This window comes from Vulpes vulpes, chromosome 13, assembly GCF_048418805.1.
Source record: "Vulpes vulpes isolate BD-2025 chromosome 13, VulVul3, whole genome shotgun sequence".
Taxonomy (NCBI): domain Eukaryota; kingdom Metazoa; phylum Chordata; class Mammalia; order Carnivora; family Canidae; genus Vulpes; species Vulpes vulpes.
Genome location: NC_132792.1, coordinates 229,719 through 297,428, shown reverse-complemented (window position 1 = coordinate 297,428; position 67,710 = coordinate 229,719). Strand labels below are relative to the sequence as shown.

Sequence of the window (67,710 nt, the reverse complement as noted above, 5' to 3'; positions counted from 1 at the left end):
GGCCACGGAACACACCCTCCGTCCTGGGAGCGAGGCCTGGGCAAGACGCGAGCCGAAACCGGACGCACAAACCAGCTCGCTCGGGGATGGGACACCTAAGGGCACTAGAGCTACAGCTGACATCCCCCAGAGTCCTGGTCCCAGGGCCCGGCACGCGAAGCCTCACGCTCAGGGCCCGTCTCCCCCACGGCCTATTAACGCCCACCGCGGGCCGCCGTCAGCCGGAAGACCAGGCGAGCCCAGAGCCCAGGAAACAGCTTCCAGAGGCCAAGGCAGCGGGAGGACAAGACCTCTGCAACAGAGACGTCCCCGTCACGGGCCCAGGGACGGGAAGGGACCAGGATCGGGACCCGCAGGGCGCCACAGAGAAGAAAGCAGACGACGCGGGAGAACCCGTGTACCGGGGTGTGCAGACGGGGGTCTGCGAGTCACAGCGAGGTCTGGAGCTCACGACCACCGAGGCGGACACGGGCAGCGCTGCCGACGGCGCCTCAGTGGACTCACAGCCCCGGGGACCCGGGGAGCCCGGAGCCCCCGCACGAGCCATCTCCCCAGAGCGACGCCAAGACGAGGTGAGAACACAGACCGCCCCTCGCGTGCGGGCCTGCTCCTGAGCAACACGCGGCGTTGCAAGGCCCGGGAGGAGCGGAGAAGGGCCCAGGGCCCCTGGAGCCGAGCGGCACGTTAACCGCCAAGGGCTTTCCCGCGCTCCTGAGCGGCTCGACCGCGACGACGGCGAAGCGCAGCCAAGGCGCCGGGTGCCCCGGCCAGGCCGAGAGGCCCGCACACGCGCCAATCACCCCCGGCACGTGCGGGCAGGAGTCGCGGTGCAAGCTCGAGGGGACGCGGCGCACGGAGCCAGGCAGAGGCCGGGCGGGCCGGGCAGGGGAGCCGCACCCGCAGGAGCCGCACCCGCAGCACCTGGCCCTCCCCGCGCGGCCCACGGGGTCTTGTCCGCCGCGGCCTCCGCGCTCCGTGCGCGGCGCGTCCCCGGGAACCTGCCCCCGCGCACCCGCGCGCGACCCCACGGAGCTCGGCGCCAGCGAGGGCGGGAGATGCGCGGTCAGAAGCAGCGCAGGGGCTGCCTCGAGGCCCCGCCCTGCCTCCCGCTCCCCCCGGCCTCGGGGACCGGACCCCGCCCGCGCCAGAACCTTCTGGAAGCCCTGGCCGCGCCCGCACGCCCCGCACCTGCTGGAGGGACGACGCGCTGCCGGGGGCGGGGGCTCAGCCAGCACCTCCGGGAACCTCCGGGAACCTCCGGGAACCTCCGGGAACGGCCGGACCCAGGGCCGCGGGGGCGGGGCGTCCTGCCCGCAGAACCTTCTAGAAGGCCGCGGTCCAGGGCGCGTGCGCAGCGGCGCAGGGCCTGGCGGGACTCGTGCGGGCCGGAGACCCCGGGGACGCGCACGCGGCGGGGGAGCGCGAGTGTGGCCGAGCCTCGGAAGGTTCTGGAAGGTCGCCTCGGGGCCGCCGTGCGGGGAGGGGCAGGGGCTGGGGCGGCGGGGCGGGCCCGAGAGCCCACGGAGGGCGCAACCTGCCGGGCGCCCTCCCCGACGGCCCCATCCCCGTCCCCTCCCCCACGGGCCCACCCCCGTCCCCTCCCCCGACGGCCCCATCCCCCGGGCCCCCTCCCCCGATGGGCCCCACCTCCGTCCCCTCCCCCAACGGGCCCCACGCCCCAGGCGCCCTCCCCCGACGGGCCAAACCTCCTGGGTCCCCTCCCCGACGGGCCCCACCCCCAGGCGCCCTCCCCAACGGCCCCATCCCGGTCCCCTCCCCCGACGGGCCCCATCCCCGTCCCCTCCCCCGACAGGCCCCACCCCCGGGCGCCCTCCCCCACGGCCTCATCGCCCAGGGTCCACTCTCCCGATGGGCTCCACCCCCCGTCCCCTACCCCGACGGCCCCATCCCCGTCCCCTCCCCCACGGGCCCACCCCCGTCCCCTCCCCTGACAGGCCCCACCCCCGGGCGCCCTCCCCCACGGCCTCATCCCCCAGGGTCCAGTCTCCCGACGGGCTCCACCCCCCTGTCCCCTCCCCCGACGGGCCACATCCCCCGGGCGCCCTCCCAGATGGGCCCCACCTCCGTCCCCTCCCCCGATGGTCCCACCCCCGTCCCCTCCCCCGACGGGCCCACCCCCGTCCCCTCCCCCGACAGGCCCCACCTCCGTCCCCTCCCCCGACGGGCCCACCCCCGTCCCCTCCCCCGACGGGCCCCACCCCCGTCCCCTCCCCCGACGGGCCCCACCCCCAGGCGCCCTCCCCGACGGCCCCATCCCGGTCCCCTCCCCCGATGGGCCCCACCCCCGTCCCCTCCCCCGACGGGCCCCACCCCCGGGCGCCCTCCCCCACGGCCTCATCCCCCAGGGTCCACTCTCCCGACGGGCTCCACCCCCCCGTCCCCTCCCCCGACGAGCCCCATCCCCCGGGCGCCCTCCCCGATGGGCTACACCCCCGTCCCCTCCCCCAACGGGCCCTATCCCAGTCCCCTTCCCCAACGGGCCCTATCCCAGTCCCCTCCCCCGACGGGCCCCACCCCCGGGCGCCCTCCCCCACGGCCTCATCCCCCAGGGTCCACTCTCCCGACGGGCTCCACCCCCCCGTCCCCTCCCCCGACGAGCCCCATCCCCCGGGCGCCCTCCCCGATGGGCTACACCCCCGTCCCCTCCCCCGACAGGCCCCACCCCCGGGCGCCCTCCCCCACGGCCTCATCCCCCAGGGTCCACTCTCCCGACGGGCTCCACCCCCCTGTCCCCTCCCCCGACGAGCCGCATCCCCCGGGCGCCCTCCCCGATGGGCTACACCCCCGTCCCCTCCCCCAAGGGGCCCTATCCCAGTCCCCTTCCCCAACGGGCCCCACCCCCTGGAGCCCTCCCCCGGAGGAAGGTCTGCAGGGAGGCAGGTACAGGTGGGAGGCGGCGGAGAGCTGCGGCAGGTGGCTGGTGCTGCTGCCGGCTGCTGACCCTCCCGGGAGCCCTGCACCCTGCACACATGCACCCCGGGAGGTGCTCTCCGCCCCCGCGGAGCTGCCCACACGCGCACTGTCTTCTCGCCGTAGGTTCCAGTCTCTGCAGGAAACATGCTGCTCGGGGCCTTGCTCCTCGGCCTCACGTTGCCCGTGGTCAGCGATCAAAACGTGTCCGTGTCCAGTTGTGAGTACCAGAGCCACTGCTGGTGTTGGAGTCGACAAGAATTTACTGTCCTCCAGAGTCAGGGAAAGGGTTCCAGAGGACCTTGTCACCTTAGCCAGCAGGGAGGTCCTTCGTCATGCCCTTGGTGGCAGGGGGTGGACTGAGTGCCCCTGAGCTCCAGAGGGTCAGGGGGGCGATTCTAGCCAGAGCGGGCTGAGGTGGCTCAGTCCAGGCACATGGGGGGCTGGGGGCACACGGCCTCTTGTGACTGTCAGGCCTTCTGGGACAGACGAGGCCTGTGTGCAGAGCACAGGGTTCTGTGTCCCAGCCTCTGGGGACAGGAACACCGCCTGGTCCCTGCTGGAAGCTAATCCCTGCCAGAGCAGACGTCCTCTCAGGCAGGGGGTAGGGGTCCGGGGTCCGGGGCCCGGGGTTGGGGTCGGGGAAGTTGCACGTGGAGCCTGAGCCTGATGCTGCTGAGTGTCTTCCAGGGACCTATAGTTTGAAATGCCACGATTGCTGGGATATCAACAATTTCAACTGTCCTCAGATTAGGACGTGTCCCTATCACATCCGGCGCTGTTTGATCATCTCTGTCCGTAAGTCTTGCTTTCTCACGTCTTCTGGTTTTGTCAGTTTGAGCCCCAGGACCCAATCGGTTCTGTCTCTACACCGGGCCTAGAGGCCTAGTCTGTGGCCCTGCTCAGGGCGTGTCCCCAGGCCCTGTGCCCCCCAGCGTCCCTCCACATCATCCCCTGCCCTTCTGTGTCCAGAGTCTCCTGCAGAACAGTCCTCTCGCTGCTCCCTCAGGGTTGTGCCAACTGCCGTACCTCGCGGGCATCTGCCCACTGGGGACTCAGGGAGGACCTCCAATCCGGCCTCTGTCCCTGCACCGGGCACCTGTCCTGTGCGGGTCTCGGCCTGTGAGTGGGTGGTGACGTGGCCGGAACGGCCCCGTGGTTCTTAACGGGATTGCAGGGCGCCCTCAGCGGGGGCCACCGGGAAACCTCAGAACACTAGGGCCCGGCGCTTACAAGTCCTGGAGCTGGCAGGGCGGCCTGGAGGCGCACGTCCAAGTCCTGGGGAGCAGAGGGACCGCACGGGCTTGGGGTTCTGCTTTTCTTGGGGTCGAGGCGGGGGACCTAGGGATTCTCGGGCACATCATTCACCGGCGCAGCTAAACCAGAAGGAGAGGAGTTGAGAGCACGGGACAGGAAAACCAGGAGACCCGAGTGGTCACCTCCGGAAAGCAACCAAGATCTCGAAAGCAGAGGCGCCTCGGGTGGCGTGGGTGTGTGGGTGCTGGCTCTTCACCTGCTCAGCTCCGGGGGGTTGGTTCACTCCGGGCAGCTGGCTTTGCAGCAGGGGGCTTGGCACCCCCGGCTTGTCAGGCCCTTGCATCACCGAAGGAGAAGGACCACCGCCAGGGCCGCGCTACGGGGCCCGTCCGGGAGACCCGGTGAGTCGTGCGTGGCCGAGGTGGGATGACTGCTCCCGGGGGCTGGGGACTCTCTTTCCCCGCACCTCACCCTCCATGGCTCTGGGGTATGCTTGGCCCAGAGAGAGCTCGCCCGAGGCCGGCAGGGCTCAGGGAAGAGAGGCCGATGCTCTGGAAGCTCGTTGTGGTCTCACGCGGTGGTGGACGCCAGGGGACTCCAGCCTTCCTCGCGTCGTGCTGCTCCGTATCCAGCCCCCGTCCCCGTTGCTGGGCCTCTGGACCGGGAGCGGTTCCTAAGAGCGCGGTAGGCGCTCGGCCGCTGGCCTGCACAGGCGACAGGTGTGTGGACGAGCACCTCAGAGAGCCTCCAGAGAGTTCCTCCGGGTGGGCCGGAACGGGAGGGCAGAGAAGCGTGGCGTCCCTATTTTCCTGCCTCGTGGGCTCTTTCCCTCGCCCCCCAGCCTGAGCTTCGGGTAGACCTGGCTCCGGACTGGCCCTCTGATCACCAGCCTGCCGCTGAGACTCGTCCGTCTCTCAGCTCCTCCCGCCCTCATGGAGCTAAAACACCTGCGTTTAATAGCTGATCCCCGGAGGGCTTCGGGGTTCCTCGTCCTTCGTGACCCTGGTGGACGCCAACGCAGAGAATTTTCGAGAGCCTTCAGAGGGCGGCAACGCTCGGATATCTTCTCCTTCATGTGACTTTCTGACTTCGGGGTTGTGCAAGTAAACCGAAGACCTCTACAGACCACTTCCGAACCTCAGACACCGAGCTTAGCCCCACACTCAGGCTCATCGGTGTATCCGTGGCCGGGCTGACCAGTCTACAGAACCCAACCGAGAGACCCCAGAACGAGTTCCGCACAGATTTACCCCCGTGATATCGCGCAACGACGCAGACGCGGATGCTGGGGAAATAGAGCCTTTCAGCTCGATCTGGCAAACGTGAACCTTGCCCTAAAACTCAAATCATATCAACAAATACCTCAAAGGGCTGCATGAGCTAAATGTAAAATGCAAAAATCTAAAACCACAAGAAAAAGAGAGCGCACAGGAGAGAATCTTTGGCCTTCTGGCTACTAAAAGTGTGTGTAGCCTTGATGCAAAGGATGACCTACAAACAGGGACGTGGGCACGTGCGATGTCACCAACTGTCGATACTTCTGTGTGGAAGGAGGTCCTGTTCAGAGGAGGGAAAGGGAAAGCTACGGACCGGGAGGGAAAGTATGCAGACCGCGCACCTGACGAAACACAGGTCTTGGGTGTATACAGAAGTCTCACAACTCAACAGCAGAAATGCGGACAGCCTCCCGAGAGCAAGGGCAAGGGGATGAAGAGACGTTTCACTGACGTGGGTTTGCGCGTAGCGGATGAACCCACGAGCAGGATTTCAACATCTTCGGCCAGTAGGGAAACGACCATTGAAAACCACAATTCGAGGTTGGGCATCAGAGTGGCCAACGTGAAAAATAGTGACCACAGCAAATGCTGGCCAGGGTGGTAAAGAAACGAGGTTTTCATACATTGCCAGGGGCAGTGAAACATGGGGCAGCCAAGGTGGGGAGCGCAGTCTGGTTGCTTAAAATCTAAATCTGCAGCTCCCATACATTCTCCCAGGTTGCACTTCTGAGTATTTTCCCCGGAGTAATTAAATAAAACAGCACATGGTCTTTCGCAACTGCTTTATCGGTAACATGTCACCCCTGGAAACATCCTGGCCGCTCTTCAGTGCCTGAAGGGTAAAGAAACCATGGTACATCCACCCCGAGGGTGGTCCTCGGCAGTAAAAAGCGGGTATCGATCCATCAACCTGAATGCACGTCTGGAGGATGACACTGAAGGAGAAGCAGCCACCTACAGAGGTGACAATCCATGTTCCCCGTTAGAGACCATTCTAGATATGACCAACCGAGACAAGCTTCTCGTGCACGTGGGTAGGGGAGTCCGTGGCGGGGCATCTTCCTGGGAAAGACGTCAGTGCGTTCGTATGAGGGACGAGCGTGGTGATAAAACTGTCTTTTTTCTTTACTATTTTGGAAGCCAGTGTCCTGGCTGGGATACTGCACTATGGTCCTGTAAGATGTTACCATGGAGGTGACTGAGTAAAGCTACACGGGATCTTTAGGGATTTCCTGCAAGTGCCAGGAATCTACGTTATCAAAAGTAAAATGTTGAATGGAAAAGCAATATAGAACCTAACCTATTATTATTTATGTTAATTTTAAAATAGATATAATTAAAAACCCAAGAGTTTCAGAATTAGCAAAATATATTCTGCTTCGTACAGATGTGCTTTTTTAAAAATATTTTATTTGTTTATTCATGACAGAGAGAGAGAGGAGGAGACACAGGCAGAGGGAGAAGCAGGCTCCATGCAGGGAGCCCCACGTGGGACTCGATCCCGGGTCCCCAGGATCACGCCCTGGGCTGAAGGCGGCGCCAAACCGCTGAGCCACCCGGGCTGCCCCTAGAGATTTGCTTTGAAATGAGAATGTAAAAAAAGTTTGCAAAACATATATAAACACAGGGTACAGCTTAAATATTGTCAGGGGAAAGCTCTTAAGCACACACAGAAGCGAGGCGAACGTTAATGCGGCAGCGTTACTGGTGTGATGGGCAACACTGTACAGAGAGGAAGGGGTAAGAACACCTGGATGAAACCTCTGTGTAGATGCACGCGTGCCCCGTAACAGGATGAAGTAACAGAAAATCCCCCATAGGATTTGGGAACTGTAAGTAGATCCACAGTCACAGTGCGATTGTCCTTACACATCTCTCGCCATGGAGTCTAGGTGCTGCAGCAAAGTGACAAAGCTTGCTACAGCTCTGCACCCGAGCTGGACGAAGTCTCTGGAAAGGATCAGAGAGCAAACGTGTCAGCTTGGAAAGCCACCTGGTCCTCGTGGCAAGTACCCAGCACTGCCTCTGAGGCGATGGAAGCAGCCAGAGAGGACGAGTAAACATACCCATGGCTCCTATGTTCCAACAAATCTTTACTGGTAGATACAGCTGGTGGACTGGGTTGTCCTGCGGGCTCTTGTTCGTGAACTCTGCTACAGGAGGTGTGCATAAAGCCGTTGACAGACGAGGAATGGGGGGCCCCGGGGTGGCTCAGCAGTTGGCGTGTGCCAGGATCGAGTCCCACGTCAGGCACCCTGCATGGAGCCTCCTTCTCCCTCTGCCTGTGTCTGTCTGTCTGTCTGTCTCTGTCTCTCTGTGCCTCTCATGAATAACTAAATAAAATCTTTAAAAAAAAGATTTCCACATCGAAAGAGCAAAAACAGGATTGAAAAGGAAGACTTAAAGGGATGCACCAAGCTTACAGAGTGTGAGACCCAGTAGGGGTAAGATGGCTCTTGTCCCCAAATTAACCTACAAATTCCATTAAATTCCAGTCAGAGTCCAGCAGGTCGTGTGAGTGTGTGCGTGGGCAAGAGCGTGCGTGTGCAAGCTGATTCCAAATATTCAAACGTTTATGCAAAATTGAAGAGACAGGAGTGTCCAAGGCAATCGTGTGGAAGAAGGGAGAAGGTGGGGGACTTGCACGCTCAACTCTCAAGGTTACTTCCATCATTTTGTCAATTCAGACAGTCTGATGTTGGTGTCAAGATCGAAAAAACAGACGCATATAAAGGAGAAAAGAGATCTCACATGCATCTATTTACGGGCTTTCTGACAACGTTGGCCCTGCAGGTATCGGGGAAGGACGCTGGTCTGCACTCACCAGGGGTGGGGAGATGAGATCCTATTCCCTAGGCGGGCTTTGCACAACGGAAGCAGCCTCAGGCGCTTTGTAGGTCTCCACGTAAAACTCAAGAGAACAAGGGGCTACTAGGTACCTACTTGTGCAGAGAATACGAACAGTGATTTGAAGGGGCACGTGCACCCCAGTGTTTAGAGCAGCAGCGTCCACAAGACCCGAACTATGGAAGAGCCCAGATGGATGAAGACGATGTGGTCGCTCTACAGAGTGGACTGTTACTCAGCCATCAGAAGGAAAGAACTCTTGCCATCGGCCAGGGCGCGATGCCACCAGAGGGTATCATGCTGAGCGAAATACGTCGCAGAAAGACAAATGCCATAGGATCTCCTTCATTTGAGGAATTTAAGAAACAAAACACATGAGCATAGGGAAAGGGAAGGAAGAACACAATAAGATGAAAACAAAACCATAAGGGGCTTTTAATGAAGGAAACAACCGAGGGTTCTTGCAGGGGAGGAGGGTGGAGACGTGCGCTTCCTGGGTCCCGGGCGTTGAGGAGCAGGCTGGCTGCAGTGAGCACCGCGGCCACGTGCATCCGACGAACCATCGCATTCTGTCTCTGAAACCAAGCACACGGTATATGTTGCCTAAACTGAATTTAAACACCTTTTAAAGACGATGGTTGAGGACACTTTCCAAGGGATCCCTGGGTGGCTCAACGGTTTCACGCCTGCCATCGACCAGGGCAAGATCCTGGAGACGCGGGATCGAGTCCCAGGTCGGGCTCCCGGCATGGAGCCTGCTTCTCCCTCTGCCAGGGTCTCTGCCTCTCTCTCTCTGTGTGTCTCTCATGAATAAATAAAATCTTTAAAAGATAATAATAAAATAAATATGTAAAAAACAGAAGAGACGGGGTTTTTAAAATTCTTTACAAAGGGAAGTGTAGAATATCTTTGTATCCGTGGGTAATGACAAACTTAAGAAAATTGACCAGTTCAGTGGTCGTCACACGTGGGAAGACTTGTCAATGGGATTCCTTAGAAATTCACAGCCTCTGCCCCTGAGTCGCTACCGATACGGCTGTGAGACTGCAAAGGGCAGACGAAGGCCAACCACTCCCCACACTGTGCGCCCAGGGCCTTGTGTTCACTTTATAGAGTGAACTTCGTCCGACAAATCAGTAACTGAACTAGCAGATCATTGGGTGGAAATTGAGCAAAACACCTGAAGGCTGTTGACCAGAAAACGATATCCCAGTGGCTGATAAATATGTGGAAAGATGCCCAACGTCGTATCGGTGGAAATGCAACATGAAACCGCGATGCAGTGACCCCAGAGGCACCACTGAACGTCCGCAGGTGAGCACTCATGTGCCGGCAAAGGGTTTGAAGTGCAAGCACTCCCTTGGGGGATAAACAGGTACTAGAGGCCTGGAGAAGTCTTCAACATCTGTGAAAGCCAAACATCTGCATCGTAGGACTCCGCGTTACCACCTCGGAGAACTGACGCGCTCTCACCTCAAGGGGACAGACTCTTCCCCGCAGTGCTCTCCGGGGGTAGACAACCGCCAGAAAGAGCCCTGATGTCCATCGAGCGTCAAGCGCGGACTGTTCCTCAGTAGACACGGATACGACCATGAGAGCGAAGCACGCACGACCGTGGGCCACAGCAGGGGGATCTCCCGAGCACAGAGTAGAGACAAGCAGCCAGACGCCGCAGCAGACATGCAGGATTTCATATTCACAAAGTTCCAGAGCAGGTAACACTAACACGGACGCTTACAAACCCGGACACCACTTCTCTTTGGCCTTGGCTCCTGATGGTGCCTGATGGAGGGACAGAGGCAGGAAACGAGGGTTTTCATCCAGTTCTGTTTCTGGAACTCGATGCTGGTTATACGGTCACGGGCACTGCACGAAAATGCATCCAGCGGTCGCCCTGTGATCCTGCGCTCTTCTGCAGAGCGTTGGCCTCTCTGAAGCCTTTGCGTGGCACATAAAGCAAAGCAAGTGCCTGGAGCCACATGTTGGTTCCTCCTCTTTAACCCCAGAGCCGTGAACGGATACGTCAACTGTGGCAAGTTCCAGGGAGAAAGAATCGAGTCAACACTGGGGTCACCGGGGGAGCAGGACCCGTGAATGAGGGCGGAGGAATTTCAACTCCAGGCCTCTCAAAGAGGCCTCACGGGGATGCTCACTCAGGTGGCCTTGGTTGGCCGGGGCTGTTGGGTGTGCCCACCCGGGAAGGCGGTCACAGTGGCTGTGCGATCCTGCTTGCGACAGGGCGTCCCACCTGCGCTGGGGAGCAGGGTGGCATTAGGGGTGCATCCACACGTACATTGTGCCAGGAGCCGGGAACAGCTGGCTGAGGGGCCCAGGCAGGAGCTCGTCCTAGAGGGGCCGCTGCACATGCAGAAAATCAGGTGAGGGCCACACTTACGGGGCCACTGCACTTCAGGGACTGCGTGATCCTGTGGGTCATAAGCAATTCTATTCTTGCGCCCTGGAATTCTTAGGCCAGATAACGAGTGGGGAGTTCCTGTGTACAGCATGCGCCAAGGTGCCGTCACACTCCGTAGGCAGCGCCGGGGGCAGCGATGAGGTGGCCGTGTAGACAGAAAAACACCTCCAGGAGGTGGTGTTCACGGAGTGACCCTGGAGTGGACGTACTCGGGTGTTTGCAGCGAGGAGTCCTAGGCAACGTAGAAGCGTTTGCAGACGTAGACGGTGGGCAGGGAGCTGGTACTGGGTGGAGGGTGCTCGAATGTTTGCAAGCAGAAAGCCTGAAATCAGTGGTTTTCATCTCTACTTTTGTAGGTTTGAATGTTCGGGAGCTCCTCGTTTACAAGAACTGTACATACAACTGCACGTTCCTATACCGATCTCAAGAACCTCCTGAAGCCATTAGAATGATGAAAACTAATAGTTTCTACTTTGTTCGTTGTTGTAATTCTATGACTTGCAATGAGGGGGGACCTACCAATTTGGAGAGGGACATCATCCCGGACTACCCAATTGAGGAAGAGTTAGAAGGAGCCGTGCGCCTGGGGGAGTCCACATTTCTCCTGAGCGTTGCTTCCATCCTAGTCAGCAACACACTGACCTGAGAGGCCCTCGTGGGGGGGGGGGGGGGGTCTGGTCTCTCCCCCATTCCTCAGAGAAGTTCACTCCTCTTCCTCCCTGTGAGCCAGGGACACTGACCCCCTGGGCTCCCCGTTGGTGGCTTACCCCTTTCCAGCTGATTTCAAGAAAGGAATAAAGAACATTATTGTTGGGTGTGGGGTGCCGCTCACTGGGAGATTGGGAGATTTCTCGGCGGTTTTGGTATTTGAACGGTTCCTCTGTAGACATCGTCTCAGCAGTAGATGCAGTCTCCTCATGAACAGCGCGAGACTGACGGGACAGTGTGCGTGTCAGCTGACAGCGCAGTCCCGCTGCGCTCAGGCCCGGCACCTGGGCCACCCGGACTCCACACTTCCCGGCTCAGGTCGCATGCCGTGTGCCCCTTGCTCCCCCAGGGCACCAGGACGGCGTGTGACACGGATCCTCCACCCCCCAGCCCTGCCTCCAGCCCGGGTATTCAGGTTCTGGCCACGTCATGAGGCCGATGAGTCTGTTTCAGTCCTTCCCCTCCTAGAAACTATAAATCCGCACACACACGTAGAAAAGAATTGCCCGGCGTGGCTGGCACAAAGGGCAGGACATCATCAACCTGGAAAACGGGTAGAATGACGGGCAAGGGCGCAGCGGGCACAGCAGCCCCCGGGGGTGGGAGGGTGGGTCCCGATATCTGGGGGAGAGGACGCGAGATGTAGGACCCGACGGGGCGAGAGGTTGCGTTGGGACCCCACGGATCGGGGACTTTGGAAGGCCATGGCCGAGGTGAAGGTGGAGCCACGGGTCCTGTGCAGCAGGAGCAGGAGAAGCCGAGGAAACCGAGCCCTGCGAGGCTGGGGATTCCCGTCCCGGGCGTCTTCGGGGGACCCCCAGGCCGGGCAGTGAACACCGCACACGGCCCTGGGCGTGCAGGGGGGCCGTGCGCGGGTAAGCGGAAGAAGCCACAGCAGGGCAGGACCCTCGGAGGACGGTCCTACTTGGCGTCCGTCCCCGGATCGGCAGGAACGCTGGAACCAGGTGCGGCTCGGGGCCAAGACCCCCTTTAATGGCAGGGCGATTCCCCGCCGAGCAGCTCCCCCACCCCAAGGTCCTTCGGTGGGGGTGGGTGGGGTGGGGGAGGGCACAGGAGGCGGGGCGGGCCCACCTGATCGGGCGGCGCCTCTGCCCTGGACGGGCCGCGAGGCCGGGCCGAGCTCAGCGCTCCCTGCCAGGGCCGCTGGAAGAGGGGCAGAGCCGTGCGCCCCGCTGCACAGAGCGACACACGCACACTCCCCGCGGGGAGCGGCCATCCCAGGCCTGCCGGCCACCGCGCGCCACCACGGAGCAGGGCCTCCGATAAAGCAGCGACTGTCGGGCGGCGGGAGAAGCCACCCCGTCCAGCCAGTGCCCGCGCAGCCCGTGCCACCTTGCCGGGTCCTCCCCGGGGCCCGTGAGCTGGGCGTCCTCGCGCGGTGAGGGCAATGAAGGGCCGGGCGCCCGTGGGGTCGGGGAGCCCCACTCTTCTCCGTGGCTCCCCGTCCCCCTCGCCCGGGCCTGCCCGGGGCCGGGGGAAGACCACGCCGCGGGCAGCAGCCCTCCTCCAGGGCGACGGCGTGCCGAGGGCGCCAGGTCTCTTCCTCCTCCAGGACCTCCGCGTGGGGACAGATGCCGCCGAGGGGCCCCTGGGCGCGGGCAGGGCTGGCGCAGCCTGGGGGCGCCCCTCCTCCCGCTGCCCGGCTGGGCGCCCAGTGCCGGCTCTCCTGGGGCCCGGGGACGCCGAGCGGAGCGGCCCCCACCCCGGCCTTGCATCAGCCCCTTCCAGTCGGGGGTGTCCCCTGCGCCGGGCCACCTGGGACAGGCTGCTCGCTGCTGCCAGCTAGGAGCCCCCAGCCGGCTCTCCGCCGTTCAAAGCCCCTTCCTGCCACGGGGTCAGGCCCGAGGGGCCGCTCTGACAGGGCGGGCGGCCACCGCACGCAGAGGCCCTCTCTCAAGGGAGCGTGTGGCTGTGCCTGGCTGAGGGCGCCCCAAGCCTGCTTCTAGAGGTTTCTCCGAGGTCACCCCGAGGCCAGCCAGACACTTCACCGTCCTACCTGCTTGGTGAGTCGTCTCCACGGCCCGTCGGCCCCGTGAGCTCCTGGGTGGCTGTTGTTCTAGTCAACTCGACCCTGACCCGCTCGTGCAGGCCCTCGGCGGGGGCTTCTGCCATAAGCCCAGAGCCCCGCGGGGCCAGGAGGACCCCAAGTGAACTGAGCACAACAAGTGGGGGTGGGGGTGGGAGTTGGGGTGGGGCTGGGGTGGGGTGGCTACCGGCCCCGCTTGCAGCTCTAGGCTGGGCGAGAGCACTGCGGGCACAGGGTATGGCCCTTGAAATGGCACCGAGCAGGACGGGGACCCGAGGTTGGCAGTTCCTCAGGGCAGGGGACACAGGGGCTAAGAGATTGGACAGCGAGGCGAGGCGGGGAGTGGGGTGTGGGCATCCGAAGCCCCAGGGGCTAGTGTCAGGGCGACAGGGCCTCAAAGGCCCCCGCAGGGTGCTCGCTGCCCGGGAGAAGAGGAGGAGGAGGAGGAGGTAAGAGGAAGCAAAGGAGGAGGAGGAGGAGGAGCAGGAGGAGGAGGAGGAGGAGCAGGAGGAGGAGGAGGAGCAGGAGGAGGAGATGTGGAGGAGGAGAAGAGGAAGAGAGGAAGGAGGACATGGAGGAGGAAGGGGAGGAGGAAGGGGAGGAGGAGGGGAGGAGGAAGGGGAGGAGGGGGAGGAGGAAGGGGAGGAGGGGGAGGAGGAAGGGGAGGAGGGAGAGCAGGAAGGGGAGGAGGAGGAGGAGGAAGAGGAGAAGGAGGAGGAAGGAGGAGACGGAAAAGTAGGTGCAGGGGCATGCGGAGGAGCAGGAGTTGGGGCAGGAGGAGGAGAGGCAGAGGGGGCAGAGGAGGAGGTAGGATGAAGCAAAGGAGGAGGAGGAGGAGGAGGAGGAGAGCGCCTGGCCAAGCGGGTGCTGAGCAGTCATTAGAGCAGACGGTCTCCGGGGAAACCAGAGCCCCAGCCCGTCAGCACGTCCGGCTCCAGGGCGCTGTCCGTCAGTCCGTCCGTCCGTCCGGCGGATGGCGGAGGGAGCTGCCCTCCCAGGCACACGCGAGCACAAGCAGCGTTTCCACGGCTGGCTGCCTGCACATGGGGACAAGGATCGCGCGCTCACGGGCGCCCAGAGAGATGCACACGCCACACGGGCCCCGGCAGACTCGCACGCTGACACAGACGACGTGCGTGAGCACACCCACAGTGCCCACCTGCACAGGCACACGACACACCTGGATGCCCCAAACTGGGCACACATGTGCAGACGACACGCTCTTAGGCATGCAGGCGGGTACCGAAGCGCACACACGCGTGCGCACACACAAAGAGCAGAAGCGCGCACACGTGCCAACACGTGGGGACACCGCTCAAGCACGCACACCGCGGCATGAGCACGAGCCAAAGGCCGCCATCGTGGGCACACACACGCATTCACACGCCTACAACAGCACCGACCAGTGAGCATACTTGTGGGCCCACTCACACGCCCGGGCAGACACCCACCACACACACACGCACCCAAGGGTGCACACGCGGGCTCATAGCCTCCCAGGCCTCCCACCTAGGGTTTAGCTTCTGAACAAAGGCGCCTCCCTCTGCCGCCCGCCCTCCTCCCACCCCGGCCTCGCCCTCCTGAGCTCCCTGTGCTCAACCCCAAGGCCCACGGGGCAGGGGCCGAGGGCTGCCGACCCAGGAGGCCCCAAGGCCCCAGCACACACTCCCAGGGGCGCCTGGCCGTGCCTCCACTCTCCCAGGCCTGGGCCTCCTGACTGTAGGAAGGGAGAAGGCCACCCTGCCCGGGCAGGCCACCTCCAGAGGCCTGGGTGGAGTGGGTGCTCCCTCGTGGAAGCGGCCATCCTGCTGTGCAGACCCGTGGCCCTGCTGCCCCTCTCCAGCCCCGGGACACGCGGGCCTCCCCACCCCTCACTGGCCTGGGGCCGGGGTGCTCGCGGGCTGCCCGCTCCCTCCCACGCCGCCCCCCCACTCGCGCTCACAGCAGGAACACGCCGCATTTGTGCCCACGATGCTGTCGGTAGGCCAGCCAGGGGTCCAGGGGCGGCCGCCAGGGCTGAGGGCTCTCCACTCGCTGCAGCCTCTCCACGTCCTCGGGCAGCATCACGTGCACCATGTGTGTCCCTCCCACGTCATACCTGAGGGACAGAGCTCAGAGCCCTGCTGGGGGGCCGGGGCCTCCCTGGGGCTCCCCGTGCAGAGCCACCGGCCTGGCTCCCGTTGGCCTCTCCGTCCTCCTGGGCCATGCACGGGGCTCGAGCCCGGGCTCCTCCGCCGTCTAACCGGGGAAGCCTCTCCCGCTCGGCCGTCTGCCCTCGGCCGTCTGCCCTCTGCCCTCTGCCTCTCGGGTCACCGTCCGGGGAGCCCTGCAGCCTCACAAGAGCCCCGGCTGGTGTCCGGGGTCAAGGGCACGGAGCAGCCACTGCTCAGCCCCCAGGCGGCCGCTGGGGACGCGCAGCACCTGCGCCCGCGGGGACCCAGGAGCCGGGAGGGACAGCCGGGCAGGGTGCTCCCAGCGAGGCGGGCAGGAGGGCTTTACCTGAAAATGGGCCCCAGCTCCTGGAAGGTGCGGTGCATCTCCAGGTGGAGGCTCTCAGAGCCCTGCTGCCTCCAGATCTGCAGCACCCGCATCCACTTGTTGCCGGGACAGCGGGGCACGGCTTCGAAGGGCAGCACCGCCCTGGGGGCCGGAGCGGCTCGGGTGCCCAGTGCGCGTGGCCTGCTCAGGGCCAGCCAGGGCCCGGCCCGCCACCCTCGCGCCTGTGCCCTGAAGGCCATTCCGATGCTCCCTCCGTCGCCGGTCAGCACAGTCCTTTTATCTCACCCGGAGGCCTGGAGCGGCGACTCGATCGCGTCATGGGAGAAGCTGTCCCTGGACGAGGCCAGGAAACCCGGCCCAGGGGTCAGGGCCGGTGGAGGAGGGGGGGGAGGAGGGGGAGGAGAGGGCGGAGGAGGAGGGGGGAGGCCAAAAGAGATGGATGGGCGCCTCACTCCCACTTGCGCAAGGCCTGCTGGCGGCCGGGCATCGAGAGCAGGTGCGGGGTGTGGCCCGGGGGCCCAGGTGGCTTGGCCGGGGTAGGGCCCTCGCCCCCTCCCGGGTGGGGGAAGGAGCAAGATGGATGGGTCCTTGTCTTTTCAAGAGATGACAGGGGCCTGGGCTACTTTCCTCTCCCTCTACGAGGACCAGGGCAGGAAGGAGCGGGAGCGCGTCATCCCATCGACCCACAGGCCTTCTTGGACTGCTCTCCCCCTGGCCTCAGGCTGGGTGCAGGAGACCCCGACACTAACCTTAAGCTGGCTCGGTCCCACCAGTGAGCGCTTTTGGTCCTGGGGCCGGAGCCGGGGCGTGGGGGCTGGGGGGGGTGGCAACGGGGAAATCCAGAGAGCCAACTAGGGTGGCACTGATGGGGCCGAGGCTCTATATGCCTGTCTGGCCTGCAGGCTCAGTTCAGGAGCAGCCAGTGGCCAGGACACGAGGGTCACTGATAGGATGCCCGGCAAGCCCCTCCTCGGCAGGGAAGCGGGGGGGTGGGGGCACAGCTGGCGGGGCCCACGCGTGGCCCGCGGGCCTGGGCCTGTGCTCAGGGCCTACGCCCTCCTCTCTCATCTGCACGCGTGCTCTCGGGGCTGCAGGCTGTGAGCTCAGGCCAGGCGGGGAAGGATGGAGTCTATGATGGGGTGTGTGCTCGGGCTCCCGACCCTTGGAGGGTGGATCCACGGTTCGGGGTGCCAGGGCATCTCCCTGACACCTGGCGGCATTGCCACAAGGTGGCTATCGCTGTCACGGTTCCCATTTTCAGAGAGGGGACAGAGGTCCGGCCACTGCCACTTCCCACAGGCCCCGGTTCCTCGCAACCCCCCGACCCCCGCGTCAGCCGCTTCTCCTCCCCTGCCCTGGCTCCTCTGCCCTCCCCTGCTGTGCCTGCAGCCCAGACCCTCATTTGGGGAGCGGGCGATGGGGGCAGCCGCCCCAGCTCGGGCTGGAGGCAGGCCGGAGGGCGCGTGAGGGTTTTAGCAGGGACGGCGGGATCTGAGTCTGTTTTCCATTGGCCTCAAGGCAGCGGCTCCCTGCCCCTGCCCCTCCCTGAGGGAGTCCCCGGGTGGGGCGGGCGAGGAGTCAGAAGTGCCAAGGCCCCGGCAGCAAGCCGAGGCGCGCTGGGCCTCACCCCGGAGGGTGCACGGGCATGTGTCCTCGGGCGACAGAGGCAGGCGGGAGCCACACCGGCCCGGGCCCAGGCCATGGGGGACACTCCCGCTGCCCGACCTGCCCTGTGACTGCCCCCGTCCCGGGGCGCTTGTAGCCTCCTCGGGGCTGTTCTCCGCCCCGGGCCAGCTTTCCTGTCCCCACACGGTCTGCCTCCAGGGATGCGGGCTCCCCGGGGGAACCACGGAGCAGCTCCCACTAGGAGATGCCGGCAGAGGACGCCTCCTGGCTGGTGTGCACGCAGGCGGCTGTCGGGGCCGCTGTTCCCTGTGACCCCACCGGCCTGGCAGGCCCTCCCTGGAGGCCTCCTCTGGGGAAGGCAGGCCTTGGGGGGTGTCCTCTGAGCCAGGGCTGGGGGTGGGGGTGGGAGGAAGGGGCCTCCCGGGCGAGGCCCGACTGGCCCGAGAGCGACATCGACAGCCCAGGCCCTCCCCAGGCCAGGTGAGGCCACGCAAGCTACAGAGGGAGAACAGAGGTGGGACGCGGCCCGGGCAAGGCCAGGGCAAGGCATCCCTGAAGTCGGCGGCACCCCAAGGCCCACTGTCTGGAAGAGGGCCCGCAGCTGAGCGGCACCAAGCCCGAGATGCCTGCTGCCAAGGTGCTGAGGTGGGAGGGATGCTGCTGGGATCCCCCAGCTGCGCCAGTGCCCTGCAGCTGGGGGAGGGGGGCGCACTCCCACCTCCCGACTGGGGGCGCCCCCTGGAGGCCGGCTCGCCACCTGCAGCCGCGCCTGGACCCCGCCCCCCGCCCCTGCAAGGCTCAGGGCAACCCCCGAGGTGATGGGTTCGGGCTCGAGCAGGGCCTCTGCCTTCGGCCCCGCGGCTGGACTCCCAGCAGTGGTGGGTGGGTGTCCAGGGCGCACAGTGACAAGGCCGGGCTGGGATGGCAGGGCCAGGTGGCGAGACAGCACTGACGGGGACCCAGGGCACTACACACTCTGCAGGATCTGTGTGTGCTTCGCACTTCCTCCGTGGGATCGGCTCCTACCGCGGGACCCCGGGACTCGGTCATCTCGTTCCCCTTCGGCTCCGTGTCCTCCACATTCAAAACCGCGAAGCTCACCCCTTCGAACTCGGGTGTGGGCAAGGCTGGCGCCAGCATTCTCACAGGTTGCGCGTGTGCGGCTGTGTCTGCCTCTTCCTACGTGTGCCCGGCGGCCACCCAGCTCGCTCAGCAGTTCCAGACGGGATGGCGTGAGGCAGTGGGGGGGCCGTTGCGGCATCTTCCCCATTCGACGGCCGTCCCGGTCTGACCCGGGCTCCGAGGGCACCCGAGGCTCTCCCGGCTGGGCCTCTCCCGGGCTGCTCGCCCGCAGCGCTCCACCCATCGCCAGGTGCATCTCTATTCCTGGGGCCGTGGGAGAGACCCTGAGGGCACGGGGCTCACGGTGCGTTCCTCTGCCCCCGCGGCCACTCGGGCCCCATCCCTCTAGGCATCCTGCGCAGCACGTGGCAGGGGGGCCCCGCTGGCTCTCCGTCCAGGGCCCATCCCCCGGCCGCCCGAAGACCCCGGTATCGGGGGTGCAGCGGTTTCCTCTTGGTCACAGCTGCCTGCGCTGCCCCAGGAGCAGCGGCCCTGGGCGAGGGGACCCCACAGAGCGCACTTCCCCGTGGTGACACTAGGCTCTGGGCTGCTGGCCTCTGCACGCCGTTCCCGTGAACAGGAAAAAACACTTTCCTCCTCCTCCCCGGGAAGCCACAGTGGCCTGGGACTTTCTGTCACATAAGGCAAAGCTGTTGGTGGGCGACGCGGTGGCCCCGCCAGCAAAGCCCCCTCGGACTGGTCCACTGTGGGGGGGCCGTCGCTGCTCCTGCAGCAAGTTACTGGGGGACCCCTGACCCGACCCAACCCTCCGGGCGCTTCCTGCCGCTGTCGCCAGGGTGGGGCTCTCTCCACGCGGCACTGTGGGCCCCGAGCTCTTCCCCTGGCTTGGACCTGCTCCCCTCTCCCGCCCCGGCCGTGCACGTCATGTCTCCATCGCCCCCTAGGAACCCACGGCCATCCCCTCTAGCCCTGGCGACCCGAGCATCAGCTCACAGGCAGGTACAACACGGCCACCGCCGGCAGCGCTGCCCTCCGGGGACCCCCGAAGGCCACGCAGCAGGCACGTCTGCGTGTGCGCCACGACGCCCACCCTGCTCCCACTTCACCAGCTCTGCTGCGAGGACTCGGCGCACGGACAGAGGAGGACGCGCCGGGGGCACCCTCCTCCCGAAGCAGCACCCACGCGGACCCTGGCTCCGATCCTCCGAGCACTACCCCGCCACCTCCTCCCGTCCACAGTGACTCTTCTGCAGTCTCTAGCGCACTGGGGGCCACATGTTCCCCGAGGCCTCCGAGCTCCTCATCCTGCAGCCATTGACGCCTCCCGCCAAGTCACGGACTGTGCTCCGCATGGTGTCCCCAGCCAGCGCCAGCTCCACATGGAAGGACTCTCCCTACACCAGCTTCGGGACTCCCAGTGAGGTTCCGCCACGCACACCCCGTCCTCTCTTGGGAGACGACGCGCTGCCTGGGGCCCTGCAGACTCTGCTGTGGGTGACCTGTGGCCCCTCTTGCTTTTAGGCAGAAGCCCCTCATTTGCCTGCCCTGACACAAGAGGGGCCCCCAAGCTGAGTGGTGTGACCCATGCTGCCCTCTGCCTGGTGCAAGTTCCAGACGTCGGGTGGATGCTCAGGGGCGACCCTGTGAGCCCATACACCGGTGCCGCTGCCAGGTCAGGTCCAGGTCCGTTGTATGGAATTCCCTATGTTCCGGCTCCTGGAGTCCGGGTGGGGGAGCTGAGTGGGAGCAGCCGTGGGGGTGCCGCCCCCATCAGAGAAGGGCTGTCCCCGGGATGATGGCCCGACCCCATGCGGGGGACGCCATCCCTCCTGCGGCTCTCGCGCCCACATCATCCTGTCTTCCTGGCCCTGGGCCCTCCCCAGGAAGCCCAGAAGCATGCGAGCACTACCCTTCACAGGGGACGCTCGGGGTCCCCTCCTCCAGCACCGACGCCCTCAAAGGCCAAGAGGAGGAAAGGGGCAGCAATCAAGAGTGACAAGGCTGGTGTTCCAAGAGACACACTCACAGCAGGATCACTGTCAGAGGGTTTGGACTCGCCCCAAGGCAGGCTGTGGGCTCTGGCCAACTGGGTGTGGGCCCCGCCCCCCGTCCTCAGGCCCCTCAGAGGCAGATGGTGAGTCAGTGGGCGGAAAACAAGTTTAATGCCACAGGTTCCAAGCATGAGCAGCGAGTCCACGTCATCTGTGCCACCTGCAGAAGGCGGGCCCGAGCCATGCTCTGTGGGTCACAGCAACCTGAGGCCCGCGAGCCCCGGGGACAGCATGAGGAGGGGCACCAGCCAGACACTGCTGCTCCTCACGTCGCTCGCTCTCCCGGATTGTTCAAACTCTAGATCAGAGATATCTGGTACCTCTTGATTACACAACGACCCTCGGCAGCACTTTGCATACAGAAAAGGCATAGGCTGTAGGAGGACAAAGGACTTGACTATCCGACCGATGTGTGCAGGCATTGGACAGTACTTGGAGCACTGCTTTGAAACATAGAAGAAACGTGGGTACACTCCTAGAAGCAAAGAAGAAAGAGAGAAACGAATGCCGTGAGCCGAAAGCAGGTCCCCCAGAGCACCTCCTGCCTGTACCCACCCAGCCCTGACCCACGTCGGGGGCCCCGCTCAGAGGCTCCTGGTTAAAGAGGCCCCTCCATCCAGGGGGGCGACTGGAGCCACCGCCCAGACGGAGCGGCTCAGGCCATGGATCAGAGTCCTTCCGGGGCGGGGGAGGCTTGGCTGCAGAGTGGCCTCGAGAGGCGCCCCCACCGGCCTGTCCACGCCCACCGGGAGCCTGGGCCTGGGCTCTCCTTTTGGGAACTCTCCGGCTCCTGGGCCTCAGCTTCTCACTACCAGGTGCACAGGCCTCCAAAACCCCGGGCACACGTGCGAGCTCGGACTCTGGCCCGTCGTCGCCACTGCCCGGGGCTCAGCGCTGGCCTCTGGACGAGCCGCCACCCGGGGCCCGGGAGCCAGCGCTGTCGCCGTGCACCTGCACGGGCAGCAGGGTCGGCACTGGCCGCGGGGCCCTCTTCTGGCTTCTCCTCATCGGCAGTTCCTCGTGCTCACCGCGTCCCCCCAGGAGCCTGTGAGGTCTGCCCGGGGCTGGCGCGAGTCCTCAGCCTCCACTCAGCACCCCTCACGTTTCGGGGCATGTGCACGGGCCCCCCGGAGCGGCTGCCAGGTTCCCTCTGATCTGGGGAGCCCTGACCTGGCCCCGCTCTGGGGTGCCGGCCTCCAGACGCCTCTTTGGGGGGAAGGGCTTCGTGTGGCCAGAGGCTCCTGGGGGATTCACACGCGACGGAGCGATGGTCTCCACACATCTTCCCGCACACGCGTTCCTTCCAGAACATACGGCAGCCCACGGCCCTACTTGGTGGCTCTCGCGTAAAAGCTACTCTCTGAGGGACAGGGGACATCGTTAACACGTCGTTCATTCAAAAATGAGTACAGGTCAGGCCGCCTGGCGGCTCAGACGGTTGAGCGTCTGACGCTGTTTCGACTCAGCTCCTGATCTCGGCGTCGAGAGGTCGGGCCCCGTGTGGGGCTCCAGGCTCAGCAGAGTCGGCTTGGGGCTCTCTCCCTGCGCCCCTGCCCAGGTGCACGCGCCGCCTGAGCTTTCTCTCCCTCCCCTCCCCCTCTCCCTCTCCCGGGTACTTAAGTAAACGCTCAGCAAAATAAAAATGGACACAAATACACCCACTATTTCCTCTTGTCCCGCTCCTGGGGGTCGGCCCCGGGGCGGCACTGGTCCTGCGCAAGCTGGTCTCCTCGGCCACCTGCTTCCTTCCACTCCTGGTCGAAGGATCTTGCTCTCCAATTTTATTTAAACTTCACTTCTATTTTGTTGTGTATTTTTTCTTGGACTTCAAATTGCCGACACATAGCATAACACCCAGTGCTCATCCCGGAGTGCCCCGGTCAGTGCCCGTCACCCCACCCCCCTCCCACCTCCCCTCCCACTACCCCTCATTCCTTTCCCACAGGTAGGAGTCTCTCATGTTGTGTCACCCTCTCTAGTATTTCCCACTCATTTTCTCTCCTTTCCCCTTTAATCCCTTTCACAATTTCTTATTTTTCCCTAATGAGACCATATAATGTTTGTCCTTCTCCGACTGGCTTACTTCACTCAGCATCACACCCTCCAGGTCCCTCCACGTGGAAGCACATGGTGGGTATTTGTCGTTGCTAGTGGCTCAGGAACATTCCACCGTATACACAGACCACAGCTTCTTTATCCTCATCTGCGATGGACACCGAGGCTCCTCCCACAGTGTGGCTGCTGTGGACATTGCTGCTGTGAACATCGGGGTACAGGGGTCCCGGCCTTTCCCTGCATCTGTATCTTTGGGGTAAATCCCCAGCAGAGCAATGGCTGGGTCGTAGGGCAGGTCTATTTTTAACTCTTTGAGGAACCTCCACACAGTCTTCCAGGGTGGCTGCCCCAGTCCACACTCCCACCGAGTGCAGGAGGGCTCCCCTTGCTCCACACCCTCGCCAACGTTTGTGGTTTCCTGTCTTGCTAATTTTCCCCGTTCTCCCTGGGGTGACGTGGGATCTCCTTGTGGTTTTGACGTGTGTTTCCCTGATGGCAGGTGACGCGGAGCATTTTCTCATGTGCTTGGCGGCCGAGTCCATGCCTTCGTTGGTGAAATTTCCCTTCCTGTGTTTTGCCCATTTCATGATTGGTTGTTTGCTTCTTTGCTGCTGAGTTTAAGAAGCTCTTTATAGATCTTGGACACTAGCCCTTGATCTGATCCGTCATTTGCAAACAGCTTCTCCCACCCTGGAGCTTGTCTTGTAGTTCTGTTGACCGTTTCCTTTGCTGTGCAGACGTGTTTTTACCTGATTAAGCCCCAACAGTTCATTTTTGCTTTTGTTGCCCCTGCCTTCGTAGAAAGGTCACTTTGAGATTAGTTATCCCTTGGGGAGTAAAACCTGACAGACCCTGATTCCATTGGCTGACCTGCCTGCGAACCCCAGAATGAACAGAGATACTCACTCACGGCAACGGAAGCACAGAACTGTACGTCCCGGGCACATTGTGTTGCATTCTGGCAGGCGAATGTATTCTCTTTCTCACAAACGTGACACCTCAGCAGGCCTGAAGGGAGGGATAAACACGCAGTGGAACGTTCCAGCCTCCAGTCCTACGAGGCGAACGTCCACCATCCTCTCCCTCCTCCACCTGACCACAACCAGTGGGTCCCGAGTCCTCGGTCTTCTCTCCTGGGGGTCCCTCCGCCTCCCCGGACACCAGGCACGGCCACACACGCACACACACAGCACTGCACCCGCACAGCCGCACCGCAGCCTGCGCACACGCCTTCCCGCACAAGCATGCTCCCCTGGCGTCTCACGCCTGGCGTCTCGCGCTCAGCGGCTCGGGAGACCGGCCGTCTGCTCTCGCGGGCCCTCCCCACCGGCCTCCCGGCCCAGCTAACCCCCTCCAGCACCCGCTGCACCCTCCTCGACCCCCAAGGCCTGCACCCTGACCCCCGCGCCGTTGCCCGCTGTTGGGTCTCTATGAGGACAGTACCCACTCCCGGGAGAGAGCCGGTCACCCTCTCGCGGCGGCGCCAGTCCCCCCAGACAGTGCTGGAGGGTCGCAGAAGGACCAGGCTGGGCCTGGCTCCCCCGACGGCTCCCAGGAAGACAGTGTGAGGGACAACGCGGGGGACCACAGGGTGCTGGGGAGGGCACCGGGATTTTGGCCATGCCTACACCTGCCCCCCTTGGCCGGGGGCTCCAACTAAGAGGCTGCCCCATCAGGTGTCCCTATCTGGGGGCTGCTCTCCTGAGGGTGTCCTGTTCCCAGCTGCCTGTGCTCTTCCTGTCCAGACCTGCTGGGGCCATGGTGGCGTCTGGCCGGGTGGCCACCCCGTGTCTCAGACTCATCGTGGCCTGCCTACTCACAGCCAGGAAGCCGAGGGACCGAGCCTTACCCTTTTTTCCTGACACGGTGACATTTGTCTCCACCCTCGGCAGGTCCACGAGCAAGAGCAAAGCCAGGAGGATCATCATTTCCCGCGGTGCCTGGGCATGGACGGAAAGAGCAGGCACACGTGGTCAGCTCTGGGGCCCCAGGGTTCCGCCTGGCTTCCTCCCTGTCCACACCCAGGGCCACGGGAGGCTGGTCGGTCATCTGGGGACAGCGGGCACCATCTGGCACATCCCGTGGCCTGCAAGCCCTATATGCCCGACCGTCCATGCCAAGCAGATCCTGGGTCCGGCCCCACATGCCCAACCTCAGCACCCGTAAGTGAAGCCACTGACTTTCTGCAAAGGATGGGTCCTTTATTTTTGACTCCCACAGACACACTCTCCACGTTCGGGTTCTCACCCTACTGATCCTAATGCACACAGTGGCTAGCTCTGTAGGTGACGCGCTGCCCCTGCTGTTTTTTATTTTATTATTTTTTTAAGATTTTATTTAACTGGTCATGAGACCCACATAGAGAAGCAGAAACACAGGCAGAGAAAGAGGCAGGTCCTGCAGGGAGCCCGACACGGGCCTCGATCCCCAGATCTGGGATCACGACCCGAGCCTAAGGCAGGATGTCCAACCGCTGAGCCACCAGGCGTCCCTGTCCCTGCTCTTTTGAACGTTTTTTTGGTAGCTCAACTCTGTGCTTTTGTTGCTGTTTTACCTTCACGGGTAGATCTTTTGAAACAACTTTCCTTCTCCCCGTTGCCTGACTGACTCTACTCCCCGTTTGTCACTTCCCCACGGAGCCGTGTCCTTCCTGGTCACCCGATGAATCATGGCCGTTTGCAGGCAGTGAGCCTGTCCCCCTCTCCTGTCTCCGGGTCTCTTCCTTACCCCCATGACACCACCCCCCCCAGGAGGCAGCAGGCAGAAGCATTGAGCCCTACTCGTTGGGAGCTGGGCACCATCGTTGCCAGAAGGAAACACTTGCCGAACCGAAAACCAACCACAGCTCTAGGCCCCTCGGAGAACTGGGGTCACAGAACTGACAGCGCCCAATCCCGCGAGCGAGGTGCACCCCGCGACGAGCCCCGAAAGCCCCTTTCCTGCAGCAGAAGCTGGCGGAGCCTGAGGCCGGGAGCAGCCCTCAGGTGCAATTGTGCCCAAGAGCCGGAGGGGGCTGTGAACGGCAGTGCCCGGGAGTCCCCCGCGCCAGGAGCCCACGACCAGCCTCGGCCACTTGGCCACCAAGGCCTTTCTTCAACTTTCAAAAGGACAACAGCCGCGAGGGCCACGGAACACACCCTCCGTCCTGGGAGCGAGGCCTGGGCAAGACGCGAGCCGAAACCGGACGCACAAACCAGCTCGCTCGGGGACGGGACACCTAAGGGCACTAGAGCTACAGCTGACATCCCCCAGAGTCCTGGTCCCAGGGCCCGGCACGCGAAGCCTCACGCTCAGGGCCCGTCTCCCCCACGGCCTATTAACGCCCACCGCGGGCCGCCGTCAGCCGGAAGACCAGGCGAGCCCAGAGCCCAGGAAACAGCTTCCAGCGGCCAAGGCAGCGGGAGGACAAGACCTCTGCAACAGAGACGTCCCCGTCACGGGCCCAGGGACGGGAAGGGACCAGGATCGGGACCCGCAGGGCGCCACAGAGAAGAAAGCAGACGACGCGGGAGAACCCGTGTACCGGGGTGTGCAGACGGGGGTCTGCGAGTCACAGCGAGGTCTGGGGCTCACGACCACCGAGGCGGACACGGGCAGCGCTGCCGACGGCGCCTCAGTGGACTCACAGCCCCGGGGACCCGGGGAGCCCGGAGCCCCCGCACGAGCCATCTCCCCAGAGCGACGCCAAGACGAGGTGAGAACACAGACCGCCCCTCGCGTGCGGGCCTGCTCCTGAGCAACACGCGGCGTTGCAAGGCCCGGGAGGAGCGGAGAAGGGCCCAGGGCCCCTGGAGCCGAGCGGCACGTTAACCGCCAAGGGCTTTCCCGCGCTCCTGAGCGGCTCGACCGCGACGACGGCGAAGCGCAGCCAAGGCGCCGGGTGCCCCGGCCAGGCCGAGAGGCCCGCACACGCGCCAATCACCCCCCGGCACGTGCGGGCAGGAGTCGCGGTGCAAGCTCGAGGGGACGCGGCGCACGGAGCCAGGCAGAGGCCGGGCGGGCCGGGCAGGGGAGCCGCACCCGCAGGAGCCGCACCCGCAGCACCTGGCCCTCCCCGCGCGGCCCACGGGGTCTTGTCCGCCGCGGCCTCCGCGCTCCGTGCGCGGCGCGTCCCCGGGAACCTGCCCCCGCGCACCCGCGCGCGACCCCACGGAGCTCGGCGCCAGCGAGGGCGGGAGATGCGCGGTCAGAAGCAGCGCAGGGGCTGCCTCGAGGCCCCGCCCTGCCTCCCGCTCCCCCCGGCCTCGGGGACCGGACCCCGCCCGCGCCAGAACCTTCTGGAAGCCCTGGCCGCGCCCGCACGCCCCGCACCTGCTGGAGGGACGACGCGCTGCCGGGGGCGGGGGCTCAGCCAGCACCTCCGGGAACCTCCGGGAACCTCCGGGAACGGCCGGACCCAGGGCCGCGGGGGCGGGGCGTCCTGCCCGCAGAACCTTCTAGAAGGCCGCGGTCCAGGGCGCGTGCGCAGCGGCGCAGGGCCTGGCGGGACTCGTGCGGGCCGGAGACCCCGGGGACGCGCACGCGGCGGGGGAGCGCGAGTGTGGCCGAGCCTCGGAAGGTTCTGGAAGGTCGCCTCGGGGCCGCCGTGCGGGGAGGGGCAGGGGCTGGGGCGGCGGGGCGGGCCCGAGAGCCCACGGAGGGCGCAACCTGCCGGGCGCCCTCCCCGACGGCCCCATCCCCGTCCCCTCCCCCACGGGCCCACCCCCGGGCGCCCTCCCCCGACGGGCCCCACCTCCGTCCCCTCCCCCACGGGCCCACCCCCGTCCCCTCCCCCACGGGCCCACCCCCGTCCCCTCCCCCGACGGGCCCCACCTCCGTCCCCTCCCCCGACGGGCCCCACCTCCGTCCCCTCCCCCGACGGGCCCCATCCCCGTTCCCTCCCCCGATGGGCTACACCCCCGTCCCCTCCCCCAACGGGCCCCACCCCCGGGCGCCCTCCCCCACGGGCCCACCCCCGTCCCCTCCCCGAAAGCCCCATCCCCGTCCCCTCCCCCGATGGGCCCATCCCCGTCCCCTCCCCCATGGGCCCACCCCCGTCCCCTCCCCCACGGGCCCACCCCCGTCCCGTCCCCCGACGGGCCCCACCCCCGTCCCCTCCCCCGACGGGCCCCACCCCCGTCCCCTCCCCCGACGGGCCCCACCTCCGTCCCCTCCCCCGACGGGCCCCATCCCCGTTCCCTCCCCCGATGGGCTACACCCCCGTCCCCTCCCCCAACGGGCCCCACCCAGGGCGCCCTCCCCCACGGGCCCACCCCGTCCCCTCCCCCACGGGCCCACCCCGTCCCCTCCCCCACGGGCCCACCCCCGTCCCCTCCCCCGACGGGCCCCATCCCCGTCCCCTCCCCCAACGGCCCCACCCCCCGGGCGCCCTCCCCCGATGGGGCCCCCGTCCCCTCCCCCGACCGGCCCCAGCCCCAGGGTCCCCTCCCCCGACGGGCCCCACCCCCGGGTCCCCTTCCCCGGAGGAAGGTCTGCAGGGAGGCGGGTACAAGTGGCAGGTGGCTGGTGCTGCTGCCAGCTGCTGACCCTCCCGGGAGCCCTGCACCCTGCACACATGCACCCCGGGACACGCTCTCGGCACCCACAGAGCTGCCCACACGCGCACTGTCTCCTCTCCGTAGGTTCCAGTCCCTGCAGGAAACGATGCTCCTCTGGGCCTTGCTCCTCGCTGTCGGGTGGCCCGAGGTCACCCATGGAAAAGAACATTGTGAGTACCAGAGCCTCTGCCACTGTTGGAGGCAACGAGAATTTACTGTCCTCTAGAGTCAGGGAAAGGGTTCGAGAGGACCTTGTCACCTTAGCCAGCAGGGAGGTCCTTCGTCATGCCCCTCAGTGGCATGGGGTTGACTGAGTGCCCCTGAGCTCCAGAGGGTCAGGGGGGCGATTCTAGCCAGAGCGGGCTGAGGTGGCTCAGTCCAGGCACATGGGGGGCTGGGGGCACACGGCCTCTTGTGACTGTCAGTCCTCCTGGGACAGACGAGGCCTGTGTGCAGAGCACAGGGTTTCGTGTCCCAGCCTCTGGGGACAGGAACACCGCCTGGCCCCTGCTGGAAGCTAATCCCTGCCAGAGCAGACGTCCTCTCAGGCAGGGGGTAGGGGTCCGGGGTCCGGGGCCCGGGGTTGGGGTCGGGGGAAGTTGCACGTGGAGCCTGAACCTGATGCTGCTGAGTGTCTTCCAGGGCCCTATAATATGAGATGTTATGACTGTGCAGCTGTCAACGATTTCTATTGTGCCACAACTAGGGCCTGTGAGGAGGATCGGAGGCGCTGCCTGACAATCTCTGTTCGTAAGTGTCACTTTGTCTTTCCTGCACCTTGTGGTTTAGCCACCACTGCCTGAGCAGTTTCAGGGAGAGGATCCAATGGGTTCTTTCTCTGCACCGGGCCCCGTAGCTAGGCCTGCCCTGTCCCCGTCATGGGAGCACATCCCAGGAACTAGGCTGAGCCCCAGGACAGGGCAGTGCACACCATCTCCAACAGCCACATGACCCACGATGTTGGGCTGCAGTGTACTCGTCTCCTGAGATGTCTCCAGGGGTCGGCGGGCTTGTTACATCTCAGGGGTCCACCCCCTCCCCCCCCCCCCCCGTCAGGCCTCGGCCATGTGTGTTGGCACCCGGCTGTAACCTGGGGGATTACTTGTTTCCCGTTTGATTGTGGCCGACTTGGCAAAAGGCTTACAGCTACACAGACCCTAGAAGCAGACGCACTATCAGGACTCCCCCCTCGTAGAAGTCGCGGACAGTTGTAGGGGCAGGCTCAGAGGACACTGAGAGTGTGACCTTACAGGGCACTCTCCTCTCACTGAGAGGCTCCCGTGCCCTGAGCAGGGGTCCCACATCCAGGGCTCTAACCTGAAGAACACGAACAGCCAGAAGTCAGTGACCACTCGACCCAGGGGGCTGAGCCTGAGAAGGAGGCGGAGGCCTAGTCTGCGACCCTGCTCAGGGCGTGTCCCCAGGCCCTGTGCCCCCCAGCGTCCCTCCACATCATCCCCTGCCCCTCTGTGTCCAGAGCCTCCTGCAGAACAGTCCTCTCGCTGCTCCCTCAGGGTTGTGCCAACTGCCATACCTCGCGGGCATCTGCCCACTGAGGACTCAGGGAGGACCTCCAATCCGGCCTCTGTCCCCGCACCAGGCACCTGTCCTGTGCGGGTCTCGGCCTGTGAGTGGGTGGTGACGTGGCCGGAACGGCCCCGTGGTTCTTAACGGGATTGCAGGGCGCCCTCAGCGGGGGCCACCGGGAAACCTCAGAACACTAGGGCCCGGCGCTTACAAGTCCTGGAGCTGGCAGGGCGGCCTGGAGGCGCACGTCCAAGTCCTGGGGAGCAGAGGGACCGCACGGGCTTGGGGTTCTGCTTTTCTTGGGGTCGAGGCGGGGGACCTAGGGATTCTCGGGCACATCATTCACCGGCGCAGCTAAACCAGAAGGACAGGAGTTGAGAGCACGGGAGAGGAAAACCAGGAGACCCGAGTGGTCACCTCCGGAAAGCAACCAAGAGCTCGAAAGCAGAGGCACCTCGGGTGGCGTGGGTGTGTGGGTGCTGGCTCTTCACCTGCTCAGCGCCGGGGGGTTGGTTCACTCCGGGCAGCTGGCTTTGCAGCAGGGGGCTTGGCACCCCCGGCTTGTCAGGCCCTTGCATCACTGAAGGAGAAGGACCACCGCCAGGGCCGCGCTATGGGGCCCGTCCGGGAGACCCGGTGAGTCGTGCGTGGCCGAGGTGGGATGACTGCTCCCGGGGGTGGGGACTCTCTTTCCCCGCACCTCACCCTCCATGGCTCTGGGGTATGCTTGGCCCAGAGAGAGCTCGCCCGAGGCCAGCAGGGCTCAGGGAAGAGAGGCCGATGCTCTGGAAGCTCGTTGTGGTCTCACGCGGTGGTGGACGCCAGGGGACTCCAGCCTTCCTCGCGTCGTGCTGCTCCGTATCCAGCCCCCGTCCCCGTTGCTGGGCCTCTGGACCGGGAGCGGTTCCTAAGAGCGCGGTAGGCGCTCGGCCGCTGGCCTGCACAGGCGACAGGTGTGTGGACGAGCACCTCAGAGAGCCTCCAGAGAGTTCCTCCGGGTGGGCCGGAACGGGAGAGCAGAGAAGCTTGGCGTCCCTATTTTCCTGCCTCGTGGGCTCTTTCCCTCGCCCCCCAGCCTGAGCTTCGGGTAGACCTGGCTCCGGACTGGCCCTCTGATCACCAGCCTGCCGCTGAGACTCGTCCGTCTCTCAGCTCCTCCCGCCCTCATGGAGCTAAAACACCTGCGCTTAATAGCTGATCCCCGGAGGGCTTCAGGATGTGTGCGTGCTGGGTCACGGGCGCCGAGGAGCACGCTTGCTGCAGTGAGCACCGGTTGTCACGTGCATCTGAAAATCATTGCATCCTGTTCCTGAAACTACATACGGTATATGTCACCTGAGTTGAACTTAAACACTTCTTAAAGAAGATAGTTGGAAACTCTTTGCGAAATAAAAATATACAAAAAAGGGTGTTTTTTCTCTTTTCTAAGGGAATATAGGAGAATATCTTTGTATCCGTGGGTAATGACAAATTTAAGAAAACTGACCAGTTCAGTGGTCGTCACAGGTGGGAAGACTTGTCAATGGGATTCCTTAGAAATTCACAGCCTCTGCCCCTGAGACGCTACCGATACGGCTGTGAGACTGCAAAGGGCAGACGAAGGCCAACCACTCCCCACACTGTGCGCCCAGGGCCTTGTGTTCACTTTATAGAGTGAACTTCGTCCGACAAATCAGTAACTGAACTAGCAGATCATTGGGTGGAAATTGAGCAAAACACTTGAAGGCTGTTGACCAGAAAACGATATCCCAGTGGCTGATAAATATGTGGAAAGATGCCCAACGTCGTATCGGTGGAAATGCAACATGAAACCGCGATGCAGTGACCCCAGAGGCACCACTGAACGTCCGCAGGTGAGCACTCATGTGCCGGCAAAGGGTTTGAAGTGCAAGCACTCCCTTGGGGGATAAACAGGTACTAGAGGCCTGGAGAAGTCTTCAACATCTGTGAAAGCCAAACATCTGCATCGTAGGACTCCGCGTTACCACCTCGGAGAACTGACGCGCTCTCACCTCAAGGGGACAGACTCTTCCCCGCAGTGCTCTCCGGGGGTAGACAACCGCCAGAAAGAGCCCTGATGTCCATCGAGCGTCAAGCGCGGACTGTTCCTCAGTAGACACGGATACGACCATGAGAGCGAAGCACGCACGACCGTGGGCCACAGCAGGGGGATCTCCCGAGCACAGAGTAGAGACAAGCAGCCAGACGCCGCAGCAGACATGCAGGATTTCATATTCACAAAGTTCCAGAGCAGGTAACACTAACACGGACGCTTACAAACCCGGACACCACTTCTCTTTGGCCTTGGCTCCTGATGGTGCCTGATGGAGGGACAGAGGCAGGAAACGAGGGTTTTCATCCAGTTCTGTTTCTGGAACTCGATGCTGGTTATACGGTCACGGGCACTGCACGAAAATGCATCCAGCGGTCGCCCTGTGATCCTGCGCTCTTCTGCAGAGCGTTGGCCTCTCTGAAGCCTTTGGGTGGCACATAAAGCAAAGCAAGTGCCTGGAGCCACATGTTGGTTCCTCCTCTTTAACCCCAGAGCCGTGAACGGATACGTCAACTGTGGCAAGTTCCAGGGAGAAAGAATCGAGTCAACACTGGCGTCACCGGGGGAGCAGGACCCGTGAATGAGGGCGGAGGAATTTCAACTCCAGGCCTCTCAAAGAGGCCTCACGTGGATGCTCACTCAGGTGGCCTTGGTTGGCCGGGGCTGTTGGGTGTGCCCACCCGGGAAGGCGGTCACAGTGGCTGTGCGATCCTGCTTGCGACAGGGCGTCCCGCCTGCGCTGGGGAGCAGGGTGGCATTAGGGGTGCATCCACACGTACATTGTGCCAGGAGCCGGGAACAGCTGGCTGAGGGGCCCAGGCAGGAGCTCGTCCTAGAGGGGCCACTGCACATGCAGAAAATCAGGTGAGGGCCACACTTACGGGGCCACTGCACTTCAGGGACTGCGTGATCCTGTGGGTCATAAGCAATTCTATTTCTTGCGCCCTGGAATTCTTAGGCCAGATAACGAGTGGGGAGTTCCTGTGTACAGCATGCGCCAAGGTGCCGTCACACTCCGTAGGCAGCGCCGGGGGCAGCGATGAGGTGGCGGTGTAGACAGAAAAACACCTCCAGGAGGTGGTGTTCACGGAGTGACCCTGGAGTGGACGTACTCGGGTGTTTGCAGCGAGGAGTCCTAGGCAACGTAGAAGCGTTTGCAGACGTAGACGGTGGGCAGGGAGCTGGTACTGGGTGGAGGGTGCTCGAATGTTTGCAAGCAGAAAGCCTGAAATCAGTGGTTTTCATCTCTACTTTTCTAGGTTTGAATGAACGTGAAATAATTGTTTACAAGAACTGTACATACAACTGCACGTTTGTTTACCCATCTGAAGTACCTCCTGAGGCCCCAAGAGCAAAGTATTTCAAAACTAATAGTTACTATTTTGTTCGTTGTTGTAATACTATTAATTGCAATGAAGGAGGACCTTCTCGTCTGGATAATGACATCGTCCTTCAGAAGCCAATTGAAGAGCCTTTATCAGGAATTGTGCGCCTGGGGGAGTCCACATTTCTCCTGAGCGTTGCTTCCATCCTAGTCAGCAGGACACTGACCTGAGAGGCCCTCGTGGGGGGGGGGGGGTCTGGTCTCTCCCCCATTCCTCAGAGAAGTTCACTCCTCTTCCTCCCTGTGAGCCAGGGACACTGACCCCCTGGGCTCCCCGTTGGTGGCTTACCCCTTTCCAGCTGATTTCAAGAAAGGAATAAAGAACATTATTGTTGGGTGTGGGGTGCCGCTCACTGGGAGATTGGGAGATTTCTCGGCGGTTTTGGTATTTGAACGGTTCCTCTGTAGACATCGTCTCAGGGCAGCCCGGGTGGCTCAGCGGTTTAGAGCCTGCCTTCAGCCCGGGGTGTGGTCCTGGGGAGCCGGGATCGAGTTCCGCATTGGGCTCCCCGCATGGAGCCTGCTCCTCCCTCTGCCTGTGTTTCTGCCTCTCGCTGTGTCTCTCATGAATAAATAAATAAAATCTTTAAAAAAAAAAAAGACATCGTCTCACAAGTAGATGCAGTCTCCTAATGAACAGCGCGAGACTGACGGGACAGTGTGCGTGTCAGCTGACAGCGCAGTCCCGCTGTGCTCAGGCCCCGGCACCTGGGCCACCCGGACTCCATGCTTCCAGGCGCCCACAGGGATGGTATGTGCAGGAGGGTGCTTGGCTGAGGGAGGGGCACCTGTTGACGTAGGGGGCGCCTGGCTGAAGAAGTGGCCTGCCTGGACTGGGTGGGAGAACACATAGCTGAGAGGGGCCCAGTCAAGAGCCTGTCCTAGAGGGGCCACTCCACCTGCAGAAAATCAGGTGAGGGCCACACTTCTGGGGCCACTCCACTTTGGGACTGTGTGATCCTGTGGGTTGTAAGCAGTTGTATTTCAGGCTACCTGTCTGGGTTGGACCCACCCGTTGACGTGGGTGGAAGCCTGAGGGGGGACCACCTGCCTGAGGGAGTCCATCTGTCTGGGAGAAATCAGTTGTTTTATTGGGGTGACCACCTGTCTGTGGGAACAACTGAGGGGGTGGCAACCCTGCTTGGCGGGGAACCAGGTTGAGGTGGGGGAAGGCACCTGGGGCACTTGTTTGTATTGTGAGTCCAGCTTTCTGGGGGAATCAGGATTGAGGTGGGGCACCCCAGTGAGGAACCATCTTGCAGAGATTGGTCCCCATTTCTAGGAGGCACCACTCGGTCTAGGTGGGGGAAGCTGCCTATGGGTAGAGATGCCAAGCTGAGGTAGGGGGCCCCTGCACCCTGCCATTGCACCTGGCTGAGGAGGGGTCCGTCCCCACGAAGGAAACACAAGTCACAGGGGTAGGAGACAATCCCGGGGAGGAAGCGGGAACACAAAGGTACAGAGGCTGGAGATGCCCGAGTGCTGTAGGTGGGTCGATGGGATGACGCCCCCCGCTCCTTCCTGCCCTGGTCCTCGTAGAGGGAGAGGAAAGTAGCCCAGGCCCCTGTCATCTCTTGAAAAGACAAGAACCAGGATCCCTGGGTGGCGCAGTGGTTTGGCGCCTGCCTTTGGACCGGGACGCGATCCTGGAGACCTGGGATCGAACCCCACGTCGGGCTCCCTGCATGGAGCCTGCTTCTCCCTCCTCCTGTGTCTCTGCCTCTCTCTCTCTCTCTCTGTGACTATCATAAATAAATAAAAATTATAATTTTTTTTTTTTTTTTTTTTTTATTTATGATAGTCACACAGAGAGAGAGAGAGAGGCAGAGACACAGGCAGAGGGAGAAGCAGGCTCCATGCACCGGGAGCCCGACGTGGGATTCGATCCCGGGTCTCCAGGATCGCGCCCCGGGCCAAAGGCAGGCGCCAAACCGCTGCGCCACCCAGGGATCCCCAAATAAATAAAAATTAAAAAAAAACAACTTAAAAAAAAAAAGGAAGAGACAAGGACCCATCCATCTTGCTCCTTCCCCAGCCCAGGAGGGGGCGAGGGCCCTACCCCAGTCAAGCCACCTGGACCCCGGGCCACACCCCACACCTACTCTTGACGCCCCGCCGCCAGCAGGCCTTGCACAAGTGGGAGTGAGACGCCCATCCATCACTTTTGGCCTCCTCTTCCCCCTCCCCCTCCTCCTGCCCCTCCTCCTACCCCTCCCCGCCCCCTCCCTCCCCGTCCTCCCCCTCCCCCACACCCCTTGTCCCCCCTCCCCCTCCCATCCTCCTCCTCCCATCCTCCCCCTCCCATCCTCCTCCCCCGCTCCCCCTCCCCTCCCCTCCCACTCCCCCTCCTCCTCGCCCTCCCCCTCCCATCCTCCTCCTCCCATCCTCCCCCTCCACTCCCGCTCCCCCTCTCCCTCCTCCTCCCCCTCTCCCTCCTCCTCCCCCTCCCCTCCCCTCTTCCTCCCCTCCCCTCTTCCTCCCCTCCCCTCTTCCTCCCCCTCCCTCTTCCTCCCCCTCATTCTCCACCTCCTCCGCCCACTCACCCCTCCTCCTCCTCCCACTCATCCTCCCCCTCCTCATCCCCCCCTTCCTCCTACTCCTTCTCCTCCCCATCCTCCTCCCCCTTCCCCACTCCGCGGGCCCTGAACCCTGCGCCGGGTACCCTGGCCTCATCCAGGGACAGCTTCTCCCATGACGCGATCGAGTCCCCGCTCCAGGCCTCCGGGCGAGATAAAAGGACTGTGCTGACCGGCGACGGAGGGAGCATCGGAATGGCCTTCAGGGCACAGGCACGAGGGTGGCGGGCCGGGCCCTGGCTGGCCCTGAGCAGGCCACGCGCACTGGGCACCCGAGCCGCTCCGGCCCCCAGGGCGGTGCTGCCCTTCGAAGCCGTGCCCCGCTGTCCCGGCAACAAGTGGATGCGGGTGCTGCAGATCTGGAGGCAGCAGGGCTCTGAGAGCCTCCACCTGGAGATGCACCGCACCTTCCAGGAGCTGGGGCCCATTTTCAGGTAAAGCCCTCCTGCCCGCCTCGCTGGGAGCACCCTGCCCGGCTGTCCCTCCCGGCTCCTGGGTCCCCGCGGGCGCAGGCGCTGTGCGTCCCCAGCGGCCGCCTGGGGGCTGAGCAGTGGCTGCTCCGTGCCCTTGACCCCGGACACCAGCCGGGGCTCTTGTGAGGCTGCAGGGCTCCCCGGACGGTGACCCGAGAGGCAGAGGGCAGAGGGCAGACGGCCGAGGGCAGACGGCCGAGCGGGAGAGGCTTCCCCGGTTAGACGGCGGAGGAGCCCGGGCTCGAGCCCCGTGCATGGCCCAGGAGGACGGAGAGGCCAACGGGAGCCAGGCCGGTGGCTCTGCACGGGGAGCCCCAGGGAGGCCCCGGCCCCCCAGCAGGGCTCTGAGCTCTGTCCCTCAGGTATGACGTGGGAGGGACACACATGGTGCACGTGATGCTGCCCGAGGACGTGGAGAGGCTGCAGCGAGTGGAGAGCCCTCAGCCCTGGCGGCCGCCCCTGGACCCCTGGCTGGCCTACCGACAGCATCGTGGGCACAAATGCGGCGTGTTCCTGCTGTGAGCGCGAGTGGGGGGGCGGCGTGGGAGGGAGCGGGCAGCCCGCGAGCACCCCGGCCCCAGGCCAGTGAGGGGTGGGGAGGCCCGCGTGTCCCGGGGCTGGAGAGGGGCAGCAGGGCCACGGGTCTGCACAGCAGGATGGCCGCTTCCACGAGGGAGCACCCACTCCACCCAGGCCTCTGGAGGTGGCCTGCCCGGGCAGGGTGGCCTTCTCCCTTCCTACAGTCAGGAGGCCCAGGCCTGGGAGAGTGGAGGCACGGCCCGGCGCCCCTGGGAGTGTGTGCTGGGGCCTTGGGGCCCCCTGGGTCGGCAGCCCTCGGCCCCTGCCCCGTGGGCCTTGGGGTTGAGCACAGGGAGCTCAGGAGGGCGAGGCCGGGGTGGGAGGAGGGCGGGCGGCAGAGGGAGGCGCCTTTGTTCAGAAGCTAAACCCTAGGTGGGAGGCCTGGGAGGCTATGAGCCCACGTGTGCACCCTTGGGTGCGTGTGTGTGTGGTGGGTGTCTGCCCGGGCGTGTGAGTGGGCCCACAAGTATGCTCACTGGTCGGTGCTGTTGTAGGCGTGTGAATGCGTGTGTGTGCCCACGATGGCGGCCTTTGGCTCGTGCTCATGCCGCGGTGTGCGTGCTTGAGCGGTGTCCCCACGTGTTGGCACGTGTGCGCGCTTCTGCTCTTTGTGTGTGCGCACGCGTGTGTGCGCTTCGGTACCCGCCTGCATGCCTAAGAGCGTGTCGTCTGCACATGTGTGCCCAGTTTGGGGCATCCAGGTGTGTCGTGTGCCTGTGCAGGTGGGCACTGTGGGTGTGCTCACGCACGTCGTCTGTGTCAGCGTGCGAGTCTGCCGGGGCCCGTGTGGCGTGTGCATCTCTCTGGGCGCCCGTGAGCGCGCGATCCTTGTCCCCATGTGCAGGCAGCCAGCCGTGGAAACGCTGCTTGTGCTCGCGTGTGCCTGGGAGGGCAGCTCCCTCCGCCATCCGCCGGACGGACGGACGGACGGACTGACGGACAGCGCCCTGGAGCCGGACGTGCTGACGGGCTGGGGCTCTGGTTTCCCCGGAGACCGTCTGCTCTAATGACTGCTCAGCACCCGCTTGGCCAGGCGCTCTCCTCCTCCTCCTCCTCCTCCTCCTTTGCTTCATCCTACCTCCTCCTCTGCCCCCTCTGCCTCTCCTCCTCCTGCCCCAACTCCTGCTCCTCCGCATGCCCCTGCACCTACTTTTCCGTCTCCTCCTTCCTCCTCCTTCTCCTCTTCCTCCTCCTCCCCTTCCTGCTCCCCCTCCTCCCCCCTTCCTGCTCCCCCTCCTCCCCTTCCTCCTCCCCCTCCTCCCCTTCCTCCTCCCCCTCCTCCCCTTCCTCCTCCCCCTCTTCCCCTTCCTCCTCCCCTTCCTCCTCCATGTCCTCCTTCCTCTCTTCCTCTTCTCCTCCTCCACATCTCCTCCTCCTCGTCCTGCTCCTCCTCCTCCTCCTCCTCCTCCTTTGCTTCCTCTTACCTCCTCCTCCTCCTCCTCTTCTCCCGGGCAGCGAGCACCCTGCGGGGGCCTTTGAGGCCCTGTCGCCCTGACACTAGCCCCTGGGGCTTCGGATGCCCACACCCCACTCCCCGCCTCGCCTCGCTGTCCAATCTCTTAGCCCCTGTGTCCCCTGCCCTGAGGAACTGCCAACCTCGGGTCCCCGTCCTGCTCGGTGCCATTTCAAGGGCCATACCCTGTGCCCGCAGTGCTCTCGCCCAGCCTAGAGCTGCAAGCGGGGCCGGTAGCCGCCCCACCCCAGCCCCACCCCAACTCCCACCCCCACCCCCACTTGTTGTGCTCAGTTCACTTGGGCTCCTCCTGGCCCCGCGGGGCTCTGGGCTTATGGCAGAAGCCCCCGCCGAGGGCCTGCACGAGCGGGTCAGGGTCGAGTTGACTAGAACAACAGCCACCCAGGAGCTCACGGGGCCGACGGGCCGTGGAGACGACTCACCAAGCAGGTAGGATGGTGAAGTGTCTGGCTGGCCTCGGGGTGACCTCGGAGAAACCTCTAGAAGCAGGCTTGGGGCGCCCTCAGCCAGGCACAGCCACACGCTCCCTTGAGAGAGGGCCTCTGCGTGCGGTGGCCGCCCGCCCTGTCACAGCGGCCCCTCGGGCCTGACCCCGTGGCAGGAAGGGGCTTTGAACGGCGGAGAGCCGGCTGGGGGCTCCTAGCTGGCAGCAGCGAGCAGCCTGTCCCAGGCGGCCCGGCGCAGGGGACACCCCCGACTGGAAGGGGCTGAGGCAAGGCCGGGGTCGGGGCCACTCCGCTCGGCGTCCCCGGGCCCCAGGAGAGCCGGCACTGGGCTCCCAGCCGGGCAGCGGGAGGAGGGGCGCCCCCAGGCTGCGCCAGCCCTGCCCGCGCCCAGGGGCCCCTCAGCGGCATCTGTCCCCACGCTGAGGTCCCGGAGGAGGAAGAGACCTGGCGCCCTCGGCACGCCGTCGCCCTGGAGGAGGGCTGCTGCCCGCGGCGTGGTCTTCCCCCGGCCCCGGGCAGGCCCGGGCGAGGGGGACGGGGAGCCACAGAGAAGAGCGGGGCTCCCCGACCCCACGGGCGCCCGGCCCTTCATTGCCCTCACCGCGCGAGGACGCCCAGCTCACGGGCCCCGGGGAGGACCCGGCAAGGTGGCACGGGCTGCGCGGGCACTGGCTGGACGGGGTGGCTTCTCCCGCCGCCCGACAGTCGCTGCTTTATCGGAGGCCCTGCTCCGTGGTGGCGCGCGGTGGCCGGCAGGCCTGGGATGGCCGCTCCCCGCGGGGAGTGTGCGTGTGTCGCTCTGTGCAGCGGGGCGCACGGCTCTGCCCCTCTTCCAGCGGCCCTGGCAGGGAGCGCTGAGCTCGGCCCGGCCTCGCGGCCCGTCCAGGGCAGAGGCGCCGCCCGATCAGGTGGGCCCGCCCCGCCTCCTGTGCCCTCCCCCACCCCAACCACCCCCACCGAAGGACCTTGGGGTGGGGGACCTGCTCAGCGGGGAATCGCCCTGCCATTAAAGGGGGTCTTGGCCCCGAGCCGCGCCTGGTTCCAGCGTTCCTGCCGTTCCGGGGACGGACGCCAAGTAGGACCGTCCTCCGAGGGTCCTGCCCTGCTGTGGCTTCTTCCGCTTACCCGCGCACAGCCCCCCTGCACGCCCAGGGCCGTGTGCGGTGTTCACTGCCCGGCCTGGGGGTCCCCCGAAGACGCCCGGGACGGGAATCCCCAGCCTCGCGGGGCTCGGTTTCCTCGACTTCTCCTGCTCCTGCTGCACAGGACCCGTGGCTCCACCTTCACCTCGGCCATGGCCTTCCAAAGTCCCCGATCCGTGGGGTCCCAACGCAACCTCTCGCCCCGTCGGGTCCTACACCTCGCGTCCTCTCCCCCAGATATTGGGACCCACCCTCCCACCCCCGGGGGCTGCTGTGCCCGCTGTGCCCTTGCCCGTCATTCTACCCGTTTTCCAGGTTGATGATGTCCTGCCCTTTGTGCCAGCCACGCCGGGCAATTCTTTTCTACGTGTGTGTGTGGATTTATAGTTTCTAGGAGGGGAAGGACTGAAACAGACTCATCGGCCTCATGATGTGGCCAGAACCTGAATACCCGGGCTGGAGGCAGGGCTGGGGGGTGGAGGATCCGTGTCACACGCCATCCTGGTGCCCTGGGGGAGCAAGGGGCACATGGCATGCGCCACAGTCTCCCGCCTGCATTGTGCCATCACGCCCTGTGTGTAGATGTTTTTGCACTTTCTTGCAGAAATATTTGCCCGCCTACTAGTGAGAGAGGTCCAGAGTGGCTCCTTACTCGTGTAGCGTACCCTTTGGGCTGCAAAATATTCTGGAATTCGATGGTGGGGATGACTGCACGGCATTGTGAATATACTCGCCAACACTGAATTTCAGCCTTTCAAATGCTCAATCTTGGGTTATGTCAATGCTCTGTAAGTGAAAATCAGGTGTAGAAATGGAGGAGAGACGAGGGCAAAAGGAGGAGAACGTTTTGTTCCCTTCGCATCTCGTTAGTGACAGCAGCCCAGAAGTCTCCGTCACTCAAGGTGCTCGGCAGCGGCCCTGAGCTCCTTCCGCTCCTCAGGGTCAGCGTCGGGGAGTCCTTCTCACACGGGTGGGAAGAAGCTGCCACTTTGAGGGAGGATCCCGATCCATCCGGGACTTGTCCGGCTGACCCCCGCGAAGGCACTGGGCACAGTCCCTAAGGTCAGGCGCCGCTGGCCCATGTGCCACTTTATTGCCAATTCACTCTCCTGCGTCATCGTCCCGACCTGAGCCGGGAAGTGTGGAGTCCGGGTGGCCCAGGTGCCGGGCCTGAGCGCAGCGGGACTGCGCTGTCAGCTGACACGCACACTGTCCCGTCAGTCTCGCGCTGTTCATGAGGAGACTGCATCTACTGCTGAGACGATGTCTACAGAGGAACCGTTCAAATACCAAAACCGCCGAGAAATCTCCCAATCTCCCAGTGAGCGGCACCCCACAGCCAACAATAATGTTCTTTATTCCTTTCTTGAAATCAGCTGGAAAGGGGTAAGCCACCAACGGGGAGCCCAGGGGGTCAGTGTCCCTGGCTCACAGGGAGGAAGAGGAGTGAACTTCTCTGAGGAATGGGGGAGAGACCAGACCCCCCCCCCCCCCACGAGGGCCTCTCAGGTCAGTGTGTTGCTGACTAGGATGGAAGCAACGCTCAGGAGAAATGTGGACTCCCCCAGGCGCACGGCTCCTTCTAACTCTTCCTCAATTGGGTAGTCCGGGATGATGTCCCTCTCCAAATTGGTAGGTCCCCCCTCATTGCAAGTCATAGTATTACAACAACGAACAAAGTAGAAACTATTAGTTTTCATCATTCTAATGGCTTCAGGAGGTTCTTGAGATCGGTATAGGAACGTGCAGTTGTATGTACAGTTCTTGTAAACGAGGAGCTCCCGAACATTCAAACCTAGAAAAGTAGAGATGAAAACCACTGATTTCAGGCTTTCTGCTTGCAAACATTCGAGCACCCTCCACCCAGTACCAGCTCCCTGCCCACCGTCTACGTCTGCAAACGCTTCTACGTTGCCTAGGACTCCTCGCTGCAAACACCCGAGTACGTCCACTCCAGGGTCACTCCGTGAACACCACCTCCTGGAGGTGTTTTTCTGTCTACACCGCCACCTCATCGCTGCCCCCGGCGCTGCCTACGGAGTGTGACGGCACCTTGGCGCATGCTGTACACAGGAACTCCCCACTCGTTATCTGGCCTAAGAATTCCAGGGCGCAAGAATAGAATTGCTTATGACCCACAGGATCACGCAGTCCCTGAAGTGCAGTGGCCCCGTAAGTGTGGCCCTCACCTGATTTTCTGCATGTGCAGCGGCCCCTCTAGGACGAGCTCCTGCCTGGGCCCCTCAGCCAGCTGTTCCCGGCTCCTGGCACAATGTACGTGTGGATGCACCCCTAATGCCACCCTGCTCCCCAGCGCAGGCGGGACGCCCTGTCGCAAGCAGGATCGCACAGCCACTGTGACCGCCTTCCCGGGTGGGCACACCCAACAGCCCCGGCCAACCAAGGCCACCTGAGTGAGCATCCCCGTGAGGCCTCTTTGAGAGGCCTGGAGTTGAAATTCCTCCGCCCTCATTCACGGGTCCTGCTCCCCCGGTGACCCCAGTGTTGACTCGATTCTTTCTCCCTGGAACTTGCCACAGTTGACGTATCCGTTCACGGCTCTGGGGTTAAAGAGGAGGAACCAACATGTGGCTCCAGGCACTTGCTTTGCTTTATGTGCCACCCAAAGGCTTCAGAGAGGCCAACGCTCTGCAGAAGAGCGCAGGATCACAGGGCGACCGCTGGATGCATTTTCGTGCAGTGCCCGTGACCGTATAACCAGCATCGAGTTCCAGAAACAGAACTGGATGAAAACCCTCGTTTCCTGCCTCTGTCCCTCCATCAGGCACCATCAGGAGCCAAGGCCAGAGAGAAGTGGTGTCCGGGTTTGTAAGCGTCCGTGTTAGTGTTACCTGCTCTGGAACTTTGTGAATATGAAATCCTGCATGTCTGCTGCGGCGTCTGGCTGCTTGTCTCTACTCTGTGCTCGGGAGATCCCCCTGCTGTGGCCCACGGTCGTGCGTGCTTCACTCTCATGGTCGTATCCGTGTCTACTGACGAACAGTCCGCACTTGATGCTCGATGGACATCAGGGCTCTTTCTGGCGGTTGTCTACCCCCGGAGAGCACTGCGGGGAAGAGTCTGTCCCCTTGAGGTGAGAGCGCGTCAGTTCTCCGAGGTGGTAACGCGGAGTCCTACGATGCAGATGTTTGGCTTTCACAGATGTTGAAGACTTCTCCAGGCCTCTAGTACCTGTTTATCCCCCAAGGGAGTGCTTGCACTTCAAACCCTTTGCCGGCACATGAGTGCTCACCTGCGAACGTTCAGTGGTGCCTCTGGGGTCACTGCATCGCGGTTTCATGTTGCATTTCCACCGATACGACGTTGGGCATCTTTCCACATATTTATCAGCCACTGGGATATCGTTTTCTGGTCAACAGCCTTCAGGTGTTTTGCTCAATTTCCACCCAATGATCTGCTAGTTCAGTTACTGATTTGTCGGACGAAGTTCACTCTATAAAGTGAACACAAGGCCCTGGGCGCACAGTGTGGGGAGTGGTTGGCCTTCGTCTGCCCTTTGCAGTCTCACAGCCGTATCGGTAGCGTCTCAGGGGCAGAGGCTGTGAATTTCGAAGGAATCCCATTGACAAGTCTTCCCACGTGTGACGACCACTGAACTTGTCAGTTTTCTTAAATTTGTCATTACCCACGGATACAAAGATATTCTACACTTCCCTTTGTAAAGAATTTTAAAAACCCCGTCTCTTCTGTTTTTTACATATTTATTTTATTATTATCTTTTAAAGATTTTATTTATTCATGAGAGACACACAGAGAGAGAGAGGCAGAGACCCTGGCAGAGGGAGAAGCAGGCTCCATGCCGGGAGCCCGACCTGGGACTCGATCCCGCGTCTCCAGGATCTTGCCCTGGTCGATGGCAGGCGTGAAACCGTTGAGCCACCCAGGGATCCCTTGGAAAGTGTCCTCAACCATCGTCTTTAAAAGGTGTTTAAATTCAGTTTAGGCAACATATACCGTGTGCTTGGTTTCAGAGACAGAATGCGATGGTTCGTCGGATGCACGTGGCCGCGGTGCTCACTGCAGCCAGCCTGCTCCTCAACGCCCGGGACCCAGGAAGCGCACGTCTCCACCCTCCTCCCCTGCAAGAACCCTCGGTTGTTTCCTTCATTAAAAGCCCCTTATGGTTTTGTTTTCATCTTATTGTGTTCTTCCTTCCCTTTCCCTATGCTCATGTGTTTTGTTTCTCAAATTCCACAAATGAAGGAGATCCTATGGCATTTGTCTTTCTGCGACGTATTTCGCTCAGCATGATACCCTCTGGTGGCATCGCGCCCTGGCCGATGGCAAGAGTTCTTTCCTTCTGATGGCTGAGTAACAGTCCACTCTGTAGAGCGACCACATCGTCTTCATCCATCTGGGCTCTTCCATAGTTCGGGTCTTGTGGACGCTGCTGCTCTAAACACTGGGGTGCACGTGCCCCTTCAAATCACTGTTCGTATTCTCTGCACAAGTAGGTACCTAGTAGCCCCTTGTTCTCTTGAGTTTTACGTGGAGACCTACAAAGCGCCTGAGGCTGCTTCCGTTGTGCAAAGCCCGCCTAGGGAATAGGATCTCATCTCCCCACCCCTGGTGAGTGCAGACCAGCGTCCTTCCCCGATACCTGCAGGGCCAACGTTGTCAGAAAGCCCGTAAATAGATGCATGTGAGATCTCTTTTCTCCTTTATATGCGTCTGTTTTTTCGATCTTGACACCAACATCAGACTGTCTGAATTGACAAAATGATGGAAGTAACCTTGAGAGTTGAGCGTGCAAGTCCCCCACCTTCTCCCTTCTTCCACACGATTGCCTTGGACACTCCTGTCTCTTCAATTTCGCATAAACGTTTGAATATTTGGAATCAGCTTGCACACGCACGCTCTTGCCCACGCACACACTCACACGACCTGCTGGACTCTGACTGGAATTTAATGGAATTTGTAGGTTAATTTGGGGACAAGAGCCATCTTACCCCTACTGGGTCTCACACTCTGTAAGCTTGGTGCATCCCTTTAAGTCTTCCTTTTCAATCCTGTTTTTGCTCTTTCGATGTGGAAATCTTTTTTTTAAAGATTTTATTTAGTTATTCATGAGAGGCACAGAGAGACAGAGACAGACAGACAGACAGACACAGGCAGAGGGAGAAGGAGGCTCCATGCAGGGTGCCTGACGTGGGACTCGATCCTGGCACACGCCAACTGCTGAGCCACCCCGGGGCCCCCCATTCCTCGTCTGTCAACGGCTTTATGCACACCTCCTGTAGCAGAGTTCACGAACAAGAGCCCGCAGGACAACCCAGTCCACCAGCTGTATCTACCAGTAAAGATTTGTTGGAACATAGGAGCCATGGGTATGTTTACTCGTCCTCTCTGGCTGCTTCCATCGCCTCAGAGGCAGTGCTGGGTACTTGCCACGAGGACCAGGTGGCTTTCCAAGCTGACACGTTTGCTCTCTGATCCTTTCCAGAGACTTCGTCCAGCTCGGGTGCAGAGCTGTAGCAAGCTTTGTCACTTTGCTGCAGCACCTAGACTCCATGGCGAGAGATGTGTAAGGACAATCGCACTGTGACTGTGGATCTACTTATAGTTCCCAAATCCTATGGGGGATTTTCTGTTACTTCATCCTGTTACGGGGCACGCGTGCATCTACACAGAGGTTTCATCCAGGTGTTCTTACCCCTTCCTCTCTGTACAGTGTTGCCCATCACACCAGTAACGCTGCCGCATTAACGTTCGCCTCGCTTCTGTGTGTGCTTAAGAGCTTTCCCCTGACAATATTTAAGCTGTACCCTGTGTTTATATATGTTTTGCAAACTTTTTTTACATTCTCATTTCAAAGCACATCTCTAGGGGCAGCCCGGGTGGCTCAGCGGTTTGGCGCCGCCTTCAGCCCAGGGCGTGATCCTGGGGACCCGGGATCGAGTCCCACGTGGGGCTCCCTGCATGGAGCCTGCTTTTCCCTCTGCCTGTGTCTCCTCCTCTCTCTCTCTGTCATGAATAAACAAATAAAATATTTTTTAAAAAGCACATCTGTACGAAGCAGCATATATTTTGCTAATTCTGAAACTCTTGGGTTTTTAATTATATCTATTTTAAAATTAACATAAATAATAATAGGTTAGGTTCTATATTGCTTTTCCATTCAACATTTTACTTTTGATAACGTAGATTCCTGGCACTTGCAGGAAATCCCTAAAGATCCCGTGTAGCTTTACTCAGTCACCTCCATGGTAACATCTTACAGGACCATAGTGCAGTATCCCAGCCAGGACACTGGCTTCCAAAATAGTAAAGAAAAAAGACAGTTTTATCACCACGCTCGTCCCTCATACGAACGCACTGACGTCTTTCCCAGGAAGATGCCCCGCCACGGACTCCCCTACCCACGTGCACGAGAAGCTTGTCTCGGTTGGTCATATCTAGAATGGTCTCTAACGGGGAACATGGATTGTCACCTCTGTAGGTGGCTGCTTCTCCTTCAGTGTCATCCTCCAGACGCGCATTCAGGTTGATGGATCAATACCCGCTTTTTACTGCCGAGGACCACCCTCGGGGTGGATGTACCATGGTTTCTTTACCCTTCAGGCACTGAAGAGCGGCCAGGATGTTTCCAGGGGTGACATGTTACCGATAAAGCAGTTGCGAAAGACCACGTGCTGTTTTATTTAATTACTCCGGGGAAAATACTCAGAAGTGCAACCTGGGAGAATGTATGGGAGCTGCAGATTTAGATTTTAAGCAACCAGACTGCGCTCCCCACCTTGGCTGCCCCATGTTTCACTGCCCCTGGCAATATATGAAAACCTCGTTTCTTTACCACCCTGGCCAGCATTTGCTGTGGTCACTATTTTTCACGTTGGCCACTCTGATGCCCAACCTCGAATTGTGGTTTTCAATGGTCGTTTCCCTACCGGCCGAAGATGTTGAAATCCTGCTCGTGGGTTCATCCGCTACGCGCAAACCCACGTCGGTGAAACGTCTCTTCATCCCCTTGCCCTTGCTCTCGGGAGGCTGTCTGCATTTCTGCTGTTGAGTTGTGAGACTTCTGTATACACCCAAGACCTGTGTTTCGTCAGGTGCGCGGTCTGCATACTTTCCCTCCCGGTCCGTAGCTTTCCCTTTCCCTCCTCTGAACAGGACCTCCTTCCACACAGAAGTATCGACAGTTGGTGACATCGCACGTGCCCACGTCCCTTTTGTAGGTCATCCTTTGCATCAAGGCTACACACACTTTTAGTAGCCGGAAGGCCAAAGATTCTCTCCTGTGCGCTCTCTTTTTCTTGTGGTTTTAGATTTTTGCATTTTACATTTAGCTCATGCAGCCCTTTGAGGTATTTGTTGATATGATTTGAGATTTAGGGCAAGGTTCACGTTTGCCAGATCGAGCTGAAAGGCTCTATTTCCCCAGCATCCGCGTCTGCGTCGTTGCGCGATATCACGGGGGTAAATCTGTGCGGAACTCGTTCTGGGGTCTCTCGGTTGGGTTCTGTAGACTGGTCAGCCCGGCCACGGATACACGGATGAGCCTGAGTGTGGGGCTAAGCTCGGTGTCTGAGGTTCGGAAGTGGTCTGTAGAGGTCTTCGGTTTACTTGCACAACCCCGAAGTCAGAAAGTCACGTGAAGGAGAAGATATCCGAGCGTTGCCGCCCTCTGAAGGCTCTCGAAAATTCTCTGCGTTGGCGTCCACCAGGGTCACGAAGGACGAGGAACCCCGAAGCCCTCCGGGGATCAGCTATTAAACGCAGGTGTTTTAGCTCCATGAGGGCGGGAGGAGCTGAGAGACGGACGAGTCTCAGCGGCAGGCTGGTGATCAGAGGGCCAGTCCGGAGCCAGGTCTACCCGAAGCTCAGGCTGGGGGGCGAGGGAAAGAGCCCACGAGGCAGGAAAATAGGGACGCCACGCTTCTCTGCCCTCCCGTTCCGGCCCACCCGGAGGAACTCTCTGGAGGCTCTCTGAGGTGCTCGTCCACACACCTGTCGCCTGTGCAGGCCAGCGGCCGAGCGCCTACCGCGCTCTTAGGAACCGCTCCCGGTCCAGAGGCCCAGCAACGGGGACGGGGGCTGGATACGGAGCAGCACGACGCGAGGAAGGCTGGAGTCCCCTGGCGTCCACCACCGCGTGAGACCACAACGAGCTTCCAGAGCATCGGCCTCTCTTCCCTGAGCCCTGCCGGCCTCGGGCGAGCTCTCTCTGGGCCAAGCATACCCCAGAGCCATGGAGGGTGAGGTGCGGGGAAAGAGAGTCCCCAGCCCCCGGGAGCAGTCATCCCACCTCGGCCACGCACGACTCACCGGGTCTCCCGGACGGGCCCCGTAGCGCGGCCCTGGCGGTGGTCCTTCTCCTTCAGTGATGCAAGGGCCTGACAAGCCGGGGGTGCCAAGCCCCCTGCTGCAAAGCCAGCTGCCCGGAGTGAACCAACCCCCCGGCGCTGAGCAGGTGAAGAGCCAGCACCCACACACCCACGCCACCCGAGGCGCCTCTGCTTTCGAGATCTTGGTTGCTTTCCGGAGGTGACCACTCGGGTCTCCTGGTTTTCCTGTCCCGTGCTCTCAACTCCTCTCCCTCTGGTTTAGCTGCGCCGGTGAATGATGTGCCCGAGAATCCCTAGGTCCCCCGCCTCGACCCCAAGAAAAGCAGAACCCCAAGCCCGTGCGGTCCCTCTGCTCCCCAGGACTTGGACGTGCGCCTCCAGGCCGCCCTGCCAGCTCCAGGACTTGTAAGCGCCGGGCCCTAGTGTTCTGAGGTTTCCCGGTGGCCCCCGCTGAGGGCGCCCTGCAATCCCGTTAAGAACCACGGGGCCGTTCCGGCCACGTCACCACCCACTCACAGGCCGAGACCCGCACAGGACAGGTGCCCGGTGCAGGGACAGAGGCCGGATTGGAGGTCCTCCCTGAGTCCCCAGTGGGCAGATGCCCGCGAGGTACGGCAGTTGGCACAACCCTGAGGGAGCAGCGAGAGGACTGTTCTGCAGGAGACTCTGGACACAGAAGGGCAGGGGATGATGTGGAGGGACGCTGGGGGGCACAGGGCCTGGGGACACGCCCTGAGCAGGGCCACAGACTAGGCCTCTAGGCCCGGTGTAGAGACAGAACCGATTAGGTCCTGGGGCTCAAACTGACAAAACCAGAAGACGTGAGAAAGCAAGACTTACGGACAGAGATGATCAAACAGCGCCGGATGTGATAGGGACACGTCCTAATCTGAGGACAGTTGAAATTGTTGATATCCCAGCAATCGTGGCATTTCAAACTATAGGTCCCTGGAAGAGACTCAGCAGCATCAGGCTCAGGCTCCACGTGCAACTTCCCCGACCCCAACCCCGGGCTCCGGACCCCGGACCCCTACCCCCTGCCTGAGAGGACGTCTGCTCTGGCAGGGATTAGCTTCCAGCAGGGGCCAGGTGGTGTTCCTGTCCCCAGAGGCTGGGACACAGAACCCTGTGCTCTGCACACAGGCCTCGTCTGTCCCAGAAGGCCTGACAGTCACAAGAGGCCGTGTGCCCCCAGCCCCCCATGTGCCTGGACTGAGCCACCTCAGCCCGCTCTGGCTAGAATCGCCCCCCTGACCCTCTGGAGCTCAGGGGCACTCAGTCCACCCCCTGCCACCAGGGCATGACGAAGGACCTCCCTGCTGGCTAAGGTGACAAGGTCCTCTTGAACCCTTTCCCTGACTCTGGAGGACAGTAAATTCTCGTCGACTCCAACACCAGCAGAGGCTCTGGTACTCACAACTGGACACGGACACGTTTTGATCGCTGACCACGGGCAACGTGAGGCCGAGGAGCAAGGCCCCAAGGAGCATCGTTTCCTGCAGAGACTGGAACCTATGGCGAGAAGACAGTGCGCGTGTGGGCAGCTCCGCGGGGGCGGAGAGCACCTCCCGGGGTGCATGTGTGCAGGGTGCAGGGCTCCCGGGAGGGTCAGCAGCCGGCAGCAGCACCAGCCACCTGCCGCAGCTCTCCGCCGCCTCCCACCTGTACCTGCCTCCCTGCAGACCTTCCTCCGGGGGAGGGCTCCAGGGGGTGGGGCCCGTTGGGGGAGGGGACTGGGATGGGGCCCGTTGGGGGAGGGGACGGGGGTGTAGCCCATCGGGGAGGGCGCCCGGGGGATGGGGCTCGTCGGGGGAGGGGATAGGGGGGTGGAGCCCGTCGGGACAGTGGACCCTGGGGGATGAGGCCGTGGGGGAGGGCGCCCGGGGGGTGGGGCCTGTCGGGGGAGGGGACGGGGATGGGGCCCGTCGGGGGAGGGGACCCAGGAGGTGCGGCCCGTCCGGGAAGGGCGCCCGGGGGTGGGGCCCGTTGGGGGAGGGGACGGAGGTGGGGCCCATCGGGGGAGGGGGCCCGGGGGATGGGGCCGTCGGGGGAGGGGACGGGGATGGGGCCGTCGGGGGAGGGGACGGGGATGGGGCCCGTCGGGGGAGGGGACCGGGATGGGGCCGTCGGGGAGGGCGCCCGGGGGTGGGGCCCGTCGGGGGAGGGTGCCCGGGGGATGGGGTCCGTCGGGGGAGGGGACGGGGGTGGGCCCGTCGGGGGAGGGGACGGGGGTGGGCCCGTGGGGGAGGGGACGGGGATGGGGCCGTCGGGGGAGGGGACGGGGATGGGGCCGTCGGGGTAGGGGACGGGGGGTGGAGCCCATCGGGAGAGTGGACCCTGGGCGATGAGGCCGTGGGGGAGGGCGCCCGGGGGTGGGGCCTGTCGGGGGAGGGGACGGGGATGGGGCCCGTCGGGGGAGGGGACCGGGATGGGGCCGTTGGGGAGGGCGCCTGGGGGTGGGGCCCGTCGGGGAGGGGACCCAGGAGGTTTGGCCCGTCGGGGGAGGGCGCCTGGGGCGTGGGGCCCGTTGGGGGAGGGGACGGAGGTGGGGCCCATCGGGGGAGGGGGCCCGGGGGATGGGGCCGTCGGGGGAGGGGACGGGGGTGGGCCCGTGGGGGAGGGGACGGGGATGGGGCCGTCGGGGAGGGCGCCCGGCAGGTTGCGCCCTCCGTGGGCTCTCGGGCCCGCCCCGCCGCCCCAGCCCCTGCCCCTCCCCGCACGGCGGCCCCGAGGCGACCTTCCAGAACCTTCCGAGGCTCGGCCACACTCGCGCTCCCCCGCCGCGTGCGCGTCCCCGGGGTCTCCGGCCCGCACGAGTCCCGCCAGGCCCTGCGCCGCTGCGCACGCGCCCTGGACCGCGGCCTTCTAGAAGGTTCTGCGGGCAGGACGCCCCGCCCCCGCGGCCCTGGGTCCGGCCGTTCCCGGAGGTTCCCGGAGGTTCCCGGAGGTTCCCGGAGGTGCTGGCTGAGCCCCCGCCCCCGGCAGCGCGTCGTCCCTCCAGCAGGTGCGGGGCGTGCGGGCGCGGCCAGGGCTTCCAGAAGGTTCTGGCGCGGGCGGGGTCCGGTCCCCGAGGCCGGGGGGAGCGGGAGGCAGGGCGGGGCCTCGAGGCAGCCCCTGCGCTGCTTCTGACCGCGCATCTCCCGCCCTCGCTGGCGCCGAGCTCCGTGGGGTCGCGCGCGGGTGCGCGGGGGCAGGTTCCCGGGGACGCGCCGCGCACGGAGCGCGGAGGCCGCGGCGGACAAGACCCCGTGGGCCGCGCGGGGAGGGCCAGGTGCTGCGGGTGCGGCTCCTGCGGGTGCGGCTCCCCTGCCCGGCCCGCCCGGCCTCTGCCTGGCTCCGTGCGCCGCGTCCCCTCGAGCTTGCACCGCGACTCCTGCCCGCACGTGCCGGGGGGTGATTGGCGCGTGTGCGGGCCTCTCGGCCTGGCCGGGGCACCCGGCGCCTTGGCTGCGCTTCGCCGTCGTCGCGGTCGAGCCGCTCAGGAGCGCGGGAAAGCCCTTGGCGGTTAACGTGCCGCTCGGCTCCAGGGGCCCTGGGCCCTTCTCCGCTCCTCCCGGGCCTTGCAACGCCGCGTGTTGCTCAGGAGCAGGCCCGCACGCGAGGGGCGGTCTGTGTTCTCACCTCGTCTTGGCGTCGCTCTGGGGAGATGGCTCGTGCGGGGGCTCCGGGCTCCCCGGGTCCCCGGGGCTGTGAGTCCACTGAGGCGCCGTCGGCAGCGCTGCCCGTGTCCGCCTCGGTGGTCGTGAGCCCCAGACCTCGCTGTGACTCGCAGACCCCCGTCTGCACACCCCGGTACACGGGTTCTCCCGCGTCGTCTGCTTTCTTCTCTGTGGCGCCCTGCGGGTCCCGATCCTGGTCCCTTCCCGTCCCTGGGCCCGTGACGGGGACGTCTCTGTTGCAGGGGTCTTGTCCTCCCGCTGCCTTGGCCTCTGGAAGCTGTTTCCTGGGCTCTGGGCTCGCCTGGTCTTCCGGCTGACGGCGGCCCGCGGTGGGCGTTAATAGGCCGTGGGGGAGACGGGCCCTGAGCGTGAGGCTTCGCGTGCCGGGCCCTGGGACCAGGACTCTGGGGGATGTCAGCTGTAGCTCTAGTGCCCTTAGGTGTCCCATCCCCGAGCGAGCTGGTTTGTGCGTCCGGTTTCGGCTCGCGTCTTGCCCAGGCCTCGCTCCCAGGACGGAGGGTGTGTTCCGTGGCCCTCGCGGCTGTTGTCCTTTCGAAAGATGAAGAAAGGCCTTGGTGGCCAAGTGGCCGAGGCTGGTCGTGGGCTCCTGGCGTGGGGGACTCCCGGGCACTGCCGTTCACAGCCCCCTCCGGCTCTTGGGCACAATTGCACGTGAGGGCTGCTCCCGGCCTCAGGCTCCGCCAGCTTCTGCTGCAGGAAAGGGGCTTTCGGGGCTCGTCGCGGGGTGCACCTCGCTCGCGGGATTGGGCGCTGTCAGTTCTGTGACCCCAGTTCTCCGAGGGGCCTAGAGCTGTGGTTGGTTTTAGGTTCGGCAAGTGTTTCCTTCTGGCAACGATGGTGCCCAGCTCCCAACGAGTAGGGCTCAATGCTTCTGCCTGCTGCCTCCTGGGGGGGGGTGGTGTCATGGGGGTAAGGAAGAGACCCGGAGACAGGAGAGGGGGACAGGCTCACTGCCTGCAAACAGCCATGATTCATCGGGTGACCAGGAAGGACACGGCTCCGTGGGGAAGTGACAAACGGGGAGTAGAGTCAGTCAGGCAACGGGGAGAAGGAAAGTTGTTTCAAAAGATCTACCCGTGAAGGTAAAACAGCAACAAAAGCACAGAGTTGAGCTACCAAAAAAACGTTCAAAAGAGCAGGGACAGGGACGCCTGGTGGCTCAGCGGTTGGACATCCTGCCTTAGGCTCGGGTCGTGATCCCAGGTCTGGGGATCGAGGCCCGCGTCGGTCTCCCTGCAGGACCTGCTTCCCCCTCTGCCTGTGTTTCTGCTTCTCTGTATCTCTCGTGAATAGATAAATAAAATCTTAAAAAAAATAAAAGAGCAGTGGCAGCGCGTCACACACGTACCCAGCCACTGTGTGCATTAGGATCAGTAGGGTGAGAACCCGAACATGGAGAGTGTGTCTGTGGGAGTCGAAAACAAAGGATCCATCCTTTGCGGAAAGTCAGTGGCTTCACTTACGGGTGCTGAGGTTGGGCATGTGGGGCCGGACCCAGGATCTGCTTGGCATGGACGGTCGGGCATATAGGGCTTGCAGGCCACGGGATGTGCCAGATGGTGCCCGCTGTCCCCAGATGACCGACCAGCCTCCCGTGGCCCTGGGTGTGGACAGGGAGGAAGCCAGGCGGAACCCTGGGGCCCCAGAGCTGACCACGTGTGCCTGCTCTTTCCGTCCATGCCCAGGCACCGCGGGAAATGATGATCCTCCTGGCTTTGCTCTTGCTCGTGGACCTGCCGAGGGTGGAGACAAATGTCACCGTGTCAAGAACAGAGGGTAAGGCTGGGTCCCTCGCCTCCTGTCTGTGAGAAGGAGGCAGGCCAGGATGAGTCTGGGACACGGGGTGGCCACCCGGCCAGACGCCACCATGGCCCCAGCAGGTCTGGAAGGGAAGAGCACAGGCAGCTGAGAGCAGGACAGAATCAGGAGAGCAGCCTCCAGATAGGGACGCCTGATGGGGCAGCCTCTTAGTTGGGGCCCCCGGCCAAGGGTGGGCAGGTGTAGGCGTGGCCAGAATCCCAGTGCCCTCCCCAGCACCCCGTGGTCCCCGCGGTGTCCCCTCACACTGTCTTGCTGGGAGTGTCGGGGGAGCCAAGTCCGGCCTGGTCCTTCTGGGACCTCCAGGGCTGTCTCGGAGGACTGGCGCCACCGCGAGAGGGTGACCGGCTCTCTCCCGGGAGTGGGTACTGTCCTCATAGAGACCCAACGGCGGGCAACGGCGCGGGGGTCAGGGTGCAGGCCCCGGGGGTCGAGGAGGGTGCAGCGGGTGCTGGAGGGGGTTAGCTGGGCCGGGAGGCCGGTGGGGAGGGCCCGCGAGAGCAGACGGCCGGTCTCCCGAGCCGCTGAGCGCGAGACGCCAGGCGTGAGGCGCCAGGGGAGCATGCTTGTGCGGGAAGGCGTGTGCGCAGGCTGCGGTGCGGCTGTGCGGGTGCAGTGCTGTGTGTGTGCGTGTGTGGCCGTGCCTGGTGTCCGGGTGTGGGTCGGCCTGGGGGAGGCGGAGGGACCCCCAGGAGAGAGGACCGAGGACTCGGGACCCACTGGTTGTGGTCAGGTGGAGGAGGGAGGGGATGGTGGACGTTCGCCTCGTAGGACTGGAGACTGGAACGTTCCACTTCGTATTCATTTCCCCTTTCAGGCCTGCTGAGGTGTCACGTTTGTGAGAAGGAGCATAGTTTCAAATGCCGGAATCCAACAGAATGTCCGGCGGGTACACACTTTTGTGCCTCTATTGCCATGAGTGAGTATCTCAGTTCATTTTGGGGTTCGCTGGAAGATCAGTAATAACCTGCAGGAACTAGGGTGTGTCATGTTTTTCTCCTCAAGGAATAACTAATCAAAAGTCCCGTTTAAAAAAAATTGGAGTGAAAAAAAAAAATTGGAGAGCAAGATCCTGCGACCAGGACTGGAAGGAAGCAGGTGGCCGAGGAGACCAGCTTGCGCAGGACCAGTGCCGCCCCGGGGCCGATCCCCAGGAGTGGGACAAGAGGAAATAGTGGGTGGATTTGTGTCCATTTTTATTTTGCTGAGCGTTTACTTTAGTACCCGAGAGAGGGAGAGGGTGAGGGAGGGGGAGAGGGGAGGGAGAGAAAGCTCAGGCGGCGCGTGCACCTGGGCAGGGGCGCAGGGAGAGAGCCCCAAGCCGACTCTGCTGAGCCTGGAGCCCCACACGGGGCCCGACCTCTCGACGCCGAGATCAGGAGCTGAGTCGAAACAGCGTCAGACGCTCAACCGTCTGAGCCGCCAGGCGGCCTGACCTGTACTCATTTTTGAATGAACGACGTGTTAACGATGTCCCCTGTCCCTCGGAGAGTAGCTTTTACGCGAGAGCCACCAAGTAGGGCCGTGGGCTGCCGTATGTTCTGGAAGGAACGCGTGTGCGGGAAGATGTGTGGAGACCATCGCTCCGTCGCGTGTGAATCCCCCAGGAGCCTCTGGCCACACGAAGCCCTTCCCCCCAAAGAGGCGTCTGGAGGCCGGCACCCCAGGGCGGGGCCAGGTCAGGGCTCCCCAGATCAGAAGCAACCTGGCAGCCGCTCCGGGGGGCCCACGCACATGCCCCGAAACGTGAGGGGTGCTGAGTGGAGGCTGAGGACTCGCGCCAGCCCCGGGCAGACCTCACAGGCTCCTGGGGAGACGCGATGAGCACGAGGAACTGCCGATGAGGAGAAGCCAGAAGAGGGCCCCGCGGCCAGTGCCGACCCTGCTGCCCGTGCAGGTGCACGGCGACAGCGCTGGCTCCCGGGCCCCGGGTGGCGGCTCGTCCAGAGGCCAGCGCTGAGCCCCCGGGCAGTGGCGACGACGGGCCAGAGTCCGAGCTCGCACGTGCGCCCGGGGTGTCCGAGGCCTGTGCACCTGGTAGTGAGAAGCTGAGGCCCAGGAGCTGGAGAGTTCCCAAAAGGAGAGCCCAGGCCCAGGCTCCCAGTGGGCGTGGACAGGCCGGTGGGGGCGCCTCTCGAGGCCACTCTGCAGCCAAGCCTCCCCCGCCCCCGGAAGGACTCTGGTCACATGGCCTGAGCCGCTCCGCCTGGGCAGTGGCTCCAGACGCCCCCCTGGATGGAGGGGCCTCTTTAACCAGGACCTCTGAGCGGGGACCCCGACGTGGGTCAGGGCTGGGTGGGTACAGGCAGGAGGTGCTCTGGGGGACCTGCTCTCGGCTCACGTCATTCGTTTCTCGTTGTTAGGAATGTTTGCCCGATACTACTACGTGTCGAAGCAGTGTGTCCTGCATTGCCCAATGAGTTCATCGAATCGGGCCAATGAAAGGTCGTTCATACTTCTGAAGCCGACACCGTTCCTCTACGTGAGGTGCTGCGTGAGGGCCTTGTGTAATACCGACTCTCCAGAGCTCAATGAGACCGAAGCAAATTATTACAGAGAAACCGGGAGAGCGAGCGACGTGAGGAGCAGCAGTGTCTGGCTGGTGCCCCTCCTCATGCTGTCCCCGGGGCTCACGGGCCTCAGGTTGCCGTGACCCACAGAGCATGGCTCGGGCCCGCCTTCTGCAGGTGGCACAGATGACGTGGACTCGCTGCTCATGCTTGGAACCTGTGGCATTAAACTTGTTTTCCGCCCACTGACTCACCGTCTGCCTCTGAGGGGCCTTAGGACGGGGGGCAGGGCCCACAGCCTGCCTTGGGGCGAGTCCAAACCCTCTGACAGTGATCCTGCTGTGAGTGTGTCTCTTGGAACACCAGCCTTGTCACTCTTGATTGCTGCCCCTTTCCTCCTCTTGGCCTTTGAGGGCGTCGGTGCTGGAGGAAGGGACCCCGAGCGTCCCCTGTGAAGGGTAGTGCTCGCATGCTTCTGGGCTTCCTTGGGAGGGCCCAGGGCCAGGAAGACAGGATGATGTGATCTTGAGAGCCCCAGGAGGGAAGGAGTCCCCGGCATGGGGTCAGGCCATCATCCCGGGACAGCCCTTCTCTGATGGGGGCGGCACCCCCACGGCTGCTCCCACTCAGCTCCCCCACCCGGACTCCAGGAGCCGGAACATAGGGAATTCCATACAACGGACCTGGACCTGACCCGGCAAGCGGCACCGGTGTGTGGGCTCACAGGGTCGCCCCCGAGCATTCGTCCTACCTCTGCAGCTTGCGTGGCCTCACCTGGCCCGGGGAGGGCCTGGGCTGTCGATATCGCTCTCGGGCCAGTCGGGCCTCGCCCGGGAGGCCCCTTCCTCCCACCCCCACCCCCAGCCCTAGCTCAGAGGCCCCCCCCCAAGGCCTGCCTTCCTCAGAAGAGTCCTCCAGGGAGGGCCTGCCAGGCTGGTGGGGTCACAGGGAACAGCAGCCCCGACAGCCGCCTGCGTGCACACCAGCCAGGAGGCGTCCTCTGCCGGCATCTCCAAGTGGGAGCTGCTCCGTGGTTCCCCCGGGGAGCCCGCATCCCTGGAGGCAGACCGTGTGGGGACAGGAAAGCTGGCCCGGGGCGGAGAACAGCCCCGAGGAGGCTACAAGCGCCCCGGGACGGGGGCAGTCACAGGGCAGGTCGGGCAGTGGGAGTGTCCCCCATGGCCTGGGCCCGGGCCGGTGTGGCTCCCGCCTGCCTCTGTCGCCCGAGGACACATGCCCATGCACCCTCCGGGGTGAGGCACAGCGCGCCTCGGCTTGCTGCCGGGGCCTTGGCACTTCTGACTCCTCGCCCGCCCCACCCGGGGACTCCCTCAGGGAGGGGCAGGGGCAGGGAGCCGCTGCCTTGAGGCCAATGGAAAACAGACTCAGATCCCGCCGTCCCTGCTAAAACCCTCACGCGCCCTCCGGCCTGCCTCCAGCCCGAGCTGGGGCGGCTGCCCCCATCGCCCGCTCCCCAAATGAGGGTCTGGGCTGCAGGCACAGCAGGGGAGGGCAGAGGAGCCAGGGCAGGGGAGGAGCAGCGGCTGACGCGGGGGTCGGGGGGTTGCGAGGAACCGGGGCCTGTGGGAAGTGGCAGTGGCCGGACCTCTGTCCCCTCTCTGAAAATGGGAACCGTGACAGCGATAGCCATCTTGTGGCAATGCCGCCTGGTGTCAGGGAAATGCCCTGGCACCCCGAACCGTGGATCCACCCTCCAAGGGTCGGGAGCCCGAGCACACACCCCATCATAGACTCCATCCTTCCTCGCCTGGCCTGAGCTCACAGCCTGCAGCCCCGAGAGCACGCGTGCAGATGAGAGAGGAGGGCGTAGGCCCTGAGCACAGGCCCAGGCCCGCGGGCCACGCGTGGGCCCCGCCAGCTGTGCCCCCCCCCCCCCGCTTCCCTGCCGAGGAGGGGCTTGCCGGGCACCCTATCAGTGACCCTCGTGTCCTGGCCACTGGCTGCTCCTGAACTGAGCCTGCAGGCCAGACAGGCATATAGGGCCTCGGCCCCATCAGTGCCACCCTAGTTGGCTCTCTGGATTTCCCCGTTGCCACCCCCCCCAGCCCCCACGCCCCGGCTCCGGCCCCAGGACCAAAAGCGCTCACTGGTGGGACCCAGCCAGCTTAAGGTTAGTGTCGGGGTCTCCTGCACCCAGCCTGAGGCCAGGGGGAGAGCAGTCCAAGAAGGCCTGTGGGTCGATGGGATGACGCGCTCCCGCTCCTTCCTGCCCTGGTCCTCGTAGAGGGAGAGGAAAGTAGCCCAGGCCCCTGTCATCTCTTGAAAAGACAAGGACCCATCCATCTTGCTCCTTCCCCCACTCGGGAGGGGGCGAGGGCCCTACCCCGGCCAAGCCACCTGGGCCCCCGGGCCACACCCCGCACCTGCTCTCGATGCCCGGCCGCCAGCAGGCCTTGCGCAAGTGGGAGTGAGGCGCCCATCCATCTCTTTTGGCCTCCACCCTCCCCCTCCGCCCTCTCCTCCCCCTCCTCCCCCCCCTCCTCCGCCGGCCCTGACCCCTGGGCCGGGTTTCCTGGCCTCGTCCAGGGACAGCTTCTCCCATGACGCGATCGAGTCGCCGCTCCAGGCCTCCGGGCGAGATAAAAGGACTGTGCTGACCGGCGACGGAGGGAGCATCGGAATGGCCTTCAGGGCACAGGCACGAGGGTGGCGGGCCGGGCCCTGGCTGGCCCTGAGCAGGCCACGCGCACTGGGCACCCGAGCCGCTCCGGCCCCCAGGGCGGTGCTGCCCTTCGAAGCCGTGCCCCGCTGTCCCGGCAACAAGTGGATGCGGGTGCTGCAGATCTGGAGGCAGCAGGGCTCTGAGAGCCTCCACCTGGAGATGCACCGCACCTTCCAGGAGCTGGGGCCCATTTTCAGGTAAAGCCCTCCTGCCCGCCTCGCTGGGAGCACCCTGCCCGGCTGTCCCTCCCGGCTCCTGAGTCCCCGCGGGCGCAGGCGCTGTGCGTCCCCAGCGGCCGCCTGGGGGCTGAGCAGTGGCTGCTCCGTGCCCTTGACCCCGGACACCAGCCGGGGCTCTTGTGAGGCTGCAGGGCTCCCCGGACGGTGACCCGAGAGGCAGAGGGCAGAGGGCAGACGGCCGAGGGCAGACGGCCGAGCGGGAGAGGCTTCCCCGGTTAGACGGCGGAGGAGCCCGGGCTCGAGCCCCGTGCATGGCCCAGGAGGACAGAGACGCCAACGGGAGCCAGGCCGGTGGCTCTGCACGGGGAGCCCCAGGGAGGCCCCGGCCCCCCAGCAGGGCTCTGAGCTCTGTCCCTCAGGTATGACGTGGGAGGGACACACATGGTGCACGTGATGCTGCCCGAGGACGTGGAGAGGCTGCAGCGAGTGGAGAGCCCTCAGCCCTGGCGGCCGCCCCTGGACCCCTGGCTGGCCTACCGACAGCATCGTGGGCACAAATGCGGCGTGTTCCTGCTGTGAGCGCGAGTGGGGGGGCGGCGTGGGAGGGAGCGGGCAGCCCGCGAGCACCCCGGCCCCAGGCCAGTGAGGGGTGGGGAGGCCCGCGTGTCCCGGGGCTGGAGAGGGGCAGCAGGGCCACGGGTCTGCACAGCAGGATGGCCGCTTCCACGAGGGAGCACCCACTCCACCCAGGCCTCTGGAGGTGGCCTGCCCGGGCAGGGTGGCCTTCTCCCTTCCTACAGTCAGGAGGCCCAGGCCTGGGAGAGTGGAGGCACGGCCCGGCGCCCCTGGGAGTGTGTGCTGGGGCCTTGGGGCCCCCTGGGTCGGCAGCCCTCGGCCCCTGCCCCGTGGGCCCTGGGGTTGAGCACAGGGAGCTCAGGAGGGCGAGGCCGGGGTGGGAGGAGGGCGGGCGGCAGAGGGAGGCGCCTTTGTTCAGAAGCAAACTCTAGGTGGGAGGCCTGGGAGGCTATGAGCCCGCGTGTGCACCCTTGGGTGCGTGTGTGTGTGGTCGGTGTCTGCCCGGGCGTGTGAGTGGGCCCACAAGTATGCTCACTGGTCGGTGCTGTTGTAGGCGTGTGAGTGCGTGTGTGTGCCCACGATGGCGGCCTTTGGCTCGTGCTCATGCCGCGGTGTGCGTGCTTGAGCGGTGTCCCCACGTGTTGGCACGTGTGCGCGCTTCTGCTCTTTGTGTGTGCGCACGCGTGTGTGCGCTTCGGTACCCGCCTGCATGCCTAAGAGCGTGTCGTCTGCACGTGTGTGCCCAGTTTTGGGGCATCCAGGTGTGTCGTGTGCCTGTGCAGGTGGGCACTGTGGGTGTGCTCACGCACGTCGTCTGTGTCAGCGTGCGAGTCTGCCGGGGCCCGTGTGGCGTGTGCATCTCTCTGGGCGCCCGTGAGCGCGCGATCCTTGTCCCCATGTGCAGGCAGCCAGCCGTGGAAACGCTGCTTGTGCTCGCGTGTGCCTGGGAGGGCAGCTCCCTCCGCCATCCGCCGGACGGACGGACGGACGGACTGACGGACAGCGCCCTGGAGCCGGACGTGCTGACGGGCTGGGGCCCTGGTTTCCCCGGAGACCGTCTGCTCTAATGACTGCTCAGCACCCACTTGGCCAGACGCTCTCCTCCTCCTCCTCCTCCTCCCCCTCTGCCTCTCCTCCTCCTGCCCCAACTCCTGCTCCTCCGCATGCCCCTGCACCTACTTTTCCGTCTCCTCCTTCCTCCTCCTTCTCTTCCTCCTCCTCCTCCTCTTCCTCCTCCCTGTCCTCCTTCCTCTCTTCCTCTTCTCCTCCTCCTCCACATCTCCTCCTCCTCTTCCTCCTCCTTCTCCTCCTTCTTCTTTTCCTTCTCCTCCTCTTCCTCTTCTCCTTCTGCTTCTCTTCCTCGCCTCCTCTGACACCTCCTCCTCCTCCTCCTCCTCTTCTCATTCGGTACCCACTTCTGCTTCCTCAACCTCTCCTCCTCCTTCCTCATCCTCTTCTTGTTCTCCTCCTCCTTCTCCTTCTTCATCATCTTCGTCTTTCACATCATCTTCCTCTTCTTCCTAATCGAAGCATACTTCCATGACGCGGTTACATTAGTTTCAGGCACACAACATAAGGACTCCACACGGCCATACGCTGCTCAGGGCTCATCACGACCAGTGTACTCTGGGTCCCCGGCCCGGTTTTCCCCGCCCCGGCCCCCTCCCCTCTGCCAACCAGCAGGGTGTTCTCTCTGCTTAAGACTCGAAATTTTGTCTGTCTCTTTCTCTTTCTTTCTTTTTCTTTCTTTGTTTTTTTCTTTCTTTCTCTCTTTTCTGTTAATGCATTGGCTTTGCCTCTTAAATTCCACATATGACCGGAATCTTATGGTAATCTGTCTTTCTCTGACTATTGGCACTTAGCATCATACCCTCTGGATCCATCACGTTGTTGCAAATGGCAAGATCTCATTCATTTTCGTGGCTGAGTAATATTCCATCGTATATAAATGTCTGCCTCTCTCTCTAGCTTGCCCATCATAAACAGGGCTGCAGGAAACCTCAGCGTGCACGTATCCTTTCCGCTGTGTGTTTTCATTTTCCTTGGGGAAACAGCCAGTAGTGGAACGATGTTTCACTTTTTTTTTTTAAGATTTTATATATTTACTCATGAGAGACACAGGGAGAGAGAGGCAGAGACACAGGCAGAGGGAGAAGCAGGCTCCGCGCAAGGAGCCGATGTGGGACCCGACCGGGGACTCCAGGATCACACCCTGGGCCCAAGGCAGGCGCTAAACTGCTGAGCTCCAGGGATCCCCCACTCTTGGCTCTTTGAGGACCCTCCCTACCGTCCTGCAGGGCGGCTGCCCAGGCTGCATTCCCACCAGCAGTGCCCGAGGGCTCCCCTTTCTCCCAGCCTCACCAACATCTGTCCTTTCTTGCGGTTTGGGGCGGTGGCGGTGCTGATGGGGGTGAGGGGCTGCCTCACTGTAGTTGGGATCTGTGTTTCCCTGCCGATGGGTGACGAGGAGCATCTGCCTGTGTCTGTGGGCCATCGCTGTGTCCTCCTTGGGAAAACGTCCATCCGGGCCGTCTGCCGTTTTTCATGGGATCGTGTGTTTTCCGGGGTGCGGTTGCATGAGTTCCTTACGTGTTTGGATATTGAGCTCATGGACGTGTCCTTTGCCAAAGTCTTGTCCCCCTCAGGAGCTTGCCCTCCTGCTTCTGTTGACGGTGTCCTTCGCTGGGCAAACACTTCCCCGTGGGCGAAGTTCTGATAGTTTAATTTTGCTCTTCCTCCCCGTGCCTGAGGGGACCGCATCCAGAGAGATGCCTCGACGGCCCACGTCGGACACGGCCCCGGCCGTGCTGTCTTCTGGGAGGTCTGTGGTTTCGGGTCTCGCACGGAGCTCTCTCGTCCATTCCGAGGGTAGTTGTGCGTGTGGTGTAGGAAGCCGGCCGGTGTCGTTCTTCTGCCGGGCGCTGTCCGGGTGTCCGGGCACCGCCTGTTGAAGAGACTGTCCTCTGCCCGTCGGATATTCCGCCTCCTTCGTAGATCCATGGACCGCTCAGGCGTGGCCTCCTCTGGGCTTCCGCTCAGCTCTCCTTGGTCTGTGCGCCTGCTTCCGTGCCGGCACCAGGCTGGACCGGTCACTACGCTCGGTAGTGTAGCCTCACACCCGGGACTGGGGGACCTGCAGCTCTGTGGTTCGTTCTCGAGGTCGCTTTGGCTTTCAAGTCATGTTTCAAGTCGGGCTTCCATACATGTTTTAGCGTTATTTGTTCTCGATCCGCAAAAAATGCTGTTGGTATCTGGATAATGATATCGAGCGTGTGCGGGGCTCGGCCTCGCCTCGAGGGGAGCACTGGGGGGCATGGAGGGTATCTGGGCGCGGCAGTCAAGGCCTCCGTGGGAGAAAGGGCTCTCCCTGGCGCCCAAGGGAGGGCAAGCCCGGCCCTCGGGCCCTGCAGGCAGCCCCCCGCCCCACCCCTTCCCCTTGGAGACCAGGACGATGGGGGGCAGTGCAGGCCCGGCCCGGCGCTGATCTGCCTCCCCTGCAGCTCCTGTGTCTGCTCTACAGAAACGGGCCCGAGTGGCGCCTGAACCGACTGAAGCTGAACCCGGACGTGCTGTCGCCACAGGCTGTCCAGAAGTACATCCCCATGGTGGACGGGGTGGCCAGGGACTTCTCACAGGCCCTGAGGGCGAGAGTGCTGCAGAATGCCCGCGGGAGTCTGACCCTGGACATCCGGCCCAGCATCTTGTACTACACCGTAGAAGGTGTGCAGGTGCCGGGCTGGCTGGCGCCGGGGCGGGCCGGGCCCCGGCTGGGACCGTCCAGGGCCCTCGGCTGCCCTCGGGGCCCGCAGCTGCCCTGCGCTCAGCAGCGTGCCTTGTCCACAGCCAGCAGTTTGGCCCTGTTCGGGGAGCGGCTGGGCCTGCTGGGCCCCAGCCCGAGTCCTGCCAGCCTGCACTTTCTCCAGGCCCTGGAGGCCATGCTGAGGTCCACGGCCCAGCTCCTGTACCTGCCGCGGGGCCTGTCGCGCTGGACGAGCGCCAGGGTGTGGAAGGAGCACTTTGAGTCCTGGGACTACATCGTCCAGTACGGTGAGGACCTGACGCCGGCAGTGCCGCGGCACAGGGACCCGGGGCTGCCGTTCCAGCTCGCCGAGGCTGCGGGAGGGCTGCGGGAGGGCTGCGGCCCCAGCGGGGTGCTCGGGGCACCCTGGAGGCCCCCGGGAGCAGGTGGGGAGGCCGGGCCGGGCTGCGCTGGGCCCGAGCGGGCGGGCGAGGCGGTGCGGCGGGCCGTGGCGCAGGGCTGAGGCGGAGAGCCCCCCGGCCCCGGGCCCAGGCCCCTGCGTCTCCGGCCCACAGCCAACGAAGCCATCCAGAGGATCTACCAGGAGCTGGCCCTCGGCCGCCCGCAGCACTACAGCGGCATCGTGGGGGAGCTGCTGCTGCGCGCGGACCTGAGCCCGGAGGCCGTCAGGGCCAACTGCATCGAGCTCACCGCCGGGAGCGTGGACACGGTCAGGCCGGACCAGCCCTGCCCCAGGACACGGACGCCCGGTTCCAGGCGGCGCGTCCCCCCGCGCAGAGCGGCCCCCGCTCGCCCCTATTCTGAGGCGACGGAGGGCTCTGATCTGAGGGCAGGGGAGGGCGCGGGGGCCGCCCCGCTGGGGAGCCGAGCCCGCCCCTTGTGGAGCTCAGGGGCCCCAGTGCCCTGCGGCGCCACACACCTCACGCAGACGTCTGGGGCCTGGCCAAGGGGAGGGCGGTGTGCGCATGAGGGGCCCCTCCCGGGACAGGGACATGTGGCTCTCCTGGGACTTGCCCTGCAGGGGACAGGCTCAGGGCAGAAAGGGCAGCTCCGGGCTGCAGCTGGTGGCACAGCCAGCAGATGGCAACCCAGCAGGGCGATGGGGGTGGCGGTGGCGGTAGGGGGAGCAGTCCCAGTCTTCCTTGGCCCGCGTCCCAAGGTGCTGCCCTGGCACCGGCACCCCGGCTCCTGAGCAGAGGCACCGACCCTGCGGGGGGAGAAACTAGCTGAGCGGAGCCCGAGGCCCAGCCAGACTTAGGGCCGGGGCGGCCCGTTGGTGTTGAGGCTACGGGGTCAGGGCTGACCTGCCCCTCGGTGCCCAGGGGAGATCACCGCATGGGTGCCGACGTGCCACAGCCCTGGGGCCGAGGAGCAGCCTCCCCCCGGCACACGCACGCGCGCCCCTGAGCAGATGGAGCCCCCGAGGAGGGTGAGAGGCAGGCCCTCAAGTGGCTGGAGGAGGAGGCCTGGATCTCCTCTGAACTCACACGGAGCTTCCTGTGGGGATGCGAGGGCGGGGGATGAGGCAGGCTTTAGATCTTGAGGTGTCAGATCCCTGGGATCCGTCCTCCCCAGGGTGGAGGGGGAGAGGCCCATGCCCGGGGCAGACCGCCGTCCTGGGGGGGTGGTCCGGGAGTAGGCGCTTGGCCCAGCCCAGGGCTGAGCCCCACACTCGTGGCTCCTGCAGACGGCCTACCCCTTGTGGATGACTCTGTTCGAGCTGGCTCGCAACCCTGACGTGCAGCACGCCCTGCGCCAGGAGAGCCGGGGGGCCCAGGCCGGCATCGCCGAGAATCCCCAGACAGCAGTCACAGAGCTGCCCCTGCTGCGGGCCGCCCTCAAGGAGACCCTGAGGTGGGTGTGGCGGACCTGCCCTCCCCCCCCAACCCCCCAACCCCCCCCCCCCGACTGCCCGGCCCCGCCGTCTGGGGAGCGGTGCTCCAATCCTGGGGCCAAGGAGCAGCTTTGCCCACCATGCATCCCGGCGGTACCTCCTCTTCCTCTCCCCGAAGGGCTGGGGGCGCTTCTGGCTCCGTGATGCCACCTCGGTGCCCCCCTGGGAGCCATGCTCGGCCGTGTCCTCCTCCCGGGGCTGCGCAGGGTGGCGGAGCTTCATCTGAGCTCAGGAGGTGCCAGGAACGAGCTGCTCGTGACAGGCCTCCCGGAGCCAGAAGTGACCCGATAGGGTGGCGGGGAGCTCCCCTGGGCAGGCGCCCTTGTGCCAGGAGGGCCCCGGGAGGGAAGCCAGGGCCCCTGTGGACACAGCGGACCACCCTGTGGGGTGCCCCTGTCCACAGGCTGTACCCCGTGGGTATCTCAGTGGACCGCCAGGTGGGCTCGGACGTGGTGCTGCAGAACTATCACATCCCGGCGGGGGTGAGTGGGGCCCCACAGCCCCTCCAGCTGACGGCAAGCCCGGCTGATCTGTGGCCGCTGGGGCCGCCGACACTGCCCCTCCCCCGTCCGCAGACCTTGGTCAAGGTGCAGCTCTACTCCCTGGGTCGAAACCCCTCCGTGTTCGAGAGGCCCGAGCGCTATCACCCCCAGCGCTGGCTGGACGGCCGGGGCTCCGGCACCAGGGCCCCCAGCCTGGCCTTCGGCTTTGGCGTGCGCCAGTGCCTGGGGCGGCGCCTGGCGGAGACCGAGATGCTGCTGCTGCTGCACCACGTGAGCGGCCCCGGGAGGCGCCACGCGCGGGAGCCCAGCCTGGGGTGGGGGCTGGCGTGCAGGGCGGCCTGCTGGGAGCCACTAGCTTCCCCTGGGCTGCAGCCGGCCCACGCGCCGGGGGCCAGGCAGGCCATGCAGCCTGGGCCAGGACCTGGGGTGACAGGCTGTCCAGCGACACCCGCGCCTCTGTCCTAGGTGCTCAACAACTTCCTGGTGGAGACCCTCACCCACGAGGACATCAAGATGGTCTACCGCTTCATAATGATGCCCTCCACCCTCCCCCTGCTCACCTTCCGGGCCATCCACTAGGGTGTCGCCCCACTGTCGGGCCCCCACGCCGCCAGCCCCATTGCCTGACCCCGGGCCAGTCCCGTTTGCCCCCTCGGGCCCTGCTTCCTGAGCCACATGGTACAGCTGGCACCTAGCACAGAGGGTCCGCGGGAGGATGCCTGGCGGCAGGCCTGGTGTGTGCCCGGTGGCGCCAGCACCCTCCCTGGCAGTGAGCACCCTCCGGGGGCCTTTGAGGCCCTGTCACCCCGACGCTAGGCCCTGGGGCTTCGGATGTGCACACCCCACCCCCCGCCTTGCCTCGCTGTCCAATCTCTTAGCCCCTGTGTCCTCTGCCCCCTGAGGAGCTGCCAACCTCGGGTCCCCGTCCAGCTCGGTGCCATCTCAAGGGCCATACTCTGTGCCTGCAGTGCGTGGCCGGTAGTCGCACCACCCCCACCCCACCCCCACTTGTGCTCTGTCCACGTGGGCTCCTCCTGGCCCCGCGGGGCTCTGGGCTTATGACGGAAGCCCCCGCCGAGGGCCTGCACGAGCGGGTCAGGGTCGAGTTGACTAGAACAACAGCCACCCAGGAGCTCACGGAGCCGACGGGCCGTGGAGACGACTCACCAAGCAGGGAGGACGGTGAAGTGTCTGGCTGGCCTCGGGGTGACCTCGGAGAAACCTCTAGAAGCAGGCTTGGGGCGCCCTCAGCCAGGCACAGCCACACGCTCCCTTGAGAGAGGGCCTCTGCGTGCGGTGGCCGCCCGCCCTGTCAGAGCGGCCCCTCGGGCCGGACCCCGTGGCAGGAAGGGGCTTTGAACGGCGGAGAGCCTGCTGGGGGCTCCTAGCTGGCAGCAGCGAGCAGCCTGTCCCAGGCGGCCCGGCGCAGGGGACACCCCCGACTGGAAGGGGCTGAGGCACGGCTGGGTGGGGGCCACTCCGCTCGGCGTCCCCGGGCCCCAAGAGAGCCGGCCCTGGGCGCCCAGCCGGGCAGCGGGAGGAGGGGCGCCCCCAGGCTGCGCCAGCCCTGCCTGCCCCCAGGGGCCCCTCGGCGGCATCTGTCCCCACGCTGAGGTCCCGGAGGAGGAAGAGACCTGGCGCCCTCGGCACGCCGTCGCCCTGGAGGAGGGCTGCTGCCCGCGGCGTGGTCTTCCCCCGGCCCCGGGCAGGCCCGGGCGAGGGGGACGGGGAGCCACGGAGAAGAGCGGGGCTCCCCGACCCCACAGGCGCCCGGCCCTTCATCGCCCTCACCACGCGAGGACGCCCAGCT

General features: G+C 63.9%; 3 protein-coding genes across 3 annotated transcripts in view; 2 read left to right on the top strand and 1 right to left on the bottom strand.

The window, feature by feature from the left end:
* Positions 1–8,723: 8,723 nt before the first annotated feature.
* On the bottom strand, positions 8,724–16,236 carry LOC140595112 (cytochrome P450 11B1, mitochondrial-like). The gene is made up of 3 exons (XM_072733715.1): positions 15,983–16,236; positions 15,426–15,581; positions 8,724–14,520 (listed from the first exon to the last, which is right to left on the bottom strand). Exons 1-3 carry the CDS (start codon positions 16,219–16,221, stop codon positions 14,433–14,435), a joined length of 483 nt encoding a protein of 160 aa, XP_072589816.1. The 5' UTR covers positions 16,222–16,236; the 3' UTR covers positions 8,724–14,432.
* Positions 16,237–36,045: 19,809 nt separating this feature from the next.
* Positions 36,046–44,144, top strand: LOC140595110 (cytochrome P450 11B1, mitochondrial-like). The gene is made up of 3 exons (XM_072733709.1): positions 36,046–36,308; positions 36,710–36,865; positions 37,771–44,144. Exons 1-3 carry the CDS (start codon positions 36,070–36,072, stop codon positions 37,931–37,933), a joined length of 558 nt encoding a protein of 185 aa, XP_072589810.1. The 5' UTR covers positions 36,046–36,069; the 3' UTR covers positions 37,934–44,144.
* A 14,787-nt stretch (positions 44,145–58,931) lies between these two features.
* Positions 58,932–67,710, top strand: part of LOC112911200 (cytochrome P450 11B1, mitochondrial) — a 10,410-nt gene continuing 1,631 nt past the window's right edge. The window contains exons 1-9 of the mRNA XM_072733707.1: positions 58,932–59,185; positions 59,587–59,742; positions 63,264–63,463; positions 63,587–63,790; positions 64,058–64,212; positions 65,191–65,357; positions 65,801–65,879; positions 65,973–66,170; positions 66,366–67,710. The exon at positions 66,366–67,710 is cut by the window's right edge and continues 1,631 nt beyond it. Of these exons, the coding sequence (XP_072589808.1) occupies positions 58,947–59,185; positions 59,587–59,742; positions 63,264–63,463; positions 63,587–63,790; positions 64,058–64,212; positions 65,191–65,357; positions 65,801–65,879; positions 65,973–66,170; positions 66,366–66,479 (1,512 nt within the window). The 5' untranslated portion in view covers positions 58,932–58,946 and the 3' untranslated portion in view covers positions 66,480–67,710. The remainder of the gene's footprint in view (positions 59,186–59,586; positions 59,743–63,263; positions 63,464–63,586; positions 63,791–64,057; positions 64,213–65,190; positions 65,358–65,800; positions 65,880–65,972; positions 66,171–66,365) is intronic.

Bases quoted from the DNA above. Each gene is read 5' to 3' on its own strand.
- LOC140595110 (XM_072733709.1), top strand. From the start codon at position 36,070: ATGGCCTTCAGGGCACAGGCACGAGGGTGGCGGGCCGGGCCCTGGCTG. The intron at 36,309-36,709 runs GTAAAGCCCTCC...TCTGTCCCTCAG, and splicing joins GAGCTGGGGCCCATTTTCAG to GTATGACGTGGGAGGGACAC. The intron at 36,866-37,770 runs GTGAGCGCGAGT...CCCCATGTGCAG, and splicing joins AAATGCGGCGTGTTCCTGCT to GCAGCCAGCCGTGGAAACGC.
- LOC140595112 (XM_072733715.1), bottom strand. From the start codon at position 16,221: ATGGCCTTCAGGGCACAGGCGCGAGGGTGGCGGGCCGGGCCCTGGCTG. The intron at 15,582-15,982 runs GTAAAGCCCTCC...TCTGTCCCTCAG, and splicing joins GAGCTGGGGCCCATTTTCAG to GTATGACGTGGGAGGGACAC. The intron at 14,521-15,425 runs GTGAGCGCGAGT...CCCCATGTGCAG, and splicing joins AAATGCGGCGTGTTCCTGCT to GCAGCCAGCCGTGGAAACGC.